Source organism: Lactuca serriola, chromosome 3 (genome assembly GCF_051521515.1).
Source record: "Lactuca serriola cultivar US96UC23 chromosome 3, Lser_US96UC23_V15, whole genome shotgun sequence".
NCBI lineage: Eukaryota > Viridiplantae > Streptophyta > Magnoliopsida > Asterales > Asteraceae > Lactuca > Lactuca serriola.
Window position 1 is genome coordinate 28,440,003 of NC_136410.1, and position 72,089 is coordinate 28,512,091.

Sequence of the window (72,089 nt, forward strand, 5' to 3'; positions counted from 1 at the left end):
TAAATAGGGTGCAAAACCCTTAAATTAGGGTTTAACTCTGGCAGCCCTACTTGTCGAATTGAGGCTCTCAACTCGTCGAGTAGACTTCAAGTCCCGCGTCCAAAAATCCATTCCTACTCAACGAGTTTGGGGCTTCCAACTCGTCGATTCTCTTTGCAAAATTGACTAATTTGATTTAAAATACATACCAGGATCCGGGCGTTACAGATCTACCCTAAGAATCATCTATCATTCACTCATTCATTCCTAAGGATTGTCCTAAGGAATAGGCACGAAGTCCATCGCTGCCAGGGTTAATACAATAGAGACTAAGTCCATAGTTGTTGAGGTTACTTGTTAGGCACTAAGTCCATAGCTTCCAGAGTGTATCTCTTTTATTGAAAATATTATTTTAGGGAGTCCACCTACAATACATGTCAATGGGTTTTTAGAGTAAATCTGATGAACATATCGTTCACAACACCTATAGGTTGCGAGTCTGCTAGTGTTCCACTGGACTGTCTAGAATAGTTTGTGGTTGTCATCTATACTCTGCTAGATGATTGGGCCATCGCTTCTCATCATCTTTCACCTATCATCATCTATATCATCTTGCACCTCTCATCTCATATTTCATCTACCCATCTTTACCCATCATAATTATAGGTATAAAATATGTATACAATTTAAATTGAATAAAACATGTATATTTTGTTCATCCATCATGGATATCAAGAACACAAATAATATGCACACATAGCACGTAATATGCACTCACTTGTTAAAGTGATGATTCCAAACTCGGGCAATGCTTCACTTCTAAGAATTCTATTTTCATTCGACGAAACCTAGTATCATTACCGCTAGATTTTAATCTAATATTTATTGCGATTATTTACGAGCGTTATTGTTTTATAAGTGTTAAACAGTACTTTTCAACTACAATGTATAGACAGGGGCCATACATGAAACACCAGAGGGCAGAAACATTTTGATATTATTGTTGGATAAGGTGTCTAAGTCCATAACTATTTCTGGTATGTACTTGACCCGACCCGGCATGGTCCATTTAGGTTGCATGGACCATGCATTTGAATAAACTAAATGAGCGAAATAACACTTATGGTTATTAATATATTATAAGTTCTAATATATTAATAATATTATTTAATTAGTTTGATCAAGAATTAATTTAGAATTAATTAAGTGATCAAAAGATAACTAATTAAATATATGGGTTGATTATGTAAATCGTCCATAACTTATATAGTGGGCTAAGAGGCTCCATGGATTATCAAGTTGGGTTTCACCTATAGGATGCTCCATGGAGTTAACCCATGGATCATGGAAATGAAGTGTCATGTTACATTAGGGTTTACATGGTGTAACCCTAATGCAACACACTATATAAAGCTCATGTTCTCCCAAAATCGGCACACACATGCATTCTTGAGGGCTAGAGCCGATTTTTGAGTGTTAAGATTCTTTCCAAGTTTACTCCATAGCATTTGGTGTTGTCTGAAGCATTTGAGACATCACACTTGGGGTGCTATGCTCACAAGGTTACAAGGAATCAAAAGCAACAACAAGGTACGTTATTCTATCTTACATTTAAGTTAAAAATGTTCTCCATGTATGCTAGATAGGATCAAGAACCTTGGAAATCAACTTTGCATGAATTTTAGACAAACATAGATCCAAGGTTATTAGGGTTGCATGTACACTTATGTGACAACCCAAAGTTATTCCGTTACATTACCCCGTTACCGTTAACAGAATATTCCACTGTATAAAAGTTCCGTTAATTAGAGGTCGTCAAATAAATAAATGTTTTATTTATTTATATTTTCATGTCGTTAAGTCGTGATAAGAGAAATAAAAACTCATAATATACATTTCCATTAAATTGGAAAAAAGTTAGTTTTTATTATTACAACCACCAAATCGGGTGCGACCAAAAGCCCGGTATAACGGCAGTATCGGGTAGAATTCCACTGAGCTCCAACTCCCACCCATATATAAGGGAGAGTAAGCTCCATTTGAGCCTTTTCCACACTCTCTCTCTATACTCTCTCTCTAGACTCGTTTTCGACCCGAATCCGCAACCAAACGCTTCCAAATCGTAAGTCCACTTACCCTAGCTTGTTCTAAACATTACTAGCTGTAGTTATACCCCAAAAATCATCCAAGAAGGCAAGGAGTAAGGAGTTTACGGCCCAAGAACACTCTAGGGTCGTAAACCCCTAAAATGATGTCAAACTTGCCTTTAAACTCACCCTTAAGCTTGGAAACTAATTGGGGATTTAACCTAGGAGTGTTTAAACATCAAAGCATAAAGTTTTAGGGCGTAAAAGAGAGTTTACGGCCCAAGCACATGCTTAGGCCGTAAACACCCCTAAACCTTGTCAAAATGCCCCAAAAACACTCCCAAACCACCCTTAGGCTTAATACATGAATTAGGGGCTTGCTATTACGGGTTTAGATCATTCAAACACAAGGATTTAAGGGATTAAAAGGAGTTTACGGCCCAGACACATGTCAAGGCCGTAAACACCCCTAAACATGCTAAAATGATAGTTTTAATTCCCCCAAATGGCTTCATGCTTCATTATAAATTACTAGGAGGGTGTTAGGGGCTTGAAACTTCAATAAACTCAAGGAATGAGAGTTCACGGCCGTGAACTCCCTTAGGGATGGTTCATGGGCTGTAAAATCCATAATGGTGCCCTTAAAGACCCTAAACACATTCATACCATTTAGATTTGGAACTAGAAAAATCCCACGAACAAGATGAGCCCTTAAAACACCCTAGAACACTCTCACCATGAGTTTACGACCGTAAACTCATGGGGAGTAGTCCCAGGGCTGTAAACTAAGTATAGGGAGTTTACTCTCGGAGAGCAAACTCCATTCCTAAGCCATTTGAGCCCTTAGATGCTACCCGGGACACCACAAACACTTAACCAAAGTGTTTTCCGCTCTTTAGGGTGCGTATACTTGTTTAATTAGTATTATATGTACTAATTGTATGTAAACATATGTTATCATATGTTAAATAGGTCACTAAGTGTGTCCAAGTCTTTACTTGACACCGAGCACCCAACCGGCGCCTTTGTCGGATCCACTTACGCCAGGTGAGTTCATACCCCTGAATGAACCTTTTAAATGTTTTTATACGTTTTATAGGGGGGAATAAAAGTTAAACATGCCAATTATCATGTCAATCATATGTGATTGATAACCCGCATGCACAAGATTTGACCACACTGTACACTGTTTTACCGAGTAGGATACTATGATGGTTTCGAAAAGGTTTTCAATTGTTCAAAACTCTTACTTATACTGTTTTATCTAAATTCATTTCAAACTGGTTTATAAAGGTTCCAAAGATTTCTACAGGTTTTCAAACTTATTTTACCAAAGAATACCCAAAATGTGATTTTCCTAAGTATAAAGGTTTTCCAAGGTTTTCATCAAATTTCTCTTTCACGTCGTATACTTATACTTGATAGTTACCGCTGCTTCACTTTCACTTATTGTAAACTCCTACTTGGTAACGCTTTCACTTCTTGAAGCACTTATACCTGTTATTGCCTCTATTTCACTTATACTGGTAGTCACTTATACCTGATAGACGCTCTTACTTCACCAGTTGTCGCTTCTACTTCGTGATACACTTATACTGGATAACATTTCCACTTTGTGATACACTTATACCTGCTGGACGATTATACTTGTTCACACTCTTACTTAGTGATACGCTTCTACTTCACTTATACTTGATATCGCTTCTACTTCACTTAAACTCGATACGCTCCTACTTCACTTGTTGTCGCTTCTACTTCGTGATACACTTACTTTTGGCACGCTTATACTTCACGATTCGGTTATTCCACACTGTACACTTATACTTCATGATATGAATCCACTTGTTACACACTCAAGCGTAGTTAGATGTATGTCTGTGCTTGTCTAGATGCATATAAGTAATTATTGAAGGACTTAGGAAGGCTTGTCCGCCCTATTTCCTTTTCTTCGTTGAGATGTGGTCTGGTGGGATTGGATGTCCATCTGAAGGTCGTTTGATTCATTAGTTATATATTATGTACACAAGCATAAACATATGGGTTTACTTTAGTCAATTCAGTTATGAGTCTCTACCTCTAGTTCAGCACTTACATTAGAAACCCACTATTTGGAAGTCTCTACCCACTATTTGGGATGCATCTTCAGGACACGGCCTTCTCCGTCGTCTAGTTGGTAACAAAAGTCTCCTGTAGGGAGAGCGGACATTGTGTGTATAGATCTATACGGGATTGACACCCCCGCACCCTGACTGCTAGCTACAGTCCACGACCTACCAAGCCAAGGGGTGACAAATGTCATATTCTCTAGACGCTTGTAGGGCGTCTGGTACTTTAGTGTCGGTTAGTATGGTTACGAGTATCCCGGGTTACCTTATAATTCATGGTCTTAAGGTAACGGTATCTCACCGGCAATTTACATTGTATGCTGGTAACTCATTTTCAGAGTCACACTGTTTTGACCTTGCAAGATGTATCTTTCATTTGATACTGTCTGCGGTCTGTATTCTCTGTTTTGACCTTGCAAGACGTATATTTCATTTGATACTGTCTGCGGCCTGTATTCACTATTTTGACCTTGCGAGATGTATCTTTCATATGATATTGTCTGCGGTCTGTATTCTCTGTTTTGACCTTGCAAGACGTATCTTTCATTTGATACTGCCTGCGGTCTGTATTCACTGTTTTGACCTTGCGAGATGTATCTTTCATTTGATACTGTCTGCGGTTTGTATTCTCTGTTTTGACCTTGCAGGATGTATCTTTCATTTGATACTGTCTGCGGTCTGTATTCACTGTTTTAGACCTTACCAGTTGTACCTTTCATTTGGTACCTTCAGGGGTATGTGTCTCCATTTGTTAGACGGAACCAGGTGTGTCGTTTGTTCGATACTCTCCTGGAGTCTATGATTCTTTTGCCTTAGTCAGTAGTCCTCACTGCTGAGGCATATGTTATTTCCCTGACTTCTCTTGCTTTCTTTAATAATCAAATTCAGTATTTTGATAATGATAGCGATTAAGGGAAAACTACTTTTTACCACACTAACTCCGTCTAGTCTTGGTAGAAGACTGCTTTATTTAAAGAAAATATAGGATGTTCTGGAAAGAACTCTAGTACACTGTAAATTCTTAAACTACTACATTATAAAGTTATTTGAATAAAAAGTCACTAAATGCTTATGAACTCACCAGCATTTCTAAAAATGTTGATACTCGCTTTTCAAATAACTTGTATTCTTAGGTTAGCAATTAGACAGGTACATCCCAGGAGCTGTTGATGAAGATAGCTTAGTACCACGCTGTAATTATTCTATTACTTGTATTACCTTGTTGTATTGTAAAGTAAACCATGTAAAACTATTACTATTAATGCAATGTTTTGTTGTACTTTGATTACTATAATGCATGTGTTGTGATACTTGACATGACGTCATCCACCCCAGAAAGTTTCCGCCGTTCCGGTTTTGGAGTGTGACAACTTAGGAAGTGTTAGAATGCTCAAAACCCATCAATTATAGCACTTCTTAAATCAAACAACCCTATACGGCCCTTCAAACCAAATTCCCCGTACCGCGAGTAGTTCAAATATATAATAATAACACTTTGTATATTATATTTTACAATATATATATATATATATATATATATATATATATATATATATATATATATATATATATAGGGGATGGGGAAAATACATTACAGCCCTACCTAAGCTTAGGTACTAAACTTTTAAAATATGTCGTTTTAACTTACTAATTATATTCAATTTGGTTTTCATTTGGTAAATATATCATTCACAATAACATTTCTTCCCTCCATTATCGTTTTACCATTCTTGTTTTCTTTCCTCCTTTATCGTTTATTACTTCATCCTAGTGAACAATATTGTTTTCCATCGTCACGAAGGTCGAAGATAATCAATGGTCTTTCTTGTTTATCAAAACTATTGTGTACATCATGAATCTACATCTTCAAGTGTTAATCATGAATCCATAATCGCAATCTTTATATAGTAAAACAACGTATTTTCATGAGGTTTAGTACCCAAGCTTAGGTGGGGCTGTAATGTATATTCACTTTTCCCAAATATATATATATATATATATATATATATATATATATATATATATATATATATATAGTTTATAGGTTCATAATAACGATAATAGACTTAAACGTCATCTATATTTAAAGTAGGGTAAGCATAACTTACTTATAAGAGGGTTTAACTAGGAACCGGGCTTTTCGGGGGCAAAACTTCTGAGCCGAAAACTCTTATTCTCGGAGCCTTCTGGCGCTCCAAACTCACCTCTTAGCACTTGGGAAGTACTAAGGGTTAGGAGGGGTTTAAAGAGAAGTTAGAGAGAGAGAGACAGACAGATAGAGACAGAGACAGAGAAATGCAAGGTGTGAAAAAAATGGGAGAACCTCGCATGCTATTTATAAGGGCTGGCCTGCGCAATATGTTGGGCGTTCCTCAGAGCTACGTTGCGCGTACCCAGTACGTTGCGCGTACGAGGGGGCAAGTGTCACCTCCGAATGAGATACTGTGGAGAGCAAGCAAGGGAGAGGATTTGGCAACGTCACCCTCCTCGCAGTAGCTTACTCCTGACTTCTAAATTCCATAACTTTCGCATATGAGCTCCTTTTTGACGTTATTTATATCCATGCATAGGTGGCGACGTAATCTACGACTTTCATTTAGACTCCGTCGGCTAATTTTGACTTTATTTTTAAAGTTATATTTTAACAGGCCTGGACAAGTAAAGTCTGTTAAAAATTCATAACTTTGTCATCCGACATCTGCTTTCGTCTATCTTTATATCTTTGAGTTCTTATTAACGAGATCTTCAATTCTCTTTTAGATTGTGTCGGCTTAAAATCGGTCGATCTAAAATTCGAACTCCGGACTGTGTACTGCTATGCTAAATCTTTGAAAAATCATAACTTCCTCATACAAAGTCAGATTTGGAAATTTTTTATGTACGTTCTCGGTTTAAAGTATACTATGAATTTCTCTTAGATTGCTTTGCTAAAAAGTATTTAATCGTAAACTCGCTTTTTACGTCACACAGGGTCGTGCTGGTTTTGTTGCGAAACTTCGACAGGTCATAACTTCTTCTTTATAACTCAGATTTTAGCATTCTTTATTTGTATGGAACCCTTGTGACATATACTATAACTTGGTTAAAACTATTCATTCTAAATAATCTTCCATCAAAAAGTCATTTTTGACGCTTATTGTCTCTAAATTGAGTAGCCCGAATTTGTGTGTGTTACACACACACACACACACACACATATATATATATATATATATATATATATATATATATATATATATATATAAGCAGGCAGATTGGGTCCACAGTCATCGGACTGTATTACTCTCGGGTCTACAATCATCAGACTGAATTATCCCCGACGTACTGGATTTCCTTAGGTTTGTTGGCTTACAACACATAGTAGTAAATCCTCAACCCAACTGCACTATGTTGACATATGCAATAACTAAACAATAACCAACAAGTACAAGTAATCATACAAATATACCAATCTAACAGACCACTATAACATAAACAGACATCACATACACAAGGATACGTAACACAATCTAGTGGTCCGGAATTTGTGTCATCAAACCACACATAAAGTTAGGAAAACTCATCTCAATCTGACGACAAGATGGACCACGCACCCAGGATAACGATATCTAGTCTCCTCACGCTAAACGCATAACAAAATCCTCATTAATAATTAAGGTAATACTTAACCCCCATAGAGTCTTAGTTCATAGCTAATCCTCCTTGGGCAAAAGACCATTCTGTCCATTCAAGACTAAATCCCCACATAATTGATCAAAAATCAAAACAAGTAAAAAAAAGTCAACTACCAATCTTCATTTGACTTACGCCCTACGTAGCATAACCTACACCTTGTATAGAGTCCCTGATCCCAAAAATTCTATTAAGCTCTTAATACAGCAAGCCAAACCTCCAAACTCCCAGATCTGATCTAAATGAATGTCTTAATGGATAAAGTCTCTGACTTTATCCATTTGCATGGTCACAAAAGGCACAAAACCAAAACCTAGGTCCATAAAGTTATCTATTGCTCAAGAACTCAGGGTGGCCGGTTTCAAGAGGCATTTTAGGGTTTCTGGAATTATGATTAGAGGATAATTAGGAAATTGGATAATTACCAATTCAATATAATAGTATTATATTGGTTTTGGGCTTATCTAGGGTTTCCTACTTGCACTATATAAAGGCCCCCTAGCCTTCATATTTCGACCATCACTTTTTCCTCTAGGGTTGGCCAAAATTATACTATCATTCCCTATGTACGAGAAGTACGTCCAACATACTCCCATTTTTCTGAAACTGGCAACAATGCCCCCTAGGTACCAAATTTGAAAGCTTTATACACACTAAGGGTAAAAAATGAAAAGTACCTTGAATCGAGTGTTACAAAAAGCAATATCTTTGGGCCCCTCAATGGTTTGATGTCAACATCTGAAGTGCTTGGCCGAGCCCAGACTGAATTGATGTGTTCAGTAGTAGTCTAAATTCAGTTGTCATAAATTAGGAAATCGAGAAACATAATCTTGGACTATGAGATTGATTCTAATCCATGTCTCGTATCAATATAATATCTTGAAGAACGAAGGAATATTTGATCATTTGTCTTAGGGCTAATGTTTGATTAAATCAGAGGTCGACAATGGCTTTGGAAAGCACTATTTTCTATTTGATTATACTTGCAATTGTAGTTATAGACTTGTCCAAGTGGGATACTGTTGTATTAAGGTGTCTAAGCTCATAACTAAATTGGTATAAACTTAAAAATAGAAGCAAAGTCCTTTTGGGTTGCCCTTATAACTAGAAATATCTACAAATGATATTAGGAAAGAGGAATGTTTTATTAATATATATTATGTGATTAATATATTAATTGCGAATAGATAATCAATATGTTAATTTGCTATGTGATTAATAAATTTACACGAGATCAATAGTTAAATAATTGATTTATTAATTTTTATGGTTAATAAATTAATAAGAAATAAATTAGAATTAATTAATTATTAATAAAAATTAATCTATAATTAATTTGGGATTAATTGGATTTAATTAAAGATGCAATGGGTGAATTGTGTTTGTTCAATATTTGAACAAAAGAAGAAACTCTAGAATCATTCAACGGGTGAACGAAATTGGGAGTCTTTCTAGGGTTTCCATAAGCCTCCTCGTTGCATAAAAGGAAAAGATTTTAATTAGGATTAAATATATTATTTAATCAATTCAGATCCTGCTTTGCTTGCAGGTTACCTAAACTATAAATAGGACCCCAAGGCATCAATTTTCGTTCATAAAATTCCTAAGAGTATTAGGAACGGAATTTCCTTCTTCTTCCTCTCTTTCCTCTTCATTCTAGGGTTTTGGGTGTGAGCCATAAGAGGCACATGATTTCTGGTGATTTTTTTCTAGAGCTTGTTCAAGAAGGATTTTATTGATTATTTACAACAATAATCAAAAGGTATGTAAACCCTAATCCCTTTGTGAATTTCGAAAATAGTAAGGTTTCCCTAGGGTTCTTGATGTTCAATTGTTTGTTGCAACAAGTAGTGAAAACTTAGATCCAATAGGTTGCATGTGAACTTAGGGTTAAGTTTTTCCGCCACATAATTTTTGTAACCTATAAAACCTATCATCTTTTAGTTGCGAAAATTGCAGTTTTGTCTTCAAAAAATGTCTTCACCTTCATTTCTTGTTACATTTTTGTAAAGTAGATTATTTATAACAACTAATCTATTATTTACATAAATACACCAAGAAAACTAACCTATTTTTATTATTACATACATATGAATAAATAAGTTATTACAACCATTTTTATAATAAAAACAACAAACACAACAAACATAATGGTCACTGACTAATTTATGCACATCAAACATATCAACATACACATTAAAAACATTTGTTTTTCTAAGACACCTTTAAATGAAAAAAGATGCATGAAACTTTTGTCACATAAAAATAACAATTATAAAGTCATCATAGAAAATATGTATCAACTTGTTTTTATACAAAACCAAGTTATCCATATTCTCTAAAAACTATGATTTCTAAAAATCAAATGTAAAATCCCAATTTTCAAGACCAAAAATTTTGTTTTAATTTATGTTACTTATAAATCCGTTTACTGAAAAAACATCATCAATATCATATGAAACCATAAAACCATGTTTATACGTCTCAAAAATCATATCATCAATAGTAATAATTGTAACACTCTAAAAATTTCAACCACTTTAAACTTTTCAAAAACAACCCCATTTCATTAAGTTATTACAAAAAGGTTTTCAATACAATTATTATCAGAGTCTTCCCAGAACCACATCATAAAACATAATCATGAGGAGCGGTACGATCACGCCTTTGCCTTGTCACGGTCTCCTGAAGAACCTGAAAAACATTAAACCACAACTATAAGCCCGAAAGCTTAGTGAGATTACCCCCAAAATACCAACCACATATACCATACACGCACAACATGCCATATCATAACAGAACACAGAACAACCATGCACTTCAGGTCTACTGTGTGACTGGTCCGCCGCACCGGCCTTCAGTCCAACTGGTCCACCCTCTGAGTTTATCCATATAGATCGAGTCTACAGTGTGATTGGTCCGCCCGCAACGGGCCTTCAATCCACCTGATCCACTCTCTGAGTCTACAGTATGACTGGTCCGCCTGCACTGGGCCTTCAGTCGGCCTGGTCCACTCTCCGAGCCTTGATACGTCTGGTCCGCCCTCTTGGGGCCTACAGCCTATTTGGACCGCTCGCTGGGCCTTCGGGAAAACCGGTCCGCCCTGGGTATGTTGGCCTACAACACAAAGAAGGACCCGCCTCAACCCAACTCCAGTCCAACAACCATGTGCGCATAAACATTCAATCATATAACAATTCACATCCAATCAAACCGATCTAGCAGATCACATAGCATAACATATCCTAACCAGGATACCGACCTAACCGACCACTAGCATAAACCATCCTAACTACCAGGATGCAACATAACAAAGCAAATAACATAACAACGATACCCGGATCACAATCCGATAAAGGGTCGGCCTTGGTGTCGTAGACCCTGTCGATATAGTGAGGATAACTCACCTCGCAACTGCCGATTGAAAAGATAAGACCAAGATGCTCCGACCACTGACACGATCTCCACTACTAGCCGACACCAACACTGAGCTCAAAACAAAAGCCAACAATTACCAAAATGCCCCTGGAAGTCAACTGGTCAACCCTTGGTCAAAGTCAATCTCCTGACTGACTCTACTCGCCGAGTCAACCCGATGACTCGTTGAGTCCCCACACTCAGAACTTCCCCAATCCGCGACTCAAGTCGCCGAGTCACCCTGAGACTCGTCGAGTCCCACAACTCTGAGCCCCCTCGCACTCAACTCACCGAGTCCTCCCTTGACTCACCGATTCACGGCTCAACCAGAAGGAGGTTAGGACCTTACGACCAGACTCGCCGAGTCCAAGAACAGACTCGCCGAGTCCAAGGCTATCTTCAACCAACTCGCCGAGTTGTTCTTCCAACTCGCCGAGTTCCTGCCCATCTTCAAGCAACTTGCCGAGTACACCTTTGTGACTCGCCGAGTACCTCTAGATCTTAATCCATATAGAAGCTTTACATGCCATGCAAAAGATCCAAACCACAGATCTACCCTTCTACAACCCATTCATCACGTAAAGTGGCAAACTTTACGTGAATCCAAAGAGATCTAAGCATAAGACACTCTAGGGTTAGGGTTTGGGACAAGATGGCTTCACCAATCACTCAAGAACAGGGACTTTAATGCACTCTAGAGCTTCTCCATTCCAGATCTGAGGTAGCAACCTCAGATCTAACCTCCAAACTCAAAACACCACATCCTATCTTTTCCAAAAAAAACTCCAAAATGATGAATAATAGCCCAAGCAACGAAATAATACCTCAAAGGAAAGCTCCAACAGAAGAGAAATCCAAATACTTGCAAAGCCCCTTGCTCCAAGCCTCTTAGCTTTCCAAAATCTCTTCTCCAAGGTTCAAAAGCTCTTAAACCACTCACAAACGCGCCTTAGGGTTTTCTGGACTTCAAGAGAGAGTAAAGAGGCTGGGGAGAGGGTATAATGTCCTTTAAATAGGGCTCATCCTCCGAAATTAGGGTTTTCTCCACTCAGCACCAACTCGCCGAGTCCAGCCGCCGACTCGCCGAGTTGGCCACTTAACACGCGACCAGAGTCGCGACCCTACTCGCCGAGTCCACCCATGGACTCGTCGAGTTGCCCTTTCACATTTACACTTTGAACCCTGAACTTGCACTCCTGAACTCGGGATGTTACAATAATAACAGAGTGCAATCCTATGGATCTCAAAATGCAGAAATCATGTGTGTGCGATGCGTTGCTACCATGCCAGCTCCTTCCCCTTCGACGAAGAGGTACCTAAAACCAAAACTGAAAACTGTAAGCACAAAGTTTAGTGAGTTTCCCCATCATACCACATATTATACAACAAACATAGTGTCGGGAAATTTTGGGGTGCCCAACCTACCCTGCCAGACAATTATGGGGTGCCCGACCTACCTATGTCAAGTAATTCGGGGGTCTCCGACCTACCATGCCAGGAAATTCTAGGGTGCCCGACCTACCCTTCGGTCCTTGCGACCGTACTCGAGGACTATTCCCCCTACTACCTCCTATCACATAACATCATATGATACTAACATATAAACAAATAAGGTAGTATCAAACCTAGATGGTTATCACAAAGACAATCATCTACCAAACAACTCTACTAGTGGGTCGGCCTTGGTGCCTTAAACCCACTTCTACTGGAAGGTAACTCACCTCAATGTCATGCAGTAACTGAACTGTCCTCGATGTTGGGATAAACTCCTCTAAACTCCTACATATAACAACCTTCCTTAATTTACCATTACATACTCTTAACCCTTACAAGGGTTACTCGGGTCAAAGCCAAAGTCAAGGTCAACACCTTGGTCAATGTCAAATCCGGGTCAAAGTCAACTTCTAGTTGACTCGACTCGCCGAGTCTCTAAATCCTCAAAACACTAAGACCTCGGTCCTACTCGCCGAGTCTTTCATGCACTCATCGAGTTCTACTTCATAAAAAGTCAGGACCTTCAACAACTGACTCGACGAGTTCATCCTTGAACTCGTCGAGTCCTTCTTCATGCACGTAGACACATTTAGCCTTGGACTCGTCGAGTTCCTTATGAACTCTTAGAGTACGCCTTCATGTTGTTGGGACTTGCCTTAAACTCGCCGTGTTCTACTCTTGAACTCACCGAGTTCCATGATTCCCAGGTCCAGATTCACATCTATATTGTTGAGTCCTCTTATAGACTCAACCAGTTCGATCAAAGCAGAAAAAGGTTGGGGAACCATACCCCGACTCGTCGAGTCCCATGAACGAATCATCGAGCCCCCCAAAGTCCATGTCCATACAGTTGATTTCGGTCGGGTTTAACACATCTAAAATATAGATCTAGCCTCTTAGGGTCCATAATTCACATAAGATTACAAACTTGACGTTCATGCATGGGGTATTTGGATCAAATGGCCCTAAAATGGAGTCTAAAAGATGCATGGGGCTATTATGACAATAAAGTTGGCACCTTTATTCCATAGGAACCCTCAATGGTTCCAGATCTAAATTCATACCCTTTTTTAACCACAAAATCCCGAATATGGCCCTTCTAAGGCTTAGAAAAGGTAGAAATGAACCGTAACTAGAGATATAAGAGATACATGGTCAAGGTTTCAGCTTTATACCTCAAATGAGTTGGAAATGTGCCAAAACCTATTGATCTTCTTTCTTCCTCTTGATCTCTCAAGCTTCCTTCTTTTCTCAAACTTCAGATACACATAAATGACACCAAAAAGCTCAAGAACACTCAATAAATGATTAGGGTTTCGAGTTAGGGCTTTTCTGGACTGGGAGGGACAATGGAGGTTGGGTTGGGACAAGATAAGGTGTTTAAATAGGGTACAAACCCTAAATATTAGGGTTTCGTCCAGACAGTTATACTCGCCGAGTCGGGCTCTCCGACTCGTCGAGTAGGTTACTTAAAACTCGTGTCCAAGAGTCTAGTCTACTCGACGAGTTGGCCTCCAACTCGCCGAGTACCAGTGTAAAAACATACAGTTAATTAAATTTAAATACGTATTGGGAACCCGGTGTTACATCAAAAATCTAACCAAACTTGCAAGGTTGCTCTGATACCAATTGTTTGGTTTTTATTCAAAAAATAGTTTCAAAAGCATAAGATCTAGCAAAGGAAGACTTAGAAATTTCGAATAATATAAAACAAGTTTATACCCACCAAGGATCATCTTGCAAGTTGTAGAAAGATTAAACACCAACTAAAGAAGAGATTAAGAAATGACAACCCTTATAGTTCTTTGGGTCCTCTTGGAAGGCTTGGAAGTTGATGAAGAACGATGAACTTTAGAGACGCCAACAATTACTCAACTTGATGTAGAATGCTAGTTCTTTTGTATAAAACTCTTAATATTCTTAAGCTTGAAGTTCATAACCAATATGAACTTCAAGAGAGCATAAGATAAGCAAGTATTCTTCAAGTTTAATCCCAAAACTATAGAGAATGGAGAGAGTATGAGAGATTTCAAATTTTAGCATAAAGAAGATGAAAAGAGTACAAACCTTCATAAAGCTTTCTCTTTACCTTTAAGTCCTTAACCCTTTTAGCCATCCATGCAACTACACTTATATGTCCCCCATGCTTCTTAAGACAAGCCATGCTTTTGATTAAATTAATCAAAATCCCATGCCATCCTTTTCTTCTCTTAATTTTCAAAAATAGAAGTCAAAAGAGGACAAAACTTTTATATTTTATACACCAAGTTTATAAAATATAAACTTCAACTTTTTGGTAAAAGACAAAAGAATTTATCTAGTCCAAAATATTGTGCATGGCTTATGAATTCACATCATATGAATTATGTAATGTTACTTGGTAATGAAAATTATTACTTACATGAAATAAATAATTTCCAATTAATTATAAGAGTTTACTAAATATTTATTAAAACAATTTCTAATAAACAATCAATTGTATCAAGTTGTTATTAGTATGACACATTAGTATCATATGTTAAGAAACAATATCATTTTAATATGACTCTTGAGCATACAAGATCTTTCCCATTTTTTTTTGCCTCAAACACATCAACAAAACTCCCATTATTCAATTGAAGAACTACCAAAAATCGCCTCTTTGTCAAGACCTGCAAACCAAACAACAACTCCTCCCCATGTTTTCCAACAATTCCCATGATCGACCATTCCAAATTTGTTATTAAAGTTTGTCAAGATTTTGGATTCTTCAAGGCCGTCAATAATGGTGTTCCAATGAAATTTATTAGTAAACTCGAATCAGAAGCCATTAAGTTCTTCTCTTATTCTCTTTATCTCAAACAAAAAGCATGCCAAAATCGACCCCGATCATGAAAATCCCACTTTCTCCATTTTTGAAGAACACCTAGATCCGAGAAAGGGGGTTGACGACATAGATCTGAGAAAGGGGCGACGTAGATCTGAAAAAGGGTGGCATATGAAAACCCTATATACATGAGGATTGAAAGGACTTCAAAGCTTAACATGGCGGCGTTAGGGTTTCATCGTCTCCTTCCACCAACGACATAGTGATGAAGAGTGTCACACCCCAAACCGGATGGCGGATTGGAGGATACGTACGGGGTGGAGCGATGATCACAGTATCACAATAATTGTATCCATTGAAACACAAGTACATAAAACCCCATTATATCATATGATTATATCAGTTACATGACCCAAATGTTACTCAGTATCAAAATTCATTACAAGGTTTGCATGTTATCCAATAAAGTAGTTCTCGTAATGATGTTTGGCGTCTTGTCTTCAAAAGTAGCTCCACTAATCTGAGCTTAATTGTTTACTGAGATTACATGTCGTTTTAAAAGTCAACATAAAGTTCATGAGTTCATAAGAGTTCAGTTGTAGAAAAATCCGATATTTTTCCTTGTGTAAAAATCGTATCCATGTAAAATGTTTTGTATTTGTACACCTTCGGCGTAAAAGAAAAATGTATATGTGTAGTAAGTATCCAAAAGCATTTATAAAATAAAAGTTCCCATAACTTCTAAACTTATAAAAAGTGTGACTTTTCATGTGATTTTTACTATCCAAGAATCGAGTGTATAAGTAAATAACCATACTTGTAAATGTAGTATATAAGTAAATAACTATACTTATAAATACTGTGTACAAGTAAATAACCATACTTATAAATGTAGTTGCAACACCCGGATTTTCAGGTATTAGGTTTGATTATTTATTTTTGAGTAAAGAGGGGGACTCGACGAGCTGAGTCATGGACTCGCCGAGTAGGACCGCTATTGCTGGCTAGATTAATGAGCGGACTCGACGAGTCGGCAAGGGTGGACTCGACGAGTCCACGCTGTGGAGTGAAACCCTAATTCTCGGGGTCTGTGTCCTATTTAAAGGCCTTTATGGCCTCCATTTGCGGCTACCAAACCTGAGAGAGAAACCATAGAGGGCTTGAGCGAGTTGTGAGAGAGATTGAGCAATTTTGATCATTTTTGGTGTGGTTTAGCCAAGGAGAAAGTGTTTCCAGCAAGAGGAGGTCAAGGGGATTGCTAATCTGTGGATTTCCAGCTTGAATCTGCAACTTTGAGGTAGAGATCGATCCCTTTTTCTGTTTAATATGAGATCCTTGAATTTTAGGGTTTTCTATACCCTTTATTGGCTAGATTTGATGCTTATGTCGTCCCATTAAGTGATAGACTCTGGATCCAGACTTTTTGAGGTCCAAAGAGCCTTACAACCTGCTTTATGTGGTTTCATGGAGGAAATGAACTTAGGTTGGCCTTTTAGTAGTTATTTCCCCAAAAGAAGCTTTAGGGGTGTTGCATGTGTACCAAGATTCGACCTTTAGGTGATTATTATGATTGGTAAGGTCAGATCTATGGATTAGAGATACAGATCTGACCTCAGAAGGTCATTTGAGTGTGATCATGGAGTCAACTTGTCGAGTTCATAAGTAGACTCGACGAGTCACGTCGGGGTTGCGCCGCGATTCGTGACAGGAGGAACCCGTCGAGTGGAAGGATGACTCGACGAGCCAAGAGAGGATAGAAGGACTCAGAGGACCCGCTTGGACTCGACGAGTCGGGTCAAAGATTGACCGTTGACTTTTGTTGACTTTTAGGGTTTGGTCAACGATCGGACTTGTGAACCATTTGAAGGGTAAAATGGTCTTTTAGCCTTCTTAGGGGTCATGGAAGAGACTAGTCTAGCCTGGAGAGCCGTTATTGATTTGAGATAATTTTCTATGTGTTTAGGCGGATGCTAGATCAGTTGATACATGTGCGAGTTTATCCGAGATAGCGGAGGTGAGTCTTCTCACTATACTGTACCTGGAAGGGTACTTATGTGTGACCGGAAGGTCTTATATATGTTATACATGCTGATATGTGATATGTATGTGTTATGTATGTTATGTATGAAAAGGACCGGAAGGTCAAGAGGACATGGACCGGAAGGTCAGGAGGTTACGGACCAGAAGGTCGATATGGGAAGGACCGGAAGGTCTACCGGGATTTGGGAACGGAAGTCCCCTGAGACACTTGGACCGGAAGGTCCCACTGAGTTATGGCCTAGGATGGCGTATGTGTTGTATGTGGTATTTTGGGAACTCACTAAGCATTTATGCTTACAGTTGTTGTGCTATGCGTTTCATGTACTAGCGAGGACCGTGGGAAGGCGTCGGCATGATCCGTACACACTGAGAGGATTTATGTAGTTGAGATCTTGAGATTTTTTTTATGGTGATAACATGTGATACATTGGATTATTATGATATTTTATGAATGAAAGTATGATTTTAAAAATGAAAAATTGATTTGAAAATTTACGTTGTTACAAGTTGGTATCAGAGCCTTGGTTTGAGGGATTCGGATGCACCTTCGGGCGTATCTGAACTCAAACTGAGGATTTGAGTAAAAAATTTCAGAAAAGAAACAATTTTTCTAAAAGAGTAAAAGATTTTGATAAAGGCAGAACGGAGCAGTGTGTACGGTCAGCCGGCGCCCGAACAGTGATTTCCCAAAATACCCTTACATTTTGTGTTATGAGATATGATATGATATGATATGTTATGCATGCTAGAGTAGGCTAGGTATTCATATTAGGACTAGAGTGGCCTGATTTGTGATGCATTAGCCTAGGGAAATTTCTGCTACTATGTGATGCTTGGGAGTTAGTAGGTAGCAGTGAGGAGCTTATGAGAGGTCTATCGAATGGTAGCCTATGCCAGCGAGATGTAGGGTGCTTGTGATCTGGGATCCTAGGAGGAGGACTTGGAATGAATGCTGATGCGGTATGGAAGGTAGTATTGGGCCCGTACTACTGAAAACACCGGATCAGTGCGCAGTCCAAGTAAGAATCCTTAGGGTACTAGGGAACAAGTAGGGTTGTGTTATCGAGTGCGAGTATGCTCGAGCGAATCTCTAATATTTTATGTTGTATTTCAGAGAGACATCATGGTTGGGACACGCCACACACCTTAGAGCAGTGGTGTTAGCGACGAGGAGATTCGCAGGTTGATTCATTAGGAGGTGGTTGCGGTCATCCGAGCTGAGATACCAGAGATGTTCGGGTCTATCAAGACCACGTTGATCGAGACTTTCGATGAGCGGTACGCGGCAGTAACTGAGGTTGCGGCTGCTGCAGCTACTACAGTTGTGGCTGCTGCCAGGCCTCAGGGAGGTGACTCGTTGTTGTTTCGGGAGTTCAGCAACACGAAGCCACCAAAGTTTGATGGGATGCAAGACCCGATCGCTGCGATGATATGGATTTCTGACATCGAGGGATGCATCTACACGTGTCCATGTCTGGAACATCTGAGGGTACGGTTCGCGTTGAACCAGCTTCGCTTGGGAGCGAATGACTGGTGGAAGTTCGTGACGACGAGCTTCACTCTTGCAGAGATTTCAGAGGTGACCTGGGAGAGGTTCACCACCATGTTCAGAGGCGAGTATGTTCCCCAGTGGAAAGGGAACAGTTGGCTCAGGAGTGATGGGTTTTAGCCATATGAACAATCCTATGTGCACATGCAAACCCTAATGCTTGGATCTAGGTTTATCTAATTAAAAATGCATTCAATCCAAGACTTCTAATGGCTAATAGACTATAATAACAATATGAAATCAGAATTAGAAGTATACCTTGAATCACTTGCTTGATCTTCTTGTCCTTGGAGCTTTAGAGTCACAATTGTCACTCCTCTAATGGCTTACAAACACCAACTAGCAAGAGGATGATTTGAGAGAGAGGAGAGGGAAGAGAAATCAGTCAGGGTTTCTTTCTAAAGCACAAGTGCCGATTTCCTTAACCCTTGGGGTCCTTTTATACTTGCAAGGCTCCTGGGGTTTCACCCTTAAACCCTAATTGGATAACTTAGGCCCTAAGCAATCCAATACCCTAATAGATAAGCCCTTGGACGAATTCTAAGCTTATCCTAAGCCCTAGAAATCGTCCACTATTATCCCTAAGGGATTTATAGCCCAAAGTCCAACTATCATACAATTGACAGTTTATACCCCTTTATTTAGTTAATCTCTTTAAGTCACCAAATTAATTCCTAATTAATTTATGACTTATATTAATCAAATAATAATATTATTATTCCTTATATTATTCTCATAATATATTAATAATATTTCTTCTCTCATAATAAATCATCCTGTCAAGTTGCTATGGTGAAGGCAACCCAAAAGGACCATGCACAACCGGGTCAAATACTTGCCTAATATAGTTGTAGCCTTAGACACTATTCCAACAAGGAGTTCTTGACCCTCAAGCAGGGTACTAATTTTGTTACTGTGGTTACCATGAAGTTTCATGAGAGGGCGATGTTCTGCCCTGAGTAGGTGTCTACTGAGCAGGCATGCATGAGCCGATATTTGGGCATTTTGAGGAGGGATATTCGGGAGTTCGTATCGAACTCGACATACCGGACATTTGTCGAGTTCCAGGAAAATTCTCGGAAGAGGGAGATTGAGTTGGAGACTCAGGCCAGGGAGGAGGCCGAGTCTCGGGGGATAGATCGGTAGCCGGCACAGTCTCAGCCGGCAGCCAAGCGGGCAAAGCCCGCCGATTCGAGATTTGGAGTCCAGAAAGGCCGCACTTGCGGAAAGTGCGGCAAGGGTCATGAGGGGGTCTGTCGATCAGGTGCTTGCGACAAATGTGGCAAGGAAGGGCATATAGCCAAGGATTGCCCCAAGGGATTCATGGTTTGTTTTCATTGCGATCAGATGGGCCACCGGAAGGCCGAGTGTCCGCAGCTGCGAGGGACATCACAGGGAGTACAACAGGGATCTGCCCCTGCCGCCGTGCGAGATACTGAGGTTCGGCTAGTGACGGCCGAGGCACCGAAGGCTCGCGGGAGAGTCTTCTAGTTGACAGCGGAGAAGGTCCGCACAACTCCCGATGTCGTGGCTGGTATGTATTCTTTCATTTATTTATGTTGAGTTTATGGTGTTGTGCTTATATCATGATATGCGTTGGTACTTTTCTTGTGAATTATGTACCTGCTTTGGTGTTATTTGACTCGGGCGCGACTCGGTCATTTATTTATTTAGCGTTTAGTCAGCACATCGGTATCCGGCGAGAGGCGTTGAGTCGACCTCTTTGGGTTTCCATAGCTGATGAGCGAGCGGTTTATGCTAATGAGGTGATTTAGGGGTGTGTACTCGAGATCTTCAGTGTTGAGTTCCCGATTGATCTGGTCCCGATTGCGATGGGGGGCGTTTGTGTTATAGTGGGCATGGATTGGTTGAGCCATTTTGGGGCTGTTATAGACTGCGAGCGACAGTTGGTGACGATACGAGACCCTAGTGGGGGAGTACTTACGGTGTACGGTGAGGGTACCCGTTCTGAGACAGCATTCTGTTCGGCTGCTAGGGCAAGGCAGAGTTTACAGCAGGGCTGCAACGGGTTTGTAGCCTATGTGATGGACAGACGAGTGGCCGCTGGGAGGCCAAGTTTGATTGATGAGGTTCCGATAGTGCGCGAGTTCCCGGATGTTTTTTTCCCGAGGAGTTGTTGGGCGTGCCTCCGGAGAGGCAGGTAGAGTTCCGCATCGATTTGGTTCTGGGGGCAGCACCTATCGCCAAGGCGCCTTATCGCCTTGCGCCGCCAGAGATGCAGGAGTTGTTCTCGCAGCTTCAGGAGCTGCTGGGGAAGGAGTTTATTAGACCGAGTACCTCTCCATGGGGAACGTCGATCCTTTTTGTCAAGAAAAAGGACGGTTCACACCGGATGTGCAATGATTACCGGGAGTTGAACAAGTTGACGGTCAAAAACTGTTATCCTTTACTGAGGATTGACGCTCTGTTCGATCAGTTGCAGGGACCGTCTTGGCTCTCCAAGATAGACTTGAGGTCGGGATATCATCAAATGAGAGTGCGGGATGAAGATATCCAGAAGACGGCGTTCAAAACTCGTTATGGGCATTACGAGTTCGTGGTGATGCCTTTTGGGCTCATCAATGCACCGACAACGTTCATGGATCTCATGAACAGGGTGTGTAGACCGATGCTGGATCGGTCGGTGATCGTGTTCATTGATGATATTTTGGTGTATTCGAGATCTAGAGAGCATCACGAGGAGCATCTAAGAGATATTCTAGGGGTATTGAGGTCGGAGAGGCTTTCGCCAAATTCTCCAAGTGTGATTTTTGGTTACGAGAGGTCCAGTTCTTGGGGCACCTCGTTAACCAGAATGGGATATTGGTCGATCCGGCCAAGATTGAGGCATTTATGAGATGGGAAGTGCCGAGATCACCCACTGAGATCAGGAGTTTTCTAGGACTGGCCGACTATTATCGGAGATTTATCAGGGATTTCTCCAAGATCGTCGTGCCTCTCACCAGGTTGACCCGGAAGGGTGTTGCTTTTTCGTGGGGTAAAAGGAATGGATAAACTTCGACTCATATGGCTTGTTCTACTACTTGTTGAATCATACACAAATGCACGTTTTATAACATCGAGTTACCGAATGCGTTTTCGTGCAATCAATGTACAACCAACTCATAGTAACAACTCATATCTCTAGGTTTGAAGAATATAAGATATTATCGTCTCATGATCACTCGTGATAAAATCCATGAAGTGATTCCAATGAGCACGGGTTGAATCCAATACTCATAACTTATGAGCACTCATGAGTGTTGTAGCACAACTTTGTCCACCAACTTGGACATCTACAAGCCAACCCATGACAGTCTTGATTCATATCTACTTCCAACATATGACCGATTGTGGATGGTTTGTATAACTTAGTCATTCCAGAAGAATAACCTAGTTTATTCTGGAAGTCAAAACATGCAAAATGAACACACAAGAATAATTGAATCTAATATGGTATCAAAACCTATGAACATAAATAAAACACCTTTTAATTATCACCATATGATTACACATTACTCATTGCATACTGTTTTAGCTATCAACTTTATTCTTGAATTAAAATAATAGTTGTCCCATGCTCCGAGCATGTACACTATGTTTTTCTAAATAATAGCTTTGTCATACATCAAGTATGCACTCTATGTTTGTATATGATCCTTACTTTGTGAAATAAACCAATTGACCAAACTTTCAATGATTCTAATTTCACACTCCCGAATTCTTATGGCAAATGCAGGAATTCCAAATTCATGCCATTTTACCAAAATCTGTTAGATTCTCAACTTATATGCAATGATTCTCTTGTAATGATTATGCACAAAGTCACAAAGATTTGACAACAAGCATTACAGAGCATTCCAAAGGAGATCAACTCCTTGTAAACATCCTTATTGCATTAAGTTTCCTTATCTTACACAGATTTATTAAACAACTTCCACCAATGGGATCATTTCCACATTCCCTTTTTGATTATCACTTCTGAACAAGAGTTGCCTATTTTCAGAATATGTCAATATGGTCCTTCCAACAATTAACACTATATTTCCAACTGTCCCTAAGCAACCAATCTTTGGTAAACCTTAGATTGTCCTCAACAATTGCTTAATCGTTTTAGTCATATCCAGTTCTAGACCTTTTTCCCTTCTTAATGCCCCAGGCATTTGGAAAATTTTAGAAAGGATGAATATAGCACATGTAATCGATCCTATATCCGAAGCATATGGGACACGATTCATGATGTCTCACATAAAGACTAAACCAGTCATTTGCTATAATATTTTCATTTCTATTTGCCAACTTCTCATAATTCAGATTATGAAAAGGGATGCTGTAATCATAATCGAATTTTAGAACGCAAATAATGGACCCATATACATAATTTCCTTATGTTGAGCCATTCCAACATGAAATTCATATATATATATATATATATATATATATATATATATATATATATCCTTGACTAAATACGATTAAAACCTCAATTTAAGCTTTTAGATTTGAGATGAAGTATAATTTCCTCTCCCTTAATTATAGCAAAACAACTCTTTCCCAATTGAAACTTTTTATTTTCTATAATTAACATTGCTAACTTGCAATACTTATCATAATTATCATGCTCCCACTAACATGATGATTATTAGCATAACATTTATGCTCCCACTAGCTTTGACATGTACTCGGAAATCAGTTGGACTTCTAGAAATCAATACTTTATTGACTTTCTTACCAAAGTTCAGATTTCTGATACTAGATTGCTTTGATAAAACTTTATCAATATCATACACCTTATCTTAGATAGCTCACAGGTGTGTCTAAACAATTTTAAGAACTATGAAAAGGGATGTCGTAATCATAGTCTTGATTGTTTAGACCTTTGCCACTTCTCATAAGTCCATGTTAGTGTGCCGGTAAACCACACACGCTCCACTAACGACTTTGAGAATGCAAATATCATAATTGCTATCTAGCTAAAATCTACTTAGTGAAAGTGTTTCCTCACCATCATTTTCATGAATCGGAGATAAACCTTATGACACTTAGATTTAATGGTGTATGTGTTCTTATCCATGTGAATTGTCAAAACCATAGTCACAAGACAAGGTTAATGACAAATCCAAACTCATATGGACTGAACTCAATCTTAATTTCTTGCCACCTGGCAGCTCAATGGCCTGTCATTGCTTCCAAGTTGTTGTGCAACCAATTGATAACTCTAAGAACTCATATGCAAAACCAACTTTAATTGGAATGGGCACAGAATATGTCAACACGATAGATTATAAACCTCAAGTCGTGTGCTAGTGAAGAACTTCGAGTTTTATTCTTGATTAGTTCTTGAGACTTTCAAGACCTTTAAGACTCCCACTGTCCTCTTGACATATAAGACTCTCTTGTCAAATATTCAAGAGATAGTGTGGATTCTAATCAAGACAAACACTTCACACAATTGGCCTTAGTTGGTCTTTGTTTTATCCAAAACATCACAACTTACCAATTTCAAATGTACAAGAGTATAAAACTTTTACTCTTACATTTGACATGTGTTTTAAACCTTCTCTAAGACATGTCACTCAAGTTACAATCTTGGAGTATGACTCTAAGACTTGTATTGGAACGAAGTATGACTCATCTTCTTGATTTAACCATTTCAACAATTCAAGATTCCTCTTCTTAGTCATAAGAATGCACTAAGATTTCCTTAGAGAACTAATTGTGCTATGGTTTCTTAATCATTAAGATGATCACAAAACTGATACTAAAGTACTCTCCCATCTTTTCAGATTTGAGAAACTTTTATCTTTCTGCCTAAGTTGATTCTTCTTATTCGCTCTGCCTTACATTGAAACTTTTCCAATGTTTCAGAATTATACTTAAACTTGTAAGTATAACCATATTTACTGAACTTAAGTAAATCATGATGAATAGTCTTATCGATCTTTTATGGTGGACTTAATCAGTGCACAAGAATGTGTACTCGATCCTTTAGTCCGTTACTTGACTCACACATCCATGTGAACAAGTAGTTAGTCTTAAATTTTCCAGTGCTTGAAAGTTCTCATCCATCATGTATACAACTTGCATGATTCCAAGTTTCTATCTAACTGAAACTTGGGTGATGAAAATCTTTCCTTATTTGGTAAATTTAGACACTACCACAAATGAAAGAATCAAATTCATATTTCCACTATTTCTCTTAATGGAATCTTTATAAGCAACAAAAATTTCCACAAATGCCATTGTAAGGATATTTTAAAATAAATAAAATCAAAATTTTTCCTTTTATTTTAAAAACTTTGCGGAAAAAACTATCCTTACAGTGCAAAAGCACATGAAAACTTTGTTGTTATATATTCCTAAGCAATATATCATAACTCCTAAGAAGTAGCTCAAGAATCCGATCTTCAAACTATGCGATAAAAATCCATCTACGCGATCAGATTCAACATATTTTTTCTTTAAGTTTCTTCACTTTTCTTTGATTCTTAAAACATCAACATGTGACCCAGTCACATCATATATCAATAATCTCATAATAGAATCTTAACAGAGTTAGATAGTGGATTTTACCGGAAGTAGAGTCAGACTTATTGACTTTAACACCGTTAGGTAAATTGGCAGCTTCGCAACCAATGCCACTTCCTTTGGCAATTTTACATATGGACGCTTTGGTAATGGAACATGGGACTATCACAGACTTAGCCTTTCTCTTTACCATTTGGTCAACCGAGTTGACTATGGTCGATCCCTTTCCATTGGGAAGAGAGAGCTTTACTGAATATCCAATGTCATTATTGTCAATGTCCACAAGTTTTAGGAAGTTGATCTTAGCAAATAGATAAGATCATTAAGGGTCTTGTCATATTCTGTTTCATAGGAGTCCCAAAGGAGCTCACTATGTGACTTAGAAAGTGATTAAACCACTAATTTTCTCAATACTTTGACACCTAACTCTCCCGGCTTGTCAATATGTGACTACATCTCCAAGATGTGATCACACCTAGACCTTGCCTTGCCAATAGGGCTTGAGTGACCTTGAACTTGTGGGTTAGGGAGAATAATTGGAGGAGGTGAAAGAAGTATGATTTCCATGGGACATCATTTTCATTTAGGAAAACTTATTTCAAGAGATTTGGGAAGATCATAAATGTCTAAACCAGACATGCTTTGGGAGATATTCAAGATAGTTGATTTAAAGTCCTTAATATAACACCCAATATGAAATATTAAGGCTAGGACCCAACACAATACTTTTATAACTTGGAAGAGGTATGCCGTAATCCAAGCTATAAAATATTTGAAGGTAGGTGAATGACGATTCACCAGTTTCAACCAAGATAAACGAAATGTATTATTAGGTTTTAATTGGTTTTGAAACTCCTAGATCTTTGAGATTCATTGAACTTTTCAATGGCATGTTTCAATCTCGAGTGTGCCCTTCAGGTTTTATGACTGGGATGCCGAGGATCACAAAACAAGGTGTGAAGTAACCATGCAAATATACTGGGTATCCTTAATATTTACCCCTTAATCGATGTGCCGGTTAACCACACACGCTCCACCGATACTATGATAAACATTAAGTTACCCTTTGCCTACCTTGTTAAGTCCAGGTTAGTGTGCCGGTTAACCACACACGCTCCACTAACGACTTAAGCAAAGTGCAAAGTGTAATTTCATGGGTTAGCACCTTATTCACATTTTTCTAAGTAACTAAGATTGGGTATTAATAAGAGTTTAGTTACTTAGTATTTATCATTAATACTTTTAATGAAGGGAAAATTCTAGTCCTTGTCCTACCCGTTCGGCTAACGACCCTCCACCAGTTAAGGAAGCGGTGGGTGAGAGTGGACACCCATTAAACTGCCATTTTATAAGCAGTAACCTTATACCCCCTTATAGACCGACTTCGTGAATGATGCCTACTAACGGTAAGACTGACTTTACTCTTATACATATATAAAAATATTATTCACTTATAATATTATAAAGTATAAGGGCTAACTTGGAATTAAAGTATTCATAAATGAAAACTTTTCAAATTCCAAAACTTGAGGGCAAGTTTTGAAAACTATTCAAAACTAATTAATTCCATAACTTATGTGTTTAAAGTAGTTTTAATTAAAAAACCCTTCAAGTTCCATAACTTGAGGACAAGTTATGGAAGACTTTAAACTAATAAAAGAATGTAACTTTTCTTTATTTTGTAACTTATGGAATTAATTAAGGTTACACATTTTATTACTTAATGAAGTGACTCTTGAACCTCCATAACTTATGGACAAAACTCTTCATTTTTTGTAACCATTGCCAACTTTTATGAGTTTTATGAAACTTAAATGTGACTTTTCATATAACTCGAGGACAAGTTACAAAAACACATTTTAGAATCAACTCTTAGATTAATTTGGATTGAAAACACATAATCAATTAACTTTCCTATTAATCTAAGCAACTCGTAAGAACAAGATAATTTAAATCAAACTTTTTCATGTAATTAGTCTAAACTTTAAACTAATACAAAACATGAATCTATTGACAATTATCTTTGAAATTGGATTAGCATGAACATTACCACATCAAAAACAAGTTTATAAGTCCAAAAACATCTTAGGGTAATGTTCCTAGTCCAATTCCAGCCAAAACAATCGAATATATGCTGTCTGGGGGTCCAACTCGTCGAGTGCACGAACCAACTCGGCGAGTTGGATGCATTTTGTCTTGGACTCGGCGAGTCTGCTGAGCAGACAACATAAAAACTCGATTTTTCAGCCAATTTTGCAAGTATAACAAGAAAACAAGCCTAGGCTCTGATACTACTGTTGGGTTTTGAGCATTCTAACACTCCTAAGTGTACATGCAACCCTAAATACCTTGGATCTATGTTTTCTCTATTATACATGCAAATATGAACTTTCCAAGGTATTCATCTTAACTAGCATAATAACATTGATTCAAATGAATATCTCAAGTTAGAATTACATACCTCTTTGATGTAAAATGTCTTCATGAAGCTTGAGTGCCTAGTGCCCCAAGTGTGACACCTCAAATGGCTCACACAACACCAAATACACATGGAATGACCTGAGAGAAATTGGAACACTTCATAAAATCGGCTAACCCTTTTCTATCACTCATAGTAGCCGATTTCTTGAGCCATGAGATTCTTTTATATGGTGGCTATTAGGGTTACACCATGTAACTCATAACTTTACCCATTCTTTATGCTCCATGGATTTTAACCTCCATGGAGTATCCATGGGTCACCCCATGGACTTAGTCCAACATAAGGAATCTTGGATCACAAGCCCACATATATAAGAATGGATGATTTACACAATCAACCCATATATTTAATTAGTCTTCTTTTGATCACTTAATTAATCCTAGATTAATTCTTGATCAATACTAATTACATAAACTTATTAATATATTAGAACTTATAATATATTAACAAACCTTAAGTGTTATTTCTCTCATTATAGTCTATCCAAATGCATGATGCCATGCAACCCAAATGGACCATGCCGGGTCGGGTTAAGTCTCACCAATTATAGTTATGGACTTAAACATTAATCCAACATATACTTCATAAATAGAACACAAACATGCATGTAAGAGTATTACCCAAAGGTTAAAAGTTTTATCCATCATATATTAGATCTAGGATCTTTGTGTAAAGTTATCGTCCAAGATGTATTTTGTTTACTTGTCATGTAACCTCCCATGAAATGTAAAATGAGTGAAAATTAGGAGAAAAGGGGGTATGAACTCACCTTTTGTGCTTTTCCTAGAAGATGACAAGAAATGGTGAGAAAGATGAGGTAGGAATCGAGCTTTGGAAGACAACACCTTCTTGATCTTCAAGATCTTGCCTAGGGTTTTTGGTTTCAAGAGTGAAAATGAGACAATCAAAAGATGATGGTAGGGAGAAGACAGAAATCTCAAAAATACGAAGAGGACTTACCAAAAATCATTGCTAACACTTGCCAAAAAGCTTGGATTACTAGAGTTATTGGATAGAAGTGAATGTTGTAAAATGAAAGGTGGAGAGGGGAGGTAGTGGCTGAGTTTTATAGGAGAAGATGGTGGTGCCTTTTGATTAAAATAATCAAGGTATGGTTCCTTGATTATTAAAATGAAGTATGGTGTTTTGAATTAAAAATCCATGGTAAGGCTTTTTCATTAAAATAATGAAGCATGGTCTTGTGAATATTTAATTCAAGGCATGACATTTTTGATTTTTTTATAAGAATATCATGATTATGTTGGGATATGGTGGATTATGTAGGAAAAGAAGAGGCAAAATTTGTCTTTTTATAGTTTTTATAAAAACCTAGACCTTTTTATTAAGGTTTGTCATTTTTATAAAAGTGTGGTGGGATTTGAGAAATTGGTAAGGTTTAATAACTAATAAAAATACCGTTATTTAATATTATTAACAATAATATTAACACCTTATAATTAAGTTGGTTTTCTCAAATTCGTTGTATAAAATGTGAGCGTTAAACGTGATAACATTTCGTTTTCTTGATGTATGACCTTTTTTTTTCCAGAATAACCACCAGAGTTCAACTAAATACTAGGTCATATGATGTTTAAAACATGTTTATGGATTTGTGAACAAGTAAACCTCGTGTTATGAACATTACCCAATTATCGATGATATTTATGTGTTTTATCGAATTACTACATTACTATAGTTTACTGATCACAATAAAAGCGTTTATTCGATAATGGATTTCAAAATAGCATGCGTAGCATTATAATATTTGATAATACATTAGGGATGTTATGAAAATCACATTTCGCCTTTTTGACCCAATATACACACAATTGACTTTTGTTGACCCTTGTTGACTTTTGTTGACCAAAATTGACGGTCGTCACAAAGAGTAAGATGTATAGTTGCTTTCGGTGAGAGTGCAGTTCAATTTCTTAAGCCCCGATGATTGAAATCTTAAATACCCAAATGAAACAAAGAAAGAACAAGGGTAGGTGAACCAAAAATTGAAGTCTAAATGAGAGATGGATTGCTGAATCGAAACCAAAGACGAGACTATTTCGTTTCCCTTATTTACTGCTTCTATTAAAGATGGATACAAATATGTTTATTTGTTAGTGTATTTGATAGGTGCAACTTCAGTTGAAATTTCCATCTCAGCAAGATTACCCAAATTAGATTTGGGTTTCATTATTCTTCGTTATCGCCTGGTCCATTTGCTTTGACTTAGCCACCTGTAATTTGGGTGATGAGTTTTTCTTTGATTTTAGGTGATAAAAAGGTGCAAGATGAGTGTTTGTGTTTTTCTAGGAAGAAGATGTGTGTGTGAGAGAGAGAGAGATGAATACTTTACTTTTGTTTTATTATTATTTTCTTTAATTGCTATAATAAAAGAAAAATAGAAAATTAAATAACAATGGGTAAAGTTGTCTTTATCAAAAATTCAAACCAAATTAGACCTAGTTCGCAACAAAATGAAAAGTTTGGACTTCTGGTGCTAGTCCAAACTTTTTTGGACCAAAGTGACAATTTTCAGCTAACCACAATGACCATTCGTGCATTTTTGTCTAGCTTATATATTAATCATATAGTGTCTCATGGTTTATCTTTGAGTGTAATAGATAATTTTTACCAAATTTTATGGTTGCTACTTTTATGAAATCAAAGCACTGCATTTACCAAATATCATAGATATTTTCATGGTTGAGGATCAAGATTTACCATGATTAAACCCTATGCTACCGAACGAGCTTGAAGTAACAAACCAAACCGAATTTTAGAATTTGAATTTGGGTTTTGTTCGGTTCATGTAATTTTTAAGTTAACACATCTTAGTTCGGATCTGTATTATATTTATCTAAATATTTAATTTAAAGTGGATTGAAATCAAATATAGTTCAATACATATCGATGGAAGACAAACAGACAATAAGCTGCGCTGCTAGCCATTTCTGGATGACAAAACTAATTCTTTTGAAAACAACATATGTGGATCTAGGAAATATAACATTAGAATGCATGACTCGTTGGACTCTGCTGAGGAGCTCCACCGCCTCTGGCGCGAGAAAACCAAATGTATTAAATGCAAAAGGTACAAACACATGTTGATTTTGCCACTCTGCACGCATCGGCTTTCAAAGCGGCATGCCCAGCTGTGAAACCCTTGCTTCTCAAACCGACGAGAGGAGAGACCCCAGTAAGATCCACACAAGCGTGCTTCCCTCCTATCCATCCAAATACCAAAATGTCAGCCGACCTGAGTGTGGATCTTCCATCCTTCGGGTCCATAAAAAAGTTCACTTGCGCTTCTTTATTCACATAAATACCAGCACACCAACAAACATCAAAGAGAACATCTATAACCACATCATGTCGGTACTTGAAACCAGAGAACTCTCTACAATGAACCGCATGTTCCCCAAAAGTGTCCAAGCATGCCTTATGGCAAACTGAGCATATCTCGTCAATTGAAAATAGATGAATTATGAGGAGGTAACAAATGATAGTTCGGTACTCCACATGAGACATATGTTGACCGAGACCATCAGTAGAGATATTTAATTTATAAACCGTAAATTATAATATTCTTCTAAAACCCAATTAAACCAACTTAAATTCAAATTTCAATTTAGGTTAAAAAATTCAAACAAAAAAAAACAAATAAAAAAAACCGAGCATAGAAAATGTCAAAAAGGAACTAGGTTGGTGAAAATGGCAACTAATAAAACCCAAGGGACGTCGGGTTTAGCAAACATTGCCCCGCTCCCCTTTACGCTGGTTTACCTTGGGTAAGCGTAACATATCACCGACCCAATTCAACATCTCTTTTATTTGTTTTGTGTAAATAATGAAAAAATCTTCAAGTCTCACTTGAAAACACGATTTCACACTCTCTCTCATCCCATCGTCTCTGGAACAAACGAGAAGCGCAGCCTCAACAACGACGACAAACGCTAAACACCACCGCCATTTTGCTGGGAGATTCCTCTGCTAGTCGCCGGTAATTTCTCATTGCGCTTGCTTTATCTCATCCCTTTGTCTTGCTGTTTTGTGTTTGTGCCCTAATATTTTTCGCTATAGATTAAATCCTTTTCTTTCTTAGCACGGCTAGGATTAGGGCACGGAAAATTCCATATTTTGCGTGATCTTGATTTATAATTTAAATGGTACGCCTTTAAACTTGAGAGAATTCGATGTTGTAAAAGAATTTTTCTCTTTCTTTCTTTCTTAAAGTCGTGTTATTTTTTTATCATCAACATAGAAATAGGGTTTGCTTCCTTTTTAATACCTGTCAGCAGTTCAGCTCGAGTTTTTTTGCATCATATGACAGAAAATCAAGTGGTACGAACTACTTTGTAGATTGATAATATCAATGGCTCCTGTTAAAGTCTATCTGTATAAATCGCAGACCCTTAAGAGGCCCCTTTGTTATGCGAAATTTATCAGATTTGATTGCTTAGAGAACCCTGCTCTTGTAGGTTATTGTCTTGTACATGAAAGCATACATATCCTTTCTTGATGAGCAAGTCTTTTTAACGTCTTCTTGATTGAACTTTAACCGGTGAAAGTTGCTAGTGGTTCCAGCTAACTATGTATATTCGGTTGCATTATAGGTGATTATGTTTTGTAATTATGTTTTACAGTAGAAGTTTCAACATAAAAGGTGGAAAGAGTTCAAGTGTGTGCTTATATGATTTACGAGCTATTCAATACAAAACTGATTCATTTAACCATTTTGTATTGCCTCTTTGTTTTTCACTTAATTTTGTTGTTACACCATGTCTTAAGGTAAACTAGGGATAACCTATGTTGTTCAGAAGACACCAAGGATGTTAATTCCTCTTAATTGGTATGTATTGCATACTGTGCAGGTAGCAGATGTCTGTTTAATGCATCTGTGAAGTAGGGGGAGTGGAGGTTCTTTGTTTGAAAAAATTGGTGGAGAGTGCAGGAGACAACAATGACTGCTTTGTTGTCAAGTGATCCTATGCAGTTTGGAATGTTTGATAGTGGTCCGTATAGGAATGCTGATGATAGTAAGGCGGAAGAAAATGGCGGCAGGTGGTATTTTTCACGTAAAGAAATCGAGGAAAACTCCCCATCAAGACCAGATGGCATTGATTTGAAGAAGGAGACTTACCTACGTAAATCATATTGCACATTCTTGCAAGACTTGGGTATGCGTCTCAAAGTGTAAGCTCCTTTATCTCTCATCTTATTTCTGATTACTGCATTCAGTATTTTGTTCAACATTGTTCTATCACATGCATCCTTCTTTATGCAACTTCCATCTTCCTCTCATGTGCCTTTTTCTTCCAACTTCATTCTCAAAGTAATCCAACCTAACATTTAGCTCAACACTTGTGTCTGCCACTAACACAATGTCACTGGGGAAAAAAACATACATCATGGCACCCCACCCAGAGTCTCACAAATTATCTCTTCCAAAATCAAAGTGATAATTTGTTATGGCTGTTTTAGGCCTCCAATCATTCTCTGACCAAGTAACTTTTTACCTCAATAGTTGTTGCAACTTTCTACATTTGTTCTTGCAAGTTAGCATCACAGTTCTAAGTCTGCATTTCTTTGGGATCTTGGGAGTCTTTAAGATGATGTTAAAGAGGTTCATCAACCGTTGCACTTCCACCTTCTCAAGGCACTGCTACACACAAATAGGGATTTGGTGTAACACTTCACATGAAGTTATTTTCTGGCCACAATCACATCATCATTTCTCCTTGCAACATACAAAAAGCACCAAAAATGCATACTGTTTAAATGGCCAGTAAAGCTTCAGTCATTTGTTTTCAATGGTTGTATTCTGTCATTTGAGTAGGATGAGTTCTATACGTGCATAGAAGTCCTTTTATATAATATAATATTTATGAGGGTATTTTGGTTAAAGTAACCCGTATGGTGTAAGAGTTTGTGATTGTAAAGTGTTCTTGGATCATCAAATTAACAGCTACATTCTCAAAGTCATGTCTTTATTGTTATCATGGTATTGCAATAGGCTTTGATTTCTCGGTGATTCATTTTGCAGTATTTGAATATGAGCGATGTCTTAGTGTCCAAAAGTGCATTTATCAGCTAAATAAACTCAACAATTGCTGATTTCTTGTTTGCAATTCGTATGGGATTCTTCAGTAAAGTTCAGTAATATCATATATTTTACCATGTGCATATGCTAGGTGATTGCAACTAGACCTCTTATAATTAAGTTTTATACGTTTGAGAGACCAAAGTTTTATTTCTCAGAGAGTTTTAAAACATGAAATTCACGTCTGGGCCCCTCTCATCTCATGTGCATATTGTTTATAGAATCTGAAGGATATTACCACTATAATTAGACTCTTTTTGATTTTTTTGTTTTATTGTAGTATATAACCCCTCCCCCCTCCCCTACCCAAAAAAAAGAGTATCAGTTTTGAGGAATGATACTCTGGAAATGATTTGATGATGATATATTTTGTTAAACTGATTAGTTTGTAATAAGACAAACACTTATGAGCTTGGACTGATCTTTGCTTTGTAATTGCCTAATTGGTAGGTATGAAGTTGTTGTGTTGTGGTCTTATATTGATTTTGGTTGTTACAGGCCCCAGGTAACGATTGCTACAGCTATAATCTTTTGTCACCGTTTCTTTCTCCGTCAGTCACATGCAAAGAATGACAGGAGGGTCAGTGCTACCTCTTTTCTTTTCCTTATCATCTATTTATTTTCAATGGATTTTGTTTTAATTTGTGTGTTAAAAGTTCATCTTTCGCAAAATTCTGACATCTAATTGTTTACAATGCTCTGGGAATATAAAATATTAATAGGTATCAGGAGCATTAGATGATCTCTTTGCTTTTAAGTTTTTTTCTTTTTTTCAATACTTATGCGAGCCAAAACTCACCCTTCCCAAAAGTGAAAAACAAAGTAACACAGACAATCATAGGAGCTGCTAGAGCTTTTTATACTTTAGGCAAGATTGTAAAAGTTGTTAAGCGCTAACTGGGGATTATATATTTGGGTGGGGACCCTAAATTTTAAAGGAATATATTTGAAAGAAAATTAAAATCTACCAATATCCTAAGAAGTGTTTATTTATTTAAGTCACCAATCATCATACCATGAGTTCATAATGAGTTTAATAAACTAAAAAAAAAAATCATCCGACTTTCCATTAGTTTGACTTGACCGAGTCCGATTACCACTAATCCTACTCAGTAACAGGTCACTGAGGCCGATTTTCACAGCGCTGACTTTAGGCACTAGCTTTCATAGATGTGTATGTATGTTTCATAGATAAATTTTTTTACACATGTAATATGTGTAGCTTAGTTTCTCTTGCAAATTATCAACTGCTAGGTTTACAACAGTTTAAATTTTGTCAGCACATCTTATATATTTGGTGTAGATGTGTATATAAAAAATAGGTTTTTAAAACACTCTCTCACACACACACAAATAACAAAAGAAGTTGGTAAAGGATTTTTCACATGGGTATCAACTGCCTGCATTACAATTTATATTGGTGGGTAAATGCACACAGTAGCAGTATATTTTAGATGAAAAAAATTCATTTTAGTTGATGTACTTTACGCAAAATAGTGACATTTATTTTAGGACCAATTTTCATATGCATTTTTTCTAAAGCAGAGCCATTTTAAGCTGGTTTGACCATAAGAATTGATACATTAATATTTAACATACATAAACCATTATTAATGAATGAAAATTTGAAGTATGCTGCTATATTGCGTAAACAGTGTAATATCATTTTGAACCAGATGGAAATAGGAAGGAATATAGTTAACTATGTTGAAGATAACATTGTTAGAATTTTATGATAAATACGTAATTTCAAAGTAAAAGGGATCCAATATAAAAGACCAGAAGGGCTCAATATCAAAATGAAGACTGAAGAGGAGTATGTTGAAATTTCTATAGCCCTTGCTTGGTGTTTCTTTCTGTATAGATAACAACATCTAACAGAAGCAAATAACACAAACACATATAATAACTAATAAGCAAAGCAATTAACACATCTAACAACTGCATTGCACAGCCACGTACTGTTTGAGAAAAGAATTATGCTATTTATTAATTATTGCCTTCCATCAAAACAGAAGCAAATAACACATCACAGTTGCAACTTTCTTTTCTTTATGTTAATAAAATTGTGATGGGATGTGTTGACTAATTACTAATATGGTAAAAGATTGCATTGCAGACAGTTGCAACTGTCTGTATGTTTCTTGCAGGCAAGGTTGAAGAAACTCCTCGGCCTTTGAAAGATGTTATCCTTGTTTCTTATGAGATTAATAACAAAAAGGATCCCGAGGCAATACAAAGAATCAAACAGAAGGTACCATCATTTATTTCTATTCCCTATTCCTTTTCTTCTAATCTAAGCTGCCTTTTAAACTCTTCAAGAGTTGAAGTGTGTATATTATCTATTCTATCCTCATAAGATCTTGTCGTGTACCTGAGTTGAATGTGATGATAAATAACAGTAGAGTGATTTTGAAGTGTGTTGCAATGCAATGCAGGAAGTGTATGAACAACAAAAGGAACTAATTTTATTGGGAGAACGTGTTGTTCTTGCAACTCTGGGTTTTGATTTTAACGTGCATCACCCGTATAAACCACTAGTAGAGGCAATAAAGAAGTTCAAGGTTGCCCAAAATGCCCTTGCTCAAGTTGCATGGAATTTTGTGAACGATGGGTAGGCATGCTGTGTATGTTGTGATTGTGTATTTATCATCCTTTTGGATCGATCATTTTTTCCATTCATTTTGACATGCAAAAGAGGTGGCATGCAAATATGCAGGCTCCGGACATCTCTGTGCTTGCAATTTAAGCCCCATCACATCGCAGCTGGTGCCATTTTCCTAGCCGCCAAGTTCCTCAAAGTCAAACTCCCTTCCGACGGTGAGAAAGTCTGGTGGCAGGAGTTCGATGTCACCCCCCGCCAGTTAGAAGGTCCGTGTCCCTGTCTTTTTTTCCAATTCTACCCTTATAAATATTCATCATTCATCATTTTTTTTCAGAGGTGAGCAACCAAATGTTGGAACTGTACGAACAAAACAGAGTGGTGCCAGCTCAGACGAGTGAAGTGGTTGACGGGAGTACAGGTGGCGGGGTGAATCAAAAGGGGGCCGCCACACGAGCTGTTGGCATGGACGAAGAACATGAACATGGAGCAAACAGAAGCAGCTCAAACCCTACATCGTCACGTCCCCCGCCCGATCAGGATGGCCCACCAAGAACCTCCGAAGTCAATGAAAGTCAACATGGAGGTGATGATGTTAACCGCAGGGAAGATGGTTCCGAAGGGCATGAGGGAAGTCGTAAAGAGAAAGAGAAAGAGAAATATTACAAAGGGCAGTCGCCACAGGATGCCATCAAAAAGATTGATAAGGATAAGGTGAAGGCGGCGCTTGAGAAAAGGAGGAAGGCGCGTGGTGGGGATGTGACACGTAGGACTGATTTCATGGATGAAGATGATTTGATTGAGAGGGAGTTGGAAGATGGGATTGAGTTGGCTGCTGAATCAGAGAAAAGGAAACATAATCACAACAATAATTGGTCTAAAACATCAGCAGCAGCAGCAGGAGGAGGAGGTTCGAATGATGATGATGGTTATGATGACAATGATGATGATGATGTTGAAGATGGACAGTACCATACGTCATCCAAAGGACAGACGTCAAGGAGTCAAGAGTTTGAGGCTGTGGAAGAAGGGGAAGTCGGGGCCATGAGGAGGATGTTTGATGATGATGATGATAATAATAATAATAATGGTCATGATCATGATGATGTAAGGTTGTCACCAAAGTCTAGTAATAGGAAAAGGAAAGGTGGTGGGAGTCCATCTGAGAAACGAAGGAGAAACTAGACAACCCAATCCAATCCCATCCAACATCTCATTTATTCTTGAATCCTGTTTCTGCTCTCTGGTATGTCGTTGCTGTATTTGTTTGACAAAACTAAATTTTGGTTTCCCTTTTCTTTCTCTTTCCTCATCGTCTTCTTCTTCTTATGGTCATGAAATGAGAAACAGACAGACCATTTACAAACTTTAATCAGCTTTCCTATATTCTCATCCATGAAAATTATAATTCAACATAATTTGCTTCTTAAATGGCACCTTATAACACTAGATTATTTTTTCATTTTTTCTTGCTTTTCTTATGGTGAACCGATATCATTATGAGTAATGTATGTAAATCATTTCATTTCATCTCCAAATCAAATGATATGTAACCTTACCTTACCTTACCTTACTATGTTTATGCCTTCTCTTTTACTGCATCAATCAATCACATGGGCTCACTAAACCTTAGCTTACTTGTGTGCTGTAAGTTAACCACATATATTGTAGGTTGTAGTTAATGTTTGTTAACTATTTGGATGAAACTGTAATCATCAATTGCTTGCTCTGACCATTATTGTGTGGCACGTAAGAATAAATCTGATGAACCTTTTTCTCTTTCGGTTTGCTGGTCTTCAGAAAATGATGTAGAGATGGCAGTGTCAGTATTTTTGATAGAGGTCTGATGATGTCTAGAATGAAGGTTAACATGATTAAACAACTAATAACACATGATTGTAAGCATATTCTTTCATTGTAGCATTTTAAATTTAATCTATATGCAATATTAATAATCTATCCTTATTTGACTAATTAATGATTTAAACTTCTCTAAAATCTCACTAGTTCATACGACCATACAATATTTAGGATTCTGATAATATCTCCATTCATGACCATGTGCAACACAAACTTTCAATTAGGAAATAATTTCTCTTTCATCTAATTTACAAGTGGCCAACTGAGAGAAACAAATTTGGTCTCTTGTATCATACATTCATACAGGTCGGTTGTTATGTCTGTTTTATTATTTATTATTTTAACGGTATCTTTATTGTTTTTTAATGAGCAATTAGTTGCAAAATAGTACCTATCCGGGTAGTCTTAGATCTCCAAGTCAATTTCCAAAACATATTTTTAATAGTATCGATCATAAATCGTCATTGATTAAATACAAATGAATGATTATCATGAGGCAAACATGATTGTTAATAACAAAACGACAATTGATTGGAACATCGTTGGGAAACATATTTAACAAATGAATTGATAATGATAGATTATCATTACATGCTTGTTCCGTCAAAGAATCAGATGAAGTGAATTGAGATCGAAGATCTAAATTGAGAAAATGAAAGTGAATCGATGTAATCTTCGAACAAGGCAATCCAGAAAATTAAAACGACAATAATGAATCGATCCAAAATAGACAATCAAGAATGCTCAAATCACGTGAGATCTGGACTCAATCGATGGCTTAAAATAATATTATAAGCAAGCAACATATGATGTGGGTCAAATAATTGGGCTTTTAATCTAATAAACTCAATATACCAAGATCATTGGGCCGAATCATAAGTAATTGGGTTAAAAAAATAAATTTCAAATCAGATATGAACATAATGATCATGATGAACAATAGCTAGAAAACTAAGAACACGATTCCAAAAATTTTAAAAACTCAACAATTATTGAATCTTCAATTTAATTATTTAAGAATTTGTCAAATCAAGATTGTTCCTTGAACAAATCGCATAGATCTTCAAGACAAGACTATAATACCAAGTGTAAGGACATAAAACCTGGATTTGTCATGTGGAAATTAAGAATGACATAATCGACAAAATATGAATCAAATGATTTTGGTTGAGGAAAGAGATTACACGAGCATAGTTACATATTCGAGTGATGTTGGAAGTCTCATATATGCCTACTATCCATAGATGTATGTCATGTTGACCAAATCACATAAATATTGCGTTTTTGTATGATTATTCTCGTTTTTCTTCCCAAAAGACCAGTTGAGATTGATTTTTGAGTGCCAATTTAAGCTTGTCACCAGTACAACCTGAAACCGATCTAGGTTCATAAAATTGTAACGTGGGAAAATCCCCCATGAGGATCCCGGTTTTTTGTTTTGTTGGGGGTGGGGATAGTGACAGATTTTTATACCTGACGAGGATGGCAACTGTTATGGGAATGGAGGTAGATATGACAATTGATGACACGACATGACAAAAATACATGACACAAAACGAAATTTGAACGAAACTAAAATTCAACCTTTTGTTCATTTTGTGTTTGTATCAAATGTAAAAAGGACGATGTCGTGTCGTGTTGTGTTTCTGTTCAAAATTCGACATGACATTAACACGATTTAACATTTGTTTGTCGTGTTTGTTGTGTTATGTACGATTAATTATTAAATAAATAAACTATGTGTTATTTTATTTTATCGTTTTCGTGTCGTATCGTGTTTGACATTTTTTAATTGGTTCGTTTTCGAGTTAAAAAAAAACATGACATCGTGTCGTGTCATGTTCGTGTTACATAACACCTTGCTGTGTTGTATCGTATCAGAAAAAAACACGACATGATTGTCCGATTCGCCACCCCTAGATAGAGATGAGGATTTGGTTATGAGGATAGAGAATGCTATCCCCGTTAATAAAATTGTTTTTTACTTTATCAAACAAATAAGAATCAAGATCACATAGTGAAAGTACGCAGACACACAAATTTTTTATTTTATTTTATTTTATTTATGAGTTTGATTCTCTATAATTTGTAGATGTAGGATGAAGAAAAAGATTGAAGTAAGGACACTATAGATATAAAATCAAGCTAAGCACATCAATAAATAAATAAATAAATAAATAATACTATTTCATTACTTTCATTCATAACAACAACAAATAACAATCCCTGAACATGATCTATATTGACGATACATCTTTGATCGAAAAAATAATAATTTGGAGTTTATCGATATATTTCTTGAAAATAAAACAAAAGATAAAACATTAATTATGGTAACAATGACGACAATGACAATCCTATTGACAATGACTTGATCTTTGTAACAACGTTATTATTGGCTCAACGACAACAAAATAATAATGCCTCTAGCTAGAATATGTTTATTAAAATAAAATTAAGAGAAACCATGATTTGAAAATACACGTTAATATTAATTATGAATCTACACATTAACTCCAAAAGCGATTTATACCACCACATGATCGATATGATGCACCCTTTGGCCTACCATGAAAAACATCCCTCTACCATATGATCACCATGGGTTTGCATCAACAAAATTTAGATGAATTATTGCACAATAAATATATCAATTCTCTCTAGTTTTGTCTCGTAAACCCAAGTGCAAGTAAATCTTGATTTGTGCCAATGAAGTCGTAGTTACCTCCTGTGTTCAAATCAAAACTGATGGACCCACCACCACCACCACCCTCCGTTTTGATCTTCATTTCTTCCTTTACTATTGTGGGCCCCTTCTTGCCATCGTGGCTAAATTTAGAAACATTCTCTTGCCTTCCTTCTCCATTTAAATTGTCCATGAGATCCGAAAGGGCTAAGTTGAAGTTGGTTAGTTCAGCTCGTGTTGCTTCAAGATTTCCAGATGAGTTCATGTCAAGTGATAGGCTTTTTTGAGCATTCTCTAAGATTCCTTGCAAGTATTTTCCTTGAGTTTCTATTCTCATTTGTAGTTTCTTCTGTACCTAATCAGTGTTTTCATTACACATGTGAAATGACTAAAACACCCTTTGATAAAGACCGAACAACAAAAAGGTACCGTGTCTAATACATACGTACAAGTTAATGCCATTAAATAGTAATTGTGATGATGGAGATAAGAGCAATATAAGGCTTAACTATTTTCTTTACTGATTAAACTGCTATATATTTTCGACCGTTTAAAAAGACCATTTTCATGGTTTGAAAATGCATAAAATAACAACATACTTTCATTAGTTTATCAATTTAGCCACTGGAATATTATGTTTTATGATTATTGCAATATATTAGAAAACAGTTACGTGGTCAAATCAATAAAATGGTGAAAATAATAGGTTGTGGTCTTTTGAATTTAATAGTAAAAATAAGCAATTAGACAACTTTCTGAAATAGGAATTTTTCCTAAAAAAGAAATCGGATTTTCATTTTCGTGAGGCATATTGTGACAGAAAATGATGCAATTTGAACTGAGGAAGGGAATTGTTATATACCTCAAACTGCTCTTGTAACCTTTTTTGTGCTTCAATCTGGCATAGCAGTGCATCTGCAATAGGTATATCTCTGTATACAAAAGGAATAATAATAATAAAAAAAAAGCTATTCAGATTGAGATTCTTTTAAGCTGAATTTAATATGATGGAACATATGAGAAATGATGCATACACTTGTTCGTGATTAGCTCTCAAAGAATTGGAGCTTGTGCCTGTCGAATGCAGATTGTAGTGTTCATAGGAATCACCTAAATGATCAAATAATCATGAGAAATACTGAAAAAAAAAAAAAACACGTGTGAAATCGATGAAAGATCAAAATGTGATTGATGCTCACCACTGTTTTCATTGTTGGGATCACCATTGTTTTGCTTCTTTGCCTGCTGTCCAAGTCTATACTTCTATAAACATAAAACAAGACTCCAAAGTTTTAAAGTTTAAACAACAAATCAAACTTAATTAAATTAACTTCATGTTTGACTTTTTGAGTGTCAAACGCTGACTTTCAACTTCAAAATCCACAAGAACTGGTTTGATGTTGTAGAAGAAACTAGCGAACTAAATCTGATTATGTAAATAGTGTTGGATTTGAATCGTGTGTAAACAGAAAACGATTAGAATCCATGTCGAATTTGAATTCGTGTAGTTCAAGATTTGACTTTCCAAGTCAAGAACGTGAAGTTCTTGGGATTGAAGAAGAGTGTGAAACTCTACCTGTAAATGGCTCTTCAAATGGTATAATGTCAACCCCTTTAATCCCATCAATCTCAGCACCGATTTAGGAGTTGCTTCTGGAAAACAAACCCAATATTAGTTTCGAATCGAATCAGAATTTTCATACAAATTTCAAATCGAGAACACTTATAATACGTCGTAGTCTTCATATTATCATTCAAAAACGAATTTAACCTGCAATTCTTTTGTTGGGTTGATTATGGATATAAAGATTCTTGATCCCATGAAGACGTAATCGGAAAATTAAATTTGAAAAAAGCAGACATTTTTCACAATCTGGAAAATGGTCCATAAAGACCAAAACTTTTCAATTGTTTGAACAATCTTGGATTCTGGGCATTGGGAGACTTCTGATCAAGATTAAGAATCTCATCAAGATAAGTCAAATTCAATGAACAGAAGCCTTTGACCAAATTGGAAACTCAAAATTGAGTCATTTAGCTTTAAAAAACTTTAAAAAGTCGAATAACCCACAAGTTTAAACACTTAAACCAACCAGTTTAATCAGTTTTTATTCTCAAAAACAGAAAGATTAAGACATTATTTATGATCAAAGATTTTAAAAGAGAAAACAGAGAGACTAACTGTCAGGGCCACCAAGTTTAGTAACAGCATCAACAAATCTATCATGAAGATCAGCAGTCCATCTGAGCCTTGGCTTTGGGTCTCTTGTCATCACCACCCCGCCACTCTCAAACTCAAAACACCCACCACCACCACCACCGCCACCACCGCCGTATCTGCCGTCCATTTGAATACAACTATCACCACACCACCACTTTCTTTCACCAGTACCCACCAAAACCTCGATTATGCTCTTTTCCCAAAAATTCAACTTCTCCCACTACCAAGTTTCTTTATTTGTTTTTCAACTTTTCTTTTCTTTTTTTTTTTCTTTGTCCCCTTTGGGAATTTTGTTTATTTATGGATGGGTTCTTTCTTTTGTACAACAAAGACAGAGAGAAAGAAGCAACCACAGAATGAATTCCCCACACTCAAAAGGTAAAAGTGCTAAAAGTTTCAAAGATATATACACCGATACATCATGTGTCTATATAAATTCTTTGAGGACTTGTTGAAGTTAAATGGGAGATTATATGCTTTGGAAGACAAGAATAAATTTGGGAACCAAAGTTAACTAAACAAATGGAGCTTTCTCATGAGATATTAGAATCTTGAAAAACAATAATATCTTAAAATTAGAATTAGATTAAATTAATAATGTGTTACATGTGCAATGAAGGAGAGTTAAGACTTAAGATTATATTATTACACAATCATCTATGAGGTTTAATGATATTATCAAAAATACCCCCTACTTCCAAGAATTTCACAACTTCCACCGAATCTTGTGTGATTATCATATGGCCCTAATACCCTTTTTTCTTACTGTTTCTTTGGAATGGGTGAACCAAATTGATGTCTCATGTATAGGTTCCGAATCTTCTATTCTGGATTGCAATATCTTTCACAATTCACTATAGCTTTGAATTTTCAAAAAAGAAATTCCTTACATGTGAAAAGACTAAGATGCCCATGACTTTTATAGGACTGGATGGTTTGGTCCACACTGTTTCATTATCTTTCTTATTTGGTCCATTCATAATGTTCTTCTTTTGTTAGTAAATCTATTATGTGGTTTGGTATAATGCCAATGAATCTGACAATACCATTGGTCCATTGGTATGCCTCTATACCAATATCGAAGCACCATGCTACACACAAAACACAAGTTTTTGACAATCAAAGAAGAAAAGAACCAAACACATGTTAATGGTCCTTTTTAAGTATACTTCCAAAGCATGCACAATGTGTTACTTAGATTTTGATCTTATAGGAATGCTTGCATCGAACAGCTTAAAATTGAGGGGTTTGGAAGGGTAATTAAAGCAAATCATTACCATCATTACCTCCGAGCTCTATCAAGTACAAAAAATGTTGGTGATTTTAGTATCACCAGTACATTTTGTGTAATTGAAACTTACTTATGAGCTGAGAGACTTCATAATTTGCATTCTAATATATGTTTGGATATGTGCGGAGTGCACGCATGTATAAGATTGAATTAGAAGCCGGTTTGACGACAAGTCGGGGGGTCTGAGGGCAACGCCTCCGGGTTTGGGGTTTCCAAAGAGGCAGCGCCCTTAGCGGGATCATTTTTTCCAATTTTGTTCAATGTTGACCATTTTCCATTTGAAACCGTATAAATATTTTTTTTTATTACATTTGAAACTGTATAAATACATTTTTTTTTTCATTTAAAAACCACATTTTTATAGAAATACAAAGTTTTTTTTTTTACATTCAAAAACATAATGTTCTACATAAATATGAAACCAAAGTAACCATAAGCTTCAAATAAGATGTAACAATTTCACGGGTTGCAAACCTGACGTCTATGCCTTGATCGACTACACGCCTCCAAACCTCCAAACTCATTTTAAAGTTGCGTATTTAATATAAAATACGGTTTATATATAACTAATTCATATTTATACATAAAATTATGGTTTGAATGTAAAAAAATCTTATATTTATATAAATATATGGTTTTTAAATGAAAAAAATGTATCTATACGGTTTAAAATGTTTTAAAAAAATATTTATACGGTTTCAAATAAAAAATAATCAATATTGAACAAAATTGAAAAAAAAAATAATGTTCGATTTGGAACAAAAAAACAAAGTGTCAAAATTGAAAAAAAAAATAAAAACTTGGTGTCTTTTGTGGAAAAAATCAATTTTGACACGTTAGCATGTCATGTCAGTATGTCACGTCATCAAAACTGACTTGTCATCGTGTCACGTCAGCAAATAACCAGGTTGACCGGTCAAGTGGTTAGAATTATAAAAAATTAGAAAACAAAGTATCAAATTTGAAAAAAAAAACAAATATCAAATTAGAATTTTGATATAAACTTAATATCTTTTATGCTATTTACCCTAATTACTTATATACTATTTTAGGTTCCATTTAAAATGGTAAATTGCAAAAGATAACAACATATTTTATTTTTGCTATCAATAAAAACAAATATTATAATTTTATCCCATAGTTGCAAGTTACTTCCAATTTCTATCCATAATGAAAAAATGCTTATATTTCAGTAATAATAATGTTTAACTTAGAAATTATAAAATTGTATCATATTTATTTAGCCATCGTAACAGCGGATTATACTTTTTAACCTATAATGGAAAGATACATATATCTTTTTACGAATAATACTACTAATATGTAACCTGAAACTTGATTTCAAAGTTTCAAGTTGTTATCAATAAATATCATACTCTTATTATCGATAAAAATATAAAAGTGCATCCCTTCAATGGTAAGAAATATAAGCACGGTGGCGGGACTATATGGGGGCATCGGGGTATTACAACATCCTCAAAAAAAATTGTATATAAAAAAAACAAATTATTTGTTAACATGTTTTATGTTATTGTTCCCCAGCTAAAAGGATCATAGCATGTTTTTAATGCATAAGATTAGATAACTACATAAAATATATCTTTTCCGGTTGTTATAGCAAATGTAGAAAAAATTAGTTGCAGAATAATATGCATGATAAAGTTTTAAATAATTGTTTAATCATTTTTATTTAAAAAGATGTATTTTTACAACTTCTTGATGGCAATATTACACAGGAAGCTAAATTGAATAAGATGACAAAGTAAGGGCCTAACAGGAACTTTTTACTAATGTTAATGCTCTTTTAGGATAGTTTAAGACCTGTACCTATACTTTGGTATTTTTCTTTTTTTCACCAAACTTCAAAAGTATAATATCAACATTAGCCATCAAAGTGTCCTACCACCTAAAAGGCCTGTCTGATTTGTGATGCTAATGGAAAAGTAACTCGGATATCATAATTCATGAAAGCAGTAGATTTTTGGTTGGACTTTCATTAAGGTGTTATTTTGTTAGCTCCCTAAGGTTAAGGTTATGTGTTTTGACTGAAATACTATAGAGTCTATATGAGCCATATGCCCATATGAAGGTACATGGATCATATGTCAAAAATAATTATGTTATCAACTTTTATGTAATGTATTTTACTGATTATTTTAATTAATACTAATATACTTCAAATTTGAATTGTCTAAGTTAAGAAAAACATGCATCTATTATTCTGGCAGCATCAAACATTAGTTTGTCTTTTGTGCCAATAAATAGTTTCCGATAGTTTATATTTTGGAGTCTGAAGCTCGCTAAAATCACATATCCCTAGTTATTTTTGCTTGGGGTTGCATTAAAATTTTTAAAAACCAGAGGGTGTAAAATGAATATTTTTGTATTTCCAAAATCTATGACAATGTAACAGAAGTTCTCCATTAAAGAGTAAAGACAAATGGCTAAAACCCAATGACAACAAGTATTCCACCTTGATGGTTTTGCATTTAATGTAGTATATATAATTTGCATATAGTTTTATATATTTCAGTTATAATCACTTCAATTATATTTATATTAATTACATACTATGAACAATATGTTTTCTACGACATGTCTTAATTTAAATAACCCAAAAGGAATCTTAATAAATCAAAAGAATCAAATAATAAGATTGATTCTCTTTCACAAGATTGTTTTGTTTTACTGTCATTCCGTTAAGAAACAAAATTATTTTGATAAATAAGTGTTGATTTATTACTAAACATAGAATATAATATTTCTTTCTACTTAGACCAAAATGTACGCTTTCACCACACCTCTCTTTTTCCTGTTACCCCAACCTTATATCATTTCCTTCTTATTTTCTCCTTATTTAGGAAATGGTCACTCCTCAGTGTTCTATTTTTTTTTTAAATAAAATGTATAAAAATATAATATATTTACTAGATTATGATCCGCGTTAAACGCGGAGAACATAAATTAAATACATATTACATTAATAGGTGTCATTGTTTTAGGTGAAATTTTAATAAAAAATGTTAGTTAGATTCATTTTTAGACTTTTTTGAACCAAACTTATTAAATAAAAATATTTAATATTTATATTAGAGCAATTTGGTTTTTTAATACAGTAATTTTTAATATAAATGATCCACGTGATCTTTGTTTTATCACAACATAATGCGACTTCTTGATTAAAACATGTTGTGTAGTAGCTTTATGAATTGACTTTGTCCAGTGTACCAACCTCTATGGAGGCTCACATGACACTTTTCATATTGGCCATGTAAAACCAAAAACAACAATAAGCTGTTATATGTACCAACAACATTAAATTCTGCAAAGAAATTTGATAAACATTATAGTTTAAGTACATTGTCATAACTATAAACATCAAATTCAGATATTTTAATTTGGTAAATTTATAAAGTATTTTTTCCTTATAAGAATTAAAATATGATTTTTCAGGCTACACCCAATCACATATACATATCTTCTAATCAAAGAAATTATTACAAGAAAAAAAACCATGTTATGAACAAAAATATAATATTAGTTTCATAATTTGCCAAAGGTTAACACTAATAAATAATAATGAATTTTCACAAATCTTGAATTTTGGTCACTGCATCCAACTAACAAATGAAATTCAGTTTAGAGGATTGATTCAAGAAGTGCATCCATGACTTCTTGTAGCCAAATTTGGGGAAATACTAAGACCTACCAAGATATGAAGGAATGGTCTATGAGGCTACAACTGGTTTCTGAAGGGTAATAGAAATTCAAAATCGTTAGCACATATCTTTCTTACCTACTTTGATTATTAAATTTAGATCAAACTTGTCAAAATCAAATTACAAAAAAAACCCCAGATATATAACCTAGCAATCAAACAATATATTTTTCATAGAAATAAATATAACAAATCCATAATTTATACTTTATATAATATTCTTAAATTATATCTTACCTTTTCATCTTTAATGGTTACTAACACCTCTTTCTGCATTATTTTTGTGACACACATGTATATCAAAAATAAGAGAAAGAAATTTAGAGAACGAATGTTGATAGAGTGATCCTTTATTGAAAAAGTAGCAAAATTATTTATAAAGTCGCTAGGATTCTTCTATAGACCGCTAGAAGATCTCTATAGTGATAACCGATGTGGCTTCTATGAGAACACACCATTTAAAGTAACAGTTTTGATTAATGTAAGTGAAAAATCATTTGGAATACTTACCAATTATGATTGTTTCTACTTGTATGTGAACGTTAACATTCTTGTAGAGAAATAGAACTTCAAATGAATCCTACATAGCCAAATCAACAAACATGACAACACAAAAAGATGCCTAAATTGATATATAGCCAATTAGGTTTTGTTGAATAATTTTTTTAATTTATCAAAATTTTATTTTATTACAAACCTATATGAGTAATCAATAATCTTAAGCAAGTGAAAGAAGTAATTGTTAATTTAAAGCTAGTAAAAAAATACAATATTGTGAAATTGCTTATAATTTGCATGTTTGTTTATTGTCCTGGAGGTACCCAACCACTTAGACATGTATTATTATTTGATTAATTAGTGCATTAATTACATTATAGAATATGAAATTTAACAATTGTTCAAATTCATTTACACTTGATTTATTAATAGAAAATTGACAAATTTATAGTCATAAAAGTATGCTTAATTCAACAATTTTTTTTATCAAAATTAGTAGAAAACCGAGTTTCTTGAAGAAACAAATCAAATACACAAAAACGATATAAATAAAAAACAAGGAATTGAGCAAAAAACATTTGAAGATCATGTCATAAAAGTATGCTTAATTCAACAATTTTTTTATCAAAATTAGTAGAAAACCGAGTTTCTTGAAGAAACAAATCAAATACACAAAAACGATATAAATAAAAAACAAGGAATTGAGCAAAGAACATTTGAAGATCATGTCATAAAGGTATGGCCAATATGATCTTTTTGACACTTTTCAATATAGTCATGGTTAATGTTTTCTTATCTTCAAGATGATAAGTACAAGTGAGTAGAGAAAACAAATTTATAAGCATAAAAATATGCTTAATTCAACAAATTTGTTATCAAAGTTAATGGAAAATATTTTTTTTCGAAATGCTAAATTATTAAGTATGTAGGATATTACCACTAAGGTATTTAGAGTTTTGCATCATCCTCAAGCTTCAATACAAACATCAACTAATGCTCATCACTTTCAAGTAAAATTCTCTGCAATTTAAACTTAAATATAGTAAATATAATCAATAACATTATAAAAAATGGTAAGTTTATGAATAAATACATACAATTATTGAGTTAGATAGTTGGAAATCGAGCAATTGTAATTTAGCATGTATCAAACTGATTATTACTTTCAAAACTTGAGGTATTTACTATATTAATAAGATTTAAATTCAAGATGACTGTTTTTCCCTTGATGAATTTTAGTACCATCGATCTACACTGAGAAAGAAATAGAATAATTATGAAGATATATTATGTTGATTTGAAAACATATAGGATGGTCAGTGCATAAATTACGACTTTAAATTTGGAGAGGATTTGAATTTTGAATTTTGAATTTTATTTTAGGGATAGAGGAAATTGAGAAGGTTTGAGCAGAAACATTAATGGACAACGTGTTTGACCAAACATTGTCAATTTGACATAAGCAATTTGATCTAAAGGTGAAAAATATATAAGTGAAACACAATCAAAAGTCTTTATTGCTTTATATGATGGAATAATGTTTCTCTTTTAGACATATATATCAATCTTCTATTTTGTAAATGTAAACGTCTTAGTTTTCGTCTCTCTCTAGCATCATTGTAATGAGTTTTATTATTTAAATCTATAAAATTGTATGATATCATTAATATCTAAAAATAATAATATTTCAATGGTAAATATTACTAATAAATTTATAAATAATTTCACAAGAAATATAAATAATTGTTTTATAACGGTTAAAAGATTTATAAAAGTTTACAATTTCCTAAAAAGTGGTAGTTTTCTAATATTTATATTGAGGTTGTAATAAATAATATTGTAACAATGTTGAAGTATTCACATTCAAACGAAATAATAGACTAAAATATGATTAAATTTCTAAATTCATCTGAGTTTAAACCTAAAAGGAAAATAGATGAATAATTCAACATTTCATAATACCCAAAATGTATTCAAATGATCAAAATTCTAACCCAAAAATGAATAGTATGAAATAAAGTCATCAAAAATCAAACCCCAAATCCAAATAGTATGTAAACAAAATATGAAATAAATAATATTCAAATCACTCAACTACTCAAACAAAATCATGAAAATCATATATTATTTATCTTGCTTTAGAATTAACAGTTTTGGCTTGCCTTCTCTAGAAGTACGATTTGTCATTGATGTTGATGGTCGTTTGTTTGAGGACATGGTTGTCAGATTATTAACATCGTAAACATCTTACAGGTTGCGTTTTAATTCTTCATGTCCATACATTTTTTTAAGGGATGTCCACTTAGTTAGTGGACTTGTTGCAATGTTTTTATCAAGATTCGAAGTGGGTGTGGCGTTATCACCAGTAAACGAAACAACATCCTAAATGTAGAATATAAATTCATATGTCAATCTAAAAGTTAATAATATTTTAAATTTCTTAAAATATTAGATTTAGTTATATTATATTTAAAACCTTCTAATTTAATGTGTCTTGAGATCCGACTTCTGCCAGTAAAACATTAAACGAATCGGATTCTGGCGCCTACATTTGTAGTACATAGAAATATGTTAGTTGGTCAACTGAAATATAAACACCGAAATTTAATAAGTGTAATGTTTGTAGTATTATTTGTAAAAGAATGTTTCATGTTCGATGTTAATTTTTTTTTTTCCAATTCAACAATGATTGTATTATCAATAGTGAAGTTTGAGATTGCATAACTATCAACTTTGTTCTTCAAATTATAATGTGAAATTTGAATTTGAACACCAACTTTTTATCGAAAAGTACATTCAAAGCAAATGGATAAATCTCCATATTACCCTCCTAAAAATTAAAAAAAAATGGTTATAAAACTAGATAGACAAAAGGTAAAAAATTAGTTTTATATAAATGAAGTTAATATCGATAACCTCATTAAACTTTTGAAGCAACTCTTGTGTGGTTTTTTCCAGAAGTTTCTTTGTGTCACGATCAAATAACGTAAGTGACACCACATCAGTAAAGTCTTATACTCGAATGTCGATTTTTAAACTAAAGCCATTGATATAAACAAATACAGTAATATAAAATTAGAAAATTTAACTAAAGAGTATAATAATATGTATAAAAGAGTTATTGAAAAACTTAGAACAAGATATATGTATTTGTTGGGATAACTACAGTAAAGTCCCTATATTTTGGAAAAGGTTTCAAAAAAAGTCCTAAATTTTTTTTGAATGAAAAAGCCCAATAAACCGGAGAATTTAGTCCTTATCATCCGGTGACCCTCATTTTCCCGGTTATAGATGTCTACGTGGACTGGGCATGCTTAGGTGGACTTAACGAAACTTAAATATATACATCATTCATTCCTTTCATGCCCTAAAATCGGACCAGGCAAAAATCAAAGCAGGAGGAGAAGCCACAAATGTCGTCTTCATCTTCTGTAGGAAGCAAAAGTTCAAATCGAAGAGTGATGAATCGACTGAGAAGCAGGTGCTATTGCGGTGATCCCATTAGAAAATAGACTTCGTGTACATCGTTTAACCCTGGAAGAAGGTTTATAGGTTGCCCAAATTACCAGGATGCACTTAAAGACTGCAAGTTCTTCCAATGGGTGTATCCTCCTCTACCAAATCAGTGGTATGCAAATCTCTTACTAGAATTTCACAACAATGTTAATTTGGAGAACAATGTAATTTTCGAGGACTATGGACAACAACAAGTTAAAGGGAACTTTTTTGAGGACATTGTGGAACAACTAGTGGCACAACCACCAGTGGAAAATCAACCCGTGGAAGGAGTGGCCATTCAAGTCCATAATGGAGAAGAAGGTGGAAAATGGATATCTTTTTTTATGTGTTCATGGTTTCTTTTGTTTTTGTGTTGGTGATGTTGAAGGATTTGTAGGATAGACAGAAGATGTATGGGAAGTAGTGTTTTGGTGTCTTTTATGTGTTTTGATTGTGTATGTTAGCGTACTATCAATGTCTTAATTGGTGTGTGTAGTATGTATCATGTTGTGTCCTTTTTTCAAGTGAAATGAATTAACAAGTTTATGTTTATGGCAAAGTCATAAGTGCTTCGAATGTAATCATGAGTGAATAGAATGGAATGAAACAATGAATGGAATGAAACATGAATGGAATCATTAATTAATTGAATCAATAAACAATGGAATGAATATAGAATATAATCAAACATGTTTAATAAACAATGGAATCAATAATGATTGGAATCATTTATGACCGGAATCAATTATGGCAGGAATCAAACATGGTTGGAATTCCAGTTAACTTAACAATATAATCAATCACAACATTAACATACACAATAGAATGGAATGAAACAATGAATGAAATGAAATATGAATGGAATCATTAATAAATTGAATCAATAACAATGGAATGAATATAGAATATAATCAAACATGTTTAATATACAATGGAATCAATAATGATTGGAATCATTTATGACTGGAATCATGCATGATCGAAATCAAGTATGATTAGAATCATGCATGACCGGAATCAATTATGGCAGGAATCAAACATGGTTGGAATTCCAGTTAACTTAACAATGTAATCAATCACAACATTAACATACACAATAGAATTAAATCAAACACAACATAAACATACACAAGTTAATCAACTTAAAGATGCATTAACCATGTTTATCATAGAACATGTAATATTAACCAAAAGTTTGTACAAAACATAATCAAGGGGCCCAAAGCCTATACTTTTTATGGCTATCAACAAAAGGGGCTATCAACGGTTACCCAAAGCCAAAAGTTTGTACATGTTTTTCACAAAAGGATGGGTTAGAAACACCCTAATCTAGACTAAGTGGGTTGGATGAACTCACCCCCTTCCCATTTTTGACAACCACCAATTTCTTCAATTGTATTTTTGTTATCCTCTCTGATGTCTTCCTCTTTCTCAGTTTTGGCCTCATGTCCATGTCCTCCATAACTAAGCCCTCCTTATCCATACCTTCTTGTTCCATGCCCTCCTCACCAATGCCATTCTCATTGATTCCCTCATGATCTAACCCTTGTGCACCCATTACATCCTGATTCATGCCCTCTTGATCCATACCTTCTTGTTCCATGCCCTCCTCACCTATGCCATTCTTATTGATTCCCTCCTGATCCAACCCTTGTGCACCCATTCCATCCTGATTCATGCCCTATTGATCCATACCTTCTTGTTCAATTCCTTCCTCGTCTATGCCCTCTATACCCATATCCTATTCAATGATTCCCTTTGGATCCTCACCTAGGCCCTCTTGATCCATACCTTTTTATTCCAAATCCTCTTCATTCTCGGTCAAAGTTTCTACAGTCAATTGGCTAGGAAATTCAAAACCCTGAAACAAGCATATCAATATATGGTTAGGCATACTAAACACAATAAACTAAAATTATTTTCTAAACCATACCTGTGATATATTAAGCTCCACAGGTACATGTTTTAGACCCTCAAATTCATATAATTCTTCCTCATTGATTCCAAGACAGTCCAAAATCTCTTGTGTAGTGTAATTCTACTGTATCATGAAATCAATATCACTCTTTACATCCACTCTTATTTCATCATCAACTTCAGGACTCTCCACATCTCTTGCCTCATCATTATCACTCTCAATAGTAGGAGTCACCACATTTTCTTCATCAAGATTAGAAGTTCCCGCACCAAATTTTGTATTCCCTCTACATCTCTTGCCTCTTCCTCCAGATCCCCTACCACCACCTCTCTTCCCTCTTCTACCAGATCTAGTACCCCCACCTCTATCACCTCTTCTAGATCCTGTCCAGTTAGTCAAATCAGGATCCAATTTGGGTCTGCCCATTTTCTTTTTAGGTTTTGGCATAGGTACAACCTTTGGATTTTTGCAAGAAGCTTTATTATGTCACCTTTGAAGACAATTCTTGCATTATACAGTTCTTCCCTTGTTAGACACTTGGGGGTACTTGTCTTCATGCTCAGATACATGTCTCCTTCTTTTGACATTGAGTCGTCCTGGCATCCTCCTAGCTGTAGGTGGAAAGGGCTTGGTATAGTCAGTTTCTTCCCACAAGTTACTTCCATTGACTGGAAGTATGTTAGACTGATATGTAGCCATGTAATTACTCTTGCTGAACCAAGTGCTAATGAATTCCTTTGGATCTTGGTTGGTGTATAAGATTGCTACCTGTGCATGCACACAAGGTATCCCTGCTATATCCCATAGTCTGCAGCTGCAGTAATGTCGTTCCAAATCAACTCCATAAATTTAAAAGCCATTCCTAATTTCATATGAATGAACACCACTTGGCACTGCATACCAAGTCCTGCAAATATAAACATTTATCTTATTATAAATGTAATAACAATCAATTAAAAAGCTACATTTATATATGAAATACAAAATATACCTTATATCCTTAGCAAATTTCTCCATCTTTAGAAGTGCTGCTTCACACACATCACCTTCTAATTTCTGTGCTTCCTCTCTTAAGTTGTAGAACCTTTCCATCATGTAGAGTCTTATTTCTTCAAACATAGCCAAAAGAGGCTTATTTCTAGCATCTATAATGACTGCATTAAAACACTCAACTATCCTATTCTTTACAGAATCACATGCCAAACCACTACCAAAAAATGCCCTGCACCATATATGAGGTTCTCTAGCCATAAGATGATCATATGCACCTTCACTTAAAGTATTGATCCTATCCATGTTTATCTTCAAATCACCTTCTGTTGTAGATTTTGCAGCTGCCCAAAACATGTTTCTGAATTGTATCCCACTATACACTTTCCTAAAATTGGCATAAATATGCCTAGTACATTGTATGTGCTCTACATGGGGTAGAATATCCTTTGTTGCTTCAACAAGACCCTAGGAAACGAAAAAAATATATTAGTAATTGTTATTAAAAACTATAATAGATGATATAAATTAAATGAACCTGTCATTACCTTGTGTTGATCACTAATGACACATAATCCCCTGCCAGTATCCAATGAAAGATCTTCATTAACTAGTTCCAAGAACCATGTCCAATTAACCTTGTTTTCAACCTCCACAACAACCCATGCAATAGGGTAAATTTGATTATTTGCATCTCTACATATTGCAGTTTGTAACTCACCCTTGCATTGTCCCTTCAAAAAACACCCATCCAACCCTATAACCCTACGACATCCTATCTTCCACCCATCTTTGATTGCTTTAAAGCACACATATATTCTATGAAAATTTGTAGTCTGATCAGGGTTAATATTAACAGAAATCCTAACTGTGCTACATGGATTGGACCTCATCAGTTCATGTCCATAGTCCTACACTCTTTTATAATGGCCATTTAAATTGCCATCAATTAAGGACAATGCTCTACACCTTGATCTATAACATTTTGACCATGACACCTTGCAATGAAATTTACTTTGAATTATTGCCTGAATTTCCTTGCATTTTAACTTTAGTTTCATTACTAGTTCTTTCACAAACTGCTTTGCTAACCAAGTTGGATTCATAAACCTTGAACTACTAAAATTCCTAACACATGTATGCCTATCATTCATCTTTTTCACCTGGAATGATTTTTCAGTACTCATCCATGAAGCACAAACCAAAAAAGGGCATTTTTATGGATCACTAGCACACACATCCACTAGTCTAACACTATCACACTTCTTGAAACGAATTATATAGCCCTTATAGATAGAATAATTTGTTAAACATAATTTCAGTTCATGTCTAGATTCATACCTTTCTCCAATAACCTTCGGATTATGGATGGAGTATATGATTTCATCTTCATCACTAGATTCTTCAGTGTTTTCCTCATCATCTAGTTCCACTCGAGCATTTTCTCCTTCACCTTCCACTGGTTTGTCATCACTGTCTTCACAAAGAACATTAAGGAATTCATCTTTGCATCTTGAAACTGATTTGTTTTTACAAAATCATCAACTTGAACGTTGATTGTGTCAGGCTCAAATACTTCATCCATCGCCAAAGGACACGAGCAGAATCGATCGATCGATTTGTAGGGAATAAAGGAGACGAGAAAAAGGGGTTTTCAAAGAAAACCCTAAATTAATGAGTTCAACGATATAGTCACCATTAAGATGCCATGTAGACTTCTTTAACCCGGAAAATGAGGGTCACCGGATGATAAGGACTAAATTGTCCGGTTTATTGGGCTTTTTCATTAAAAAAAAAAGGACTTTTTTGAAACTTTTGCCAAAATATAGGGACTTTATTGTAGTTATCTATGTATTTGTTCATGCAAGTTGAAGTGTAACAATAAAAAACTTCTTCATCTTGCTTTTGGTCCATTCCACGAGTTTTACCATCATACGTTAAAACGACTTTTATGGCTTTCTCTTGACAAACATAGGTCAGCATATTAAAATAATTAATATAAATGATATAATTTTGTTTCTATAACTAAATGAATGAAACTAATATACTTAAAGTAGATTGATTAATTTTTTTCATGACCTCTCAACATAAATACAGTAATAAAAAGTAATAAGAACAAAGTAAATACAAGAAATTGTAGAAAAAGAAAGAGAACAAGGTAAAGAAAGAACCTAGAAAAAAGAATTATAGAATAATACCGTTGAAGAAGAACATTATAAATCATAAGACTCAATCCAAAATCGTAAGAAGAACAACTTCAATGTAATCGTATATATACGTTGTTTTTCAATAAGGAAATCATTATTTTTCAAAAAAAAATGGGATCCTAAAATATTATCTTGGAGATTTTCGGTTATTTATTTAAAAAAATGATATCATTTATATTGAATCAAAATTTCAAATTAATTAACTTGCTTAATTAATGAGTTTTAAATTCAAAACCATTATCTCAAATTGATTTATTTTACGTAGGATATACCGGGAGATAAATTATAAATAATATTGACTTTATTTTGACTCTTAAATATTTTGCTAATTTAATAGGATTAGAATAGATTTTATAGATTAATGACTAAATTATTGATATGCTTATTTAATGAGTTTTTTCAAAAAAAAAATTAAATAAAAACTAAACGGGTTTGAATTTTGAAGCCATAAGCTATAAATAAGATATTTAAATTAGAAACAATATTAATTAGAGAAACTGATATCTCGTATATAAATAGAATGATATGTTGTAATTGATAATGTAATTATTGAATTTAAAAATTCTATAATTATTAAAGATTCTATAATTAAATGTAATTGTGCTTGAATTTTATTTGAAGAAGATGATGCCAACAATATAATCTAATGGTGGAAAACATATGATTGAAATGCAATCAAGGGTCATGATTGCTTTATTGGTGAATTAAGGGTTCTCTTTTAATAATATTTAGAGATAAATAAACTCGAAACTAATAAAATTATTTCTTTTCCATTAGTTAAAACTAAAATAGTCATAAATACATAATTCTAATTAAAAGCAAACTAAATCATAACAAAAATTAAAAAGCACGTCGCTCTGAATTCTCATCCAAATCTACGTTTGAGTTCTCGTCCAAATCTATGTCTGATTTCTTGTCCAAATCCTCGTCGACAGTATTTAGCCAAGTTACATAAATATGTTCCACTAAATCAGTATGTAGATTGTGGTGCGTATCTCGGTTTATTACTTCCATTTTGTTTTCTGTGTAGTACGGCAAACCAACTTCTATTGCTTGAAACGATGGTAAAATTTTGTTTTCATTGTAGTGGTATATCTCATTTATTTGGTGTCATGTACTATGATGCACACATATATTAAGTATTCTATTTCATAGGGTGCCATGAACGTGTCAGGTTTTTGATTATCTAATGCTCGTTCCACATCCTTTCTATATTTGTCTTGATTCGTCTTACACGTTTTCGTCATCTGGACATATCAATGATTTGACAAATATAGAATAATCGAGACAGAGGTGGTGCTAGCCCTCAAATTTTCTGGCATGATATAAAATTTTTGAGAAAATTTTCGATGTAATAATATTTTTCGACATGCTACCCTTAAAATCATGTGTGTTACCCTAGAATTTGTAAGATAATAAAATGATTCATTGATAAATAGTGAGGTTAAACCTCACATAAATAGGAATATATAAGAGACATAATCTAAACCCTAAAGGGCTTGGGCCTAAACCCTAATCACTAACATCCCCCCACAGTTTGATCGGGATGGGACAATTAAACTGGAAAAACAAAAACATAAAACATAACATAAATGAAGATAGAAACAACGGCGGTGGCGGAGCTCTAACGATGATGGCTAACATATGCTTGTCAAAGAAGGAGAGAGACGAAGCGACGACCAACAACGGTTCCTTTGTATAAGAAGATAGGAGCGGCGACGACGATAACGATCATGCAACCAATGGCAGAGGGGTCCGGAGAAAGGCAGCGAGAAAGAAAGAGGGATCGAGTTGCGGCGGACGGAGCCAATTCCGGAGAGATCGGCGAATGCAATGTTGATCGAGAAAGAAACGCCTACAGATCAGAGGCTGCCCGACAGAAAAGGTGCCATCGGAGAGAGGCAGCCGCAACATTTTAAGGGGCTCAATCATAAAAGAGATCTGAAGAAGTGGCCAACCGAGGAGGAGGCGAAAGGTGAGGAGGCAGAAGTAGACGAGGTAGTAGAAGAATCTAATGAAAGGGCTCTGGTTTGGTGCTATCCGACTGTTTTATTATTTAGGCAGAGAAGAGAAGAAACGGAAAAATAAGGAACATAATGACGACACCTCCGACGGCTATTAGAGAAGGTCGTCGAAGGTGGAGGGCAGCGGCAACGGGTTGTGGTCAGAAGTAAGTTTTTAACCTAGAACTCTGATACCATGTAAGATAAAAAGAAATATTTCATTGATAAATAGTGAGGTTAAACCTCACATAAATAGAGATGAGAAATTAAATTGCTTCCTACTTTTTATGCCTACAAATGTTCCTACTCAATAAAATTATGACAAGTGTCACAATTCCATATTTTTTTAACTAACTCATTAAGGTTATATTAGGAATATATCAAATAAAATTAAATTGAACGGTGATTTGTCATAATTTTAGTAGGTAGAAAGAATTGTAGGAATAAAAGGTAGGAAGTGATTTAATTTCTCAAATAGAGATACATAAGAGACATAATCTAAACCCTAAAGGGCTTGGGCCTAAACCCTAATCACTAACAAGATTTTGTCTTGGGTTCATGCTGAATCAAGATATATCTAATTGACTAGATCGTACCCATGTTCATGTAATACTCCATTTACTACAAACGGCAAGTCATATGCTTTCCCAGGATATATTTTGTATATTGCCAGTTTGCTCAAGAACGGTGATGTTATTGTTGGCGACAAAAAAAAAAAAAATGAATTTCAAATCCATAGATCATACAATGCCACTGCTTCTAGAATTTTTCAACGTATCTCGATGATCACCTTGCATGAACACGTCCGCACCATGCATTAGTGCGCATTGCCCACGATCAAAGCATATAATCAATGTTGCCTAGTATTCCAAAAAACCCATGATTTTTTTTTCATGTTTCGCATACAATTATTGCATGTTAATAGTGTTATTAAACGTAGGTTTAAGCAAAATATTGTGTGTTGTAAACCTTAATGACACATTTAGCAAAAACTTTTAAACATTATTTAATGTATTTCATTAGACACCCTCAATACTCATCCCATGCACCGGCTCTAGTGTCGTATGCTAATTGGTGAATTGTAGTTGTGCATTTTTGTAGAATAGTAAAACTTCTCCTACCTTTTGCAGCCAATTTCGATTCAAAAAATGAAAACCTATTGAGTATTGAGAAAATGAAGATGAGATGGCTTGATTTGAAATCAATGTTTTGAAAATTAAAATCAATTTTGATTCATTTGATTGGATCGGATTGAAACGATCAATCCAAACGAATACCCCTAGAGATTAAGTGAGTGTAGTGGGCTTCTCCCGTGTAAAGGGTTTTGGATCAGGTGATGTTGTCACACCCACCGCAACGCCACATAACGATCCGTACACCGTGGGAAAATACTCCCATTGGTCTCATCGTATTCCATCTTTTCTTGATTGAATATATTATGAAACTATCACCAAATCCAATCAAATATTAGGATAAATCTTTTTTTATATATATAAAAGTTACATATGGCTCGCAAGAAGAATATATAACAGTAAAATACTTGATTGGTCAATGGTTTTAGTTATAAAGCGAGGGTATATTGGTAATTTGAATAGATTAGGAAAGTGAAATGCGGGAGTGGAAAAAGACACTTATGATGTAGACGAGGAACATCGGGAGGAAAGATCGGCGACGAATCTGAAACAGCATGACAACCCCTAGCCGGCTTATATTCTTTTATCTTTTTTTAATATTGCAAAAAACAAAAAGAAAAAAAAAACTACCGTCACAAAATAATACACTTGTTATAATCCTAATCGTTAGATTATTTGACCCTTTGATATAGTTGGAAAATGTAAAAGCATCCATCGGCTGCCTAGAGTTGGGTGTACCGGTTGGTGGTGGGGATGAGAGGTAGCTGATTACAGCTATGAGGTGATTGCCAGCATGGATTATTCCCTCCGGCATACAAGCGGACTGGAATATTCGTGCGGTCACGTGCCACGTCCTCACCCCCTTATATTAACCGATAATATGTAAATCAAAATTCGGTGCCCAATTTATAAGTTTAAAAAGATTCCTAAGTCGTCAAATAATACTTTAATGAAATATTATTCCCTATTTATATATGTTACATAAAACGATTATATTTTGACTTTCTTTTTTCTTTCACAAATTATAATCTTAAAGGTACTTTTGCATGTCATAATTAAAATGCAAAAGAAAATTTATTTGCCGAACACTCAATGTCAATGAGACCAAGAAGACCATTCCTTTTCCACACTGAAGTTTAAATACTTGGTAAACAATTTTTTTAATGGACTAATAGCCGACAATTTTTATTAGATAATTTAATATATTTGGAAATTAAATTCAAAGTAGCAACAACTGTTAACCTTTAAAGAAGCTAACAAACACCGACTACCATCGGCTATTTATATAAATTTTAGGTAAGAAGTGTTAAAAAGTGAACTAAACAAATCGTTGATTTAATTTTTAGAATATTTTTAGTGCATATAAATAAATTTCTATTTTGAGCTTATTGCAATATAATATTTATATTTAACTTGTTAATAAGCTATTTTTAATTTTTTTTTTTCGCAAAAGTTTTTTAAAAAACGTTACTTTTCATTTCCCGACATTATCCTATTATGTTACATATTGGAGTATTTTCTAACTAGCTACTATAGGCTACCAACTAATTTATTATGCAAAATTCAAATTTTCAACTCATCTGTTAAAAATAATCATGTCATGTGTATTGCTCTGGAGTGGAGATTTAGTCATGGATTCTAGACCTTCCAAACGTGTCATGTCGTGTAGGGTTTGTGTCATGTCAAAGACATTAAACGGGTTGAAAGGGCTTGACCCTAACTCGACCCGTTTAATTATCGTGTCGTGCCGTGTCAACATGTTTATTTTCGTGTCGGTTTTGTATTGGGTTTCGGGTTAAGGTTTAGACCTTGGAAATATGTTATGTCATGTCGGGTTGAAATATTTTAAAGGTTGGAAAGTAGGAGTTGTGGAGGCAAGAAGGAAAAAATGAAATACTGGAGTTATGAGATGAATGACAAAATTTATAGTACATTTAGAAGGAAAAATGAAAAGAGTTAAAGTTAGGGAGTAAAGGGGATAGATGGTGAGGATGACTAAAATTAAGTAACTTTGAAAATTTGAATATTATTTCTAATTATTGAGTTTGACTCACTACAAGTCTATAACATATAATATATTTATAAAAATATGATATTTATAATAAATAATATATAATTAAACGGGTAATATTCGAGTTGAAAGTCTTGACCCTAACTATACTTGTTTAATTGTCGTGTCGTGTCAACCCGTTTACATAAACGTGTCGAAATCTATGATCCTGAACCACTAATTTCGTGTCAGGTTTTCGTGTCGTGTCATGTTTTGCCACGTCTAATGGATTCTTAAGTAGTCTTTTTTCCTTGTAAATTGATTTTCATTTTTAATATAATCCGAAAAATTAATATTTGTATGGTGTCACGATACTAAAGTTGTCACAAAATAACTACTGTGTTTGATAGTTATTTTGATGAATTATTTATATATTGATTATTGGAAAAAACTATACATGGTCCAAAAGGATTGAGGGGATGGACGGACACGTCGCGATGAAGCCGGGAAAAACGGGCAGCAGCAGAATATTCGACCATCTAGCAGTAACGGGCCCACCCCCAACGACAAAATGGGTTGAGACTTGAGAGTTCAGAAGATAGTCAAGGGGAAATTGTCATTATTCAGATAAATCATTGAGGCCCTTTCTTTTCAACATTCACGTAGTTAAAAGTCCAAATATCAGTTTTGATAAATCCGTTTATGATTCACATATGAAAGATTTTTTTTTTTTTTTTTTACATATTAAATGTCAATCTTATTAATTGGTTTCACATGTGACAGAAAGATTGCGATATATCTGATCTAAAACATAATAGATACGATATATATATTTAAACTCAATGCCGAGATCACCTTGAATACAAGTAAATTTTGGAAATTATTGATAACGATGATTTTAAGATGAAAAAAAGGTTGATCATAAAAATAACCAAAATGGTGTTGACTATTTAAAGTAGTTTTTTTTTTTTTTTTTTTTTTTTTTTTTTTTTTTAAATGATCGTTAGTTTAGAAATATGGATTTTGCGAATTGCAAAATTATTTTTTGAACGACCTACATTTTACACCACATAAAATAAAATAAAAACTTAGGGAAAATTCAAAAAGAAATCATATTACATATCATACTATACTAGTCATATTTGGTGAAATAATGTGTTACAAAAGAAAATTAAGCTTTCTTTTAAAGTTTTTTATTAATAAAAGTATTTTTTTAACCAAATGACTTCTAGTTCGATGGTATGAGGTGTTGTCTTTCTCCTTGTGATTGAAGGTTCAAGTCTCGTTTATGACAAAAATCAAATTAAATAATAATTTAAAAATAGATTCAAATTTCTCATTTAATATAAAAACATGCGGCCGGGTTTGCCAAGCCTGGAATCACATGTGGTAGGTTCGAACACGGGACGTCCTAGTCCTTGATGCAAAAAATAGGTAAAACACTAACCGTTGGGTTGGAGTTCAAAATCTATTATCTCATAAATAAATAAATCAGGGCTCATGCTTGCACAAATGTTAATATACGGATATTGATAAAAATGATTGTTAAGAATAATTATTTAATCGAAGAGATCAATTTTTTGTACTTTGTAAAATGACATCTTTGTCCATAATGAGTCGATCCGAATTAACTTTATGTCACATTAAAAATAATTTTTCTAACAAAAAAAACATTTTGGACTTATATTCAAAACATTTAAAAAAAAAACTAAGTTGAAATATGTTCTTTTTCTTCTAGGCACATCCTCCTCTTCTAAAAACTTGAAAACCATGGCCTCCATCGAAGGTCATGACATGCTTCGTTTCACCGACGGCACACTCACACCACCACATGAGATTCATGTCTTGAGATTGTAAAGGTCTACGGTGGAGGAGCACGATCTGTGAAGAGGGTGGCGGAGGAGCTTGTTTTTTTTAATCGATATTAAGAAAGAGGGTAGTTAAGAACAGAAATAATCATGGTAGGTTTGTGGATCGTGAACAGACATATATTATTATTCAATTTGTGAACAGAAACTTGATTTGTAACACCCAAAGTTTTGAAAGCCAAGAAAGGAAAGAAAACTTTAACTTTAAGGGGCGACTCAGCGAGTCCAAGGAGGAACTCGGCGAGTCCGAGCGGGATCCGGGTCGAGGAGTAAGTGACCGACTCGGCGAGTCGGCCAAGGTGACTCGGCGAGTCTGGTCTGTGCGTGGAAAACCCTAAATTCGGGACTTGGAGCCTATATAAACATCTTAATCTTCTTCCTAGGGTTCCTTTACTGCCTCTTTCACCCAAAACTTTAAACCCTAGCCGCCACATCCTCTATTTGAGCCATTTGTTGCCTTGGAAGGTGCATTAAAGCTTGGAGGAGGAAGAAGGAACTTGGAGGAGCAAGAAGGGACTATAGATCTGGGATTGTGAATTCATTTTGAGCATTTGGAGGTAATAAACTAGTTCCTGGACCCTTTTGCACCTAGATCTATGTGTGGTTGTTGGGGCTTTTAGCCATAATGTTATTATTTTGAGTTAGAAGCCAGATCTGAAGTTGCTACTACAGATCTACGCATATTATGGTCTTGAGAAGCATAAAGTAGCAACCCTTGAGTTGATTATGGAGCCTCCTTGCCTTAAACCCTAGTTTGTGGTGTATTTTGCCTAGATCTCCTTCTCTATACGTAAAGTTTGCAACTTTACGTGAGGAATAGGCTTGGGAAGGGTAGATCTACAGTTTGGAGTCCATGCATGACTCAAAAGTCCTCTGCATGTATGGAGATCTGAATGGACTCGGTGAGTCCTTTGAGTGGACTCGGCGAGTAGCATGAAGATTTGGAGGAACTCAACGAGTGGGATGAACAGCTCGTCGAGTCAGATGAAGTTGGGCAGGAACTCGGCGAGTCTATTGAAGGATGTCTTGGACTCAACGAGTCTGTTCTTGGACTCGGCGAGTCAGGTCGCGAAACCCCAAAACCTTCGAGTTTAGACTCAAATCAGTGAGTCGATTAGAGACTCGGTGAGTTGGACAGGTCAGGACTCGGAAATCAGTAGACTCGGCGAGTAGAGTCGCGAGTGGAAGGACTCTGAACTTATGAACTCGGCGAGTCAGTAGGGTGAATCGGCGAGTAGGGTTGACCTGGAAGGTTGGCTTTGACCAGGACTTTGACTTTGACCAGAGTTGACTTGGTAGTCTTTTGGGGGTCAGTTTGACTCAGTGTTGCATTGTTATTGGTAGCTCGGGGAGCGGGTAGAGCAGGAGTTCAGAGAGTTGCCGGCAGCGGCTAGTAGGATCATCAACAAATTCAGCCAGTGCAGGTGAGTTTCCCTTTGTATGAATGGGTCTGCGGCCACAATGTCGGCCCATGTAGTTATGAGTAGAAGACCCGAGGGTTAGCCCTAGGCACAGTATGCTAGTATGATATTCGGTACGAGGTCCAATGATAGAGGGTGGGTGCCCAAGGAATAGTTTATGTGATAGTTTATACTTGTTGTCTGTGTGATATTTGTATGTGCCTGGTAGGGAGGTGAGTGTGGGCGAGGTCCCGTATCTCACCAATAGCAGAGTGTGGATGGTGTTCCACATCTCAGTAGCAGCAGATCAGGGGCGAGGCCCAAGTTAGGGGAGGAGTGAGGGTGGGTTGGGCCCGTACCTCACTACCAGCAGGAGTATGGACGGGGTCTCATGACTCATCAGTAGCAGGACAAGGGCGGGGCCCAGAGATAGGCGAGGCCTTAGGACAAGATCCGTTAGTATGTGTTTAGCGTATGCGATGTGATGTGATATGTTTATGTGCTATTATATGTTAGTGGGAGAGGCCCTGTGACAGGCGAGGCCTAAGTGAAACAGATCTATATTCGAGCGAGGCTCGAAGCCAGGCGGGGCCTGGAGCGGCGGGGCCGTTGTAGCGGGCGAGGCCCGAGGTAGTGGGAGAGACCTGTGACATCCCCTAATTTCTCGGCCAGAAAAGACCGATTTAATTTATGCTTTTTAAAATAAAATCAGAGAAATCTTTTTAAAAGATGTTGCGGAATTAGTCCCCAAACAAAATATGATAAAAGTTTATCAAAACCCTTCATTAAGAAGGTATATGTTTTCCATATATATATATATATCAAAACCTCGGGATGTCATGTTCCGATACAGATCCAAAAGCATAAACAAGACATTATAAGCCTTTCAACAGTTATTTACAACTACTGGCCTATAATCCAAAAATCTCTCGTTGTCCTCCGACTATGCTCGGGGTCCACTACCTGTAACATAAAAAGCTGAGTGGGTCAGGCTTGGGAGCCTGGTGAGCATATAGGGTTTTCAACCCACAATAATAATAAACTTACTAAGTTCATCAATCAACAATAACCCTGATTACCCGTTCCCGTTATCCTCACTTTATGTCCCTAAACACTTGTCACAAGGGACCTAGCCTAAAGAATATCACCGGGATGGACACTACTGCTAAGGGGTTTCCTCAGCCATACATGTCCTAAAGGCAACCATGAGGGGGATGGAGTACAGCGAATGAACACTCTTAGTTCATTAACACCTACAGGTTGCGGACCTGCTAATGTTTCCCACTGGACTGTCTAGAAAGTCCGTGGTCGTCATCCAAACTCCGCTAGATGACTGGATCTCAAAACACATCGAGGCCTCTCATCAATTTTATTTTATCACACATCACAATCTACCCATGTTCTACCCAACATATTTGTAGATAAAAATACTTATACAGTTTAAAACTTGTATAAAACGTCAACACAACAATCACCTCAAATAAATAATTAATATATTTACACATAGCACATATTATAAGGTAAATACTTCATATCTATGTGTAAAATGAAAGTGACTATACACTCACATGATTTGATGATAATCGGGCAGCAATTCGTTTCCTAAAACGACCGTTTCTAATAAAACCGGGAGTTTTATTGAGAAACCGGGCTTTGTAAAAGTCGGGCTTCGAAACCGAAAAGATAAATTTTCCGGGCTTCTCGGGCACTTCGTGGGGTATTCCGGGCTTTACAATCGATACCGGGGCTTTGCGGAATGTTAATATGAAGAAAATATGGGTTTAGGGGCTAAATATGGCAAAATTCCAAAAATACCCGGGAGGTCTCGCACCCTCCTATTTATAGGGGGAAGCTTCTGATCGGACGACCAGGAGGCTTCTGATCCGACGGCTGAGAAGGCTCGCAGAGGGGGAGGCTCGCATGAGGGCTGCGCGTGCGAAGGGCTCTCTGGCGGCTTGTGATTGGACCGAGGTCTAGGGTCCGAAGTAGGGGGTTCGTGGCGCCTGCGAGGGTTCGGACTCATGAGTCACTACACACGCGTCGGATGCGAGGCTCGCCACCGAGGCTTCTACGTGTAGTCAGCGGATTGGACCGCAGCTCGGACTCGGAAGGACATGACACGCCTCGCCAGGTGGCTTCGTGACTCAGCAGCTTGGTGACTCAGCAGGACACGTGTCACATGCGAGGCAAGGGTGACGTGGCAAAGTGTGACTATGCGAAATTTCTCGGTTTTCACGCCAAAACTTCTAAAATCCATAACTTTCGCATACGAGCTCCGTTTTTGACGTTCTTTATATGCACGCGTAGCTAAAATTACGATCTACAACTTCCGTTTAGACTTCGTCGGCTAATTTTGACTTTAAATTTTATATTATTATTTTTAACAGACCGGGACAGGAAATCCGTTAAAAATTCATAACTTCTTCATCCGACGTCCGTTTTCGTCAGACTTTTTACCGTTGTGCTCCTAATAACGAGACCTTCAATTCTCGTTTAGGTTGTGTCGGCTAAAAATCGCTCGATCTAAAATTCGAGTTTTTAGCTGTCTACTGCTACGCTGAAACTTCGAAAAATCATAACTTCCTCATACGAAGTCAGATTTGGGCGTTCTTTTTATCGAACTTCTCGGTTTAACGAATACTACAACTTTCGTTTAGATTACTAAGGCTAAAAAGTAGTTTATCAAAAACTCACTTTTTACGACATTCAGCACCGTGCCGGTTTTGTCGCGAAACTTCGACAGGTCATAACTTCTTCGTTATAACTCGGATTTTGGTATTCTTTATATCCCCGAAATCCTTGTTTCGACCACTACAACTTTATGTAAAGATATCGGGCTTATCTCACACTTAAATTTTGACGCTTATTTTTATTCTTAATTAATTAAGCCCTAATAATTAAGCATAAAACACATTATTCACATAATATTCACATAACTCCTTTTCATTTCTTCAAAATGAGTTACAAAGGTTAGCCTAGACTATCAACTCGATATAAATGTCTAGGCTAGAAACACGAGTGTTACAAGACCCAAGATAGCGGGCGTGGCCCAGTATGTGCAGTAGTGGTTATGCTTGGTATGTGGTAGGGTGGGGAACTCACTAAGCTTCGTGCTTACGGTTTTCAGTTTTGGTTTCAGGTACTTCCGGTAGCGGAGGGAAGAGCTCGGGGTGATCACATGGCACACACCATAGTTTAGACAGCCTGGGAATGTTTACTCTGATAACGAACATGTATTTTGGAAACTAATACTCTGTTTATGTTTTGAAATGATGATTTCGCTTAAAGTAATGTTTTATTAAAAGAAATTTTTAGTCTTGAATTTTGGGACGTTACAAGTTGGTATCAGAGTCTTGGTTTGAGGGATTCGGACATGCTCTCGGGTGTGTCTGAACTCAAACCGAGGAATTGGTATAGAAGTTTTCAAAATGAAAAGACGGTTTGTAAAAGAAGGTTTTGGGAAAGAAAACAGTGTTAGAAAAGCAAAAGTAATTCAGAAAGAAAAGAACTTTGAAAAGAGAAAAGAGGTGTGGTGCATGCAATCAGCCGAGCTCAAGTAAGTACCCCAAAATACCCATGCAAGTTTATGATTTGATTATCAGTTGATAGAACAACATGCTAGATTAGGACTAAGGATCTAGGGATGATGCCTTATGTGCCTATTATATGTGTTTTGAGCTGCATGATAGTGCTGATTAGACAGTGGTAGGATAGCCTGTCTAGGTTATGCCTGAGTTTATGAGTTTGTGTTGCATGTTAGTTCAGTTTCTTGCTATGTGGATATGATTGCTTGAGTATGTTATGGTTAGATTTTCCCCTTGTTCGAATGTTGCTTGCTTTGTGCATTGTGGGATTTTGAGTGATGGGAGTTAGCGATTAAGTGGATACGCCACGTCACATGTGATCAGGGTTGAATAATCTCAGAGTGCTGGATTTGGTCCTATTGCGCAGCTCTTGTTTGAGTCCAACCGTTGTAGGGACGAGTCTTTTACTTGAAGGATTATCTGAACCTCGTCACATGTGATGGTATCCAGGTGATGGCTAATTGGCATCACAAGGATACCTTCAGCAGCTGAGGACTGGTTTGAGTTGAATCAGAGGTTTTCCTAGGGGTAAGCCTAGGATGAGATAGTGCTGGGAGCAGTAGTAGTGGATAAGGGACCTGGTGGAGTCAAAGCAATTCCGGAGGAAAGTACGGATAGATGTGGAAGGTAGTATGGGCCCGTACTACTGAAAGCAGAGGATCCGTACTCGATTCAGGAAAGGCCGAGACAAGACCGGGAACCTGGTAGGGTGTGTTTGGTCTCGCATCAGTGATGAGTATTATGATAGTGGTTGTGGTATATTTTCAGCATGGTGACATTGCGAGAGAGACCAGCGGGCAGATCAGGCGCCGGAGAGGGATCAGGCTCGGGTTCAGGGGCCGAGCAGCTCGAGGAGCGAATGAGGGAGTTGATATCCGCCGAGGTTACGCGCAATATTTTGAATCAGACTCCTGTGATCTTTGGCACGGTCAAGGAGGGTATATTGGAGATTTTGGATGAGAGGCTGGGAGCCTTTCGTACTGAGATGATGGCTTTGATGGGAGCGCGTACCTTGACATTTCGGGAGTTTAGGGCTTGCGGGGCACCAGATTATCATGGGGCTAGGGACCTTATCGCTAGCAGCAGATGGTTGGCTAATGTTGCCAATGCATTCCGTACGAGCCGGTGCCCTAAGGGGGACAAGGTCAGACTCGCTTCCTGTCTTCTGAAGGACAGAGCGAGGGATTGGTGGGAGGAGATTGGTCATGCTTTAGGGGATGATGCCGCGTTGGACGCGATGACTTGGAGCGATTTCTCGGCCAGGTTCAGGGCGGAGTTTTCTCCGATTATTGAGGTGCAGCAGTTGGCACGGGAGTTTCAGGATTTGACGCATACCACTGAGATTGTGGCGGAGATCATCGCCAAGTTCCGGGAGAGGGCTCTTCTTGTACCGTAGTATGTCGTGGATGAGGAGATGAAGAAGGCTCGATACCATGAGATGTTGAGGGATGACATCAGGGAGTTCGTGAGCAGATCCAGCTGTAAGACGCTGGAAGATATGATTTCTCGGGCTAGAGAGAAGGAAATTGATTTGGAGCAGATCCGGAAGAGGAAGTCGGATGAGGTTCAGGTAGCTGCAGGTTCGGGCAAAAGGCCCAAGAGATCGGATTCGAGGTCGAGGGATTATCAGGACCGCAGCCGGTGCGGGAAGTGTGGAAGGGCGCACGGGGGCGCGTGCAGGAGTGGTAGCGGTGGTGAGTCTGGTTGTTTCAAGTGCGGTCAGACTGGTCATTTCAGCAGGGATTGTACTGTTACCACCTCACAGGGATCAGACCTGTTATGTTTTCACTGCAACCAGTGGGGCCACAAGAAGGCCTAGTGCCCCAGTTTGTTTTCAGCAGGACGGGTGATGGCACCTGCCCCTGCAACTTTGAGGATCACAGACGGCCGTCAGGGCCGTGCAGAGGCGCCTGCGGTAGGAGGCAGAGCTCTTCAGATGACTACCTTAGAGGCGCGATCAGCACCGGACGTTGCAGGTATGCGATTTCTGTTTTCAGTTCTTTTATTTGTGCATGATTATATTGTTATGGCTCTGCATCATTATCGGTATGAGTATTTTATTTTTTTGAGCGGTTGATTGTGATCGAGTTATATGCCATCTGCATACCTTGGATATTCGAATGGTAGTGAGGGGATGTGCCCTATTGGAGAAGGTTACATAGGATGCAGTAACTATAGCATGCTTGGGAGGGACTTGGTATGTCTCGCTAGATCGGAGTTATATAGTGTTAGAAATGGATTGGTTAGATCCCTAGCTATGGTAAGCTTGAGTTCCTCAGCAAATCGATTATGGAATGGTAGCAAGGATTTCTTTCGAGTATTGAGCAGCAAGGGGTAAGCAGGATCGAAGTGGGGGAGAATCCTCC

General features: G+C 36.2%; 2 protein-coding genes across 2 annotated transcripts; one reads left to right on the top strand and one right to left on the bottom strand.

Annotated features, from left to right (window-relative positions):
- Positions 1 to 32,018: 32,018 nt before the first annotated feature.
- Positions 32,019 to 38,289, top strand: LOC145091750 (cyclin-T1-3-like). The gene is made up of 7 exons (XM_079029539.1): positions 32,019 to 32,156; positions 33,028 to 33,349; positions 34,755 to 34,836; positions 36,376 to 36,510; positions 36,695 to 36,870; positions 36,976 to 37,127; positions 37,196 to 38,289. Exons 2-7 carry the CDS (start codon positions 33,117 to 33,119, stop codon positions 38,041 to 38,043), a joined length of 1,626 nt encoding a protein of 541 aa, XP_078885665.1. The 5' UTR covers positions 32,019 to 32,156; positions 33,028 to 33,116; the 3' UTR covers positions 38,044 to 38,289.
- A 2,897-nt stretch (positions 38,290 to 41,186) lies between these two features.
- On the bottom strand, positions 41,187 to 44,131 carry LOC145091751 (myb family transcription factor PHL11-like). The gene is made up of 6 exons (XM_079029540.1): positions 43,587 to 44,131; positions 42,981 to 43,057; positions 42,604 to 42,667; positions 42,439 to 42,514; positions 42,267 to 42,336; positions 41,187 to 41,759 (listed from the first exon to the last, which is right to left on the bottom strand). Exons 1-6 carry the CDS (start codon positions 43,750 to 43,752, stop codon positions 41,379 to 41,381), a joined length of 834 nt encoding a protein of 277 aa, XP_078885666.1. The 5' UTR covers positions 43,753 to 44,131; the 3' UTR covers positions 41,187 to 41,378.
- Positions 44,132 to 72,089: the final 27,958 nt, after the last annotated feature.

Excerpts from the sequence above, each read along its gene's own strand:
- LOC145091750 (XM_079029539.1), top strand. The coding sequence starts at position 33,117 with ATGACTGCTTTGTTGTCAAGTGATCCTATGCAGTTTGGAATGTTTGAT. Across the intron at positions 33,350-34,754 it reads TTGGGTATGCGTCTCAAAGT|GCCCCAGGTAACGATTGCTA; the intron begins GTAAGCTCCTTT and ends TGGTTGTTACAG. Across the intron at positions 36,871-36,975 it reads TGGAATTTTGTGAACGATGG|GCTCCGGACATCTCTGTGCT; the intron begins GTAGGCATGCTG and ends GCAAATATGCAG.
- LOC145091751 (XM_079029540.1), bottom strand. The coding sequence starts at position 43,752 with ATGGACGGCAGATACGGCGGTGGTGGCGGTGGTGGTGGTGGTGGGTGT. Across the intron at positions 43,058-43,586 it reads TAAACTTGGTGGCCCTGACA|AAGCAACTCCTAAATCGGTG; the intron begins GTTAGTCTCTCT and ends TTTGTTTTCCAG. Across the intron at positions 42,515-42,603 it reads TCCCAACAATGAAAACAGTG|GTGATTCCTATGAACACTAC; the intron begins GTGAGCATCAAT and ends TTGATCATTTAG.